General features: G+C 48.9%; 1 protein-coding gene and 2 long non-coding RNA genes across 3 annotated transcripts; all 3 read right to left on the bottom strand.

The window, feature by feature from the left end:
- Nucleotides 1-1606: 1606 nt before the first annotated feature.
- Nucleotides 1607-7199, bottom strand: LOC142929372 (uncharacterized). The gene is made up of 2 exons (XR_012945667.1): nucleotides 6322-7199; nucleotides 1607-1779 (listed from the first exon to the last, which is right to left on the bottom strand). It is a non-coding gene; the product is annotated as an uncharacterized LOC142929372 (long non-coding RNA).
- Nucleotides 7200-17092: 9893 nt separating this feature from the next.
- LOC142929371 (uncharacterized) lies at nucleotides 17093-30564 on the bottom strand. Its single transcript, XR_012945666.1, has 3 exons — nucleotides 26362-30564; nucleotides 18170-18206; nucleotides 17093-17767 (listed from the first exon to the last, which is right to left on the bottom strand). It is a non-coding gene; the product is annotated as an uncharacterized LOC142929371 (long non-coding RNA).
- Nucleotides 30565-33618: 3054 nt separating this feature from the next.
- On the bottom strand, nucleotides 33619-70074 carry BARX1 (BARX homeobox 1). Its single transcript, XM_076070588.1, has 4 exons — nucleotides 69853-70074; nucleotides 45099-45625; nucleotides 40168-40252; nucleotides 33619-35233 (listed from the first exon to the last, which is right to left on the bottom strand). Exons 1-4 carry the CDS (start codon nucleotides 70072-70074, stop codon nucleotides 34988-34990), a joined length of 1080 nt encoding a protein of 359 aa, XP_075926703.1. The 3' UTR covers nucleotides 33619-34987.
- Between the last annotated feature and the right edge of the window lie 2015 nt (nucleotides 70075-72089).

Genomic DNA, 72089 nt, shown 5'->3' with positions numbered 1-72089 from the left:
GGCACGGCACACGAGGGGGGTGTGGGTGGCCAGTACCACGCCCGACCGCCTTTGTCTCCCCAGTGGCGATGTTTACACACCGCACCAGGTGCTCATTTGAGGCCGAGTCGACCTCGGGGAGGCCCAGGACCGGTTCAGATAATCGTCACCGGTGGTAGCCGTGAGCGGGAATCGCGCTAATCACTACACCACCGCTCCACCCCAATCACCACCACCACCAGCAGCACCATCACCACCAGCAGTATTCTAACCACGATCACCACCATTACCATCACCACCATATCTGCCAGCAAGCGCTATAACCACAATCGCCACCACCATCACCTCTGCAACCACAACCACCACGGGCACCACCACCACCAATGGCGCGTGTGAGAAACCGCTCGCGAGAATTCGCACTGGGGGCATTTAGCGCTAATTCCCGTGTTTAAACAGTTGGCCAGGGGGCGGGGGCCGGGGTGATGGGGGGGGGGGGTGATGGGGGGGGGGGTTACGAAGCGGAGAGTGAATTGTGTCAGGGAGGTCGACGGGGGCCGCCAGGGTGGTGGGGGGGTGTTATGAAAGGGGAGGGGGGGTTAGAAAGCTGACGGGGGCTGGTGGGGGGGGGGGGGGTTATGGGGGGGGGGGGGGTGAAAACCCTCACAGCTGTTCCCAGGCCGCTCTGTGTCGAGGAGGAAATGGCAGTAATTTTCAGTGGCTGCGTTGCTTTTCGCGATGCGCTTGCTGCGTTGGAGGGATTTTTTGTTTTGTTTTTAGAAGGCGCAAGAAAAGCAATGAAGCTAAACGCGTAGTGGGGGCGGGGGGGGGGATGCTACGCGAATGGGTTAGGGTGGAGACCCTGTGCTGTGGAAGCAGCAGCAGCAATACTGGATGTATGTGTGGTGCACAAAGGGCCTCATAGCTCATCCGATCTCTATAGTGTGAATTACATATTCCTGAATCTGAGTTTCAGGAGCTAGATGCCAATGTCGAGGTCTGCTGCTGGCCACGACGAGAGGGCTTCCGCAGAGAGACAGAGAGGAGTGAGTTCGTGTCGTTTTTGATAATTCCGCCTCCTCCGTTGAAGTAGCACAGACCACAGCGGTTTGTTTAATCTATGGGACCTTTTTGCCATTATCAAAATCATGCAAATGAAATAGGAATGGGCTTTCACCCTATCCGGCAATAATACCGGAGGTGTTAGGATGTTCCAAACACCAAAGTAGACACCTATGACGAGACATCATTAAGTCTGCGTTAACCACACACGCTCGTGGCAGAACACGCAAGGAAACGTGCTCTGATACGGTAGTGTACTACTGGCGTGCCGCGCCGGCAAGATGTTAACTACCTCGCCTGGTATGCAGGAGGTCGTGGGTTCGGTCTCGGCCCTGACGCCCTGCTGCTGCTGTATATTTGGAGTTTGCGTGTCTCTCTCCCCGTGGTCGCGTAGATTTTTCTCAGAGTGCCCCCTGTTTATCCCTGCGCATTTAGGATAAACATCGCGCGTTTGGAGTATTTGGCTGCTATAAAATGTACACATGATAAGCCACTTTTGTTAAGCTATCATTTGTGACCAGGCCGCTTCTGAAAAAAAGAGCTATATAGCTCAGTGGGCCTTACCCGGTAAAATAAAAAAAAAGTTTTTATTTTTTTGTCCGTTTAGTTTTACTACATGGCCCATGAAATAACATTTGCCCAAAGACTATTTCTGTTCTGTTCATGCGCGGGATGGCGGCAGCGGTAAGTTCAGGGGCGAGATGTCCACGTCGTGACCCGCTGCCCGCCACGACGAGAGGGCTTCAGCAGAGAGGGAGAGAGAGAGAGAGAAAAAAGTTATTGTGGTTTTGCGTTTCCTCCTCCGTTGAAGGAGCACAGACTACAGTAATTTCCTACATGGTCCATATGGTGTTAAGAATGTGGCCGTATGGTGTTACTCCTACTACTACTACTATATGATGAGATTATGATGGTTACTGATGGTTGGCCACCCACTCCCGTCATGTGTCGTGCCGGCCTTCATGAGGTTCTCGCGAGCAGCACTTGCCCCAACCGTCTGTTGAGGCTATACGGGGGATCTTTGTCTTTGGTACTGATGGTTCGGGAGCTGTGGCGCAGTAATAGTTTGTGCACTGTGCACTACGAACCCGGCAAAACCTGAATTCGATTTCTGGCTACGGCTGAAGTGATATCTGAACGACAGTCCTGTGCCTCTTCTAAGTCGACTCAGCCTTTAAAATGGAGATACAAAGCCAGCCTGGCGCTCTGCTGGCTACACCACCTTCCGTTGTGTGCCGTTTCGTTCTTAATAGGTGTTCATTTAACAGCACGTTCACCAACAATGTATCTTGGCTACACGTGGTTGGTGTCAGTGTTGACAGGGACAGCTGCCATCAGAGGGGTCCCCTCGGCTAAAAAAAAAAAATACACGCTGCGCTTTCAGACCTTAATTTCTCGCCCGCTATGGGCGCAGTACAAATGCGTGCAGTTGATAATGGCCATGGCAGACTGAATTAGATTGAGACGTTCGCTTGGGTTTTCGTGGCTGTTTGCGACTAAATGGCTGAAGATGTCGTCGATAATTACGATAAATAAACAAAATGCACGGCATAAAGAGATAGCCATCGTATAGAGCGCGACGATGATCATGACGGTCACGGTGGTGGCTGTGTGTGAGCAGGTGGAAAGGCGACGTTCTGCGGGTAACAGGGAGCCCGGGTGAGGAACGAGAGAGAGAGCGGTCGAGAGGAGGTGGCGGAGGAGCGGGTGAGGGAGGCGGTGGAGGGGCTGGAAGTTGAGAGAGAGAGGGGGGGTAGTGGGGTGAGAGGGGTGGTGTTGGGGGGGGGTTACTCAGAGGGGGGGGGGGGAAGTAGCGGTGACCAATTAATGAATGAGGTCCGGATTTTGAAAAACACCATCGCTTCCTGAGCGAGATGTTTTTAGCATCCATCTTGCAGCTTCAAACACGTGTGGCCGAATGAGGAGATGTGTGTGCGTGTGTGCGTGCGGGCGTGTGTGTACGTGCGTGTGTTTGCGTGTGTGTGCGTGTGTACGTGCGTGTGTGGCGAAGGGAAGGGGGCTGTGGAGCGGTAGTGTAGCGGCTAACGCGCTCTGCTACGAACCCGGCGACCTGAGCTCGATTCCCGCTCACGGTAAATACCAGATGACAATTGATGTTGACCCGGACCTGGGCCTCCCCCTAGTTTGACTGAATACAAAATGCGGTGTGTAAATATCACGACTAAGGGAGGCAAAGGCGGCCGGGCGTGGTTATGGCCACGCACCCCCTCGTGTGCCGTTCCGGCCTTCATTGGGTTTTGCTTACTAACAGCACTTGCCACAAAAGTCTGTTCAGCCTACACGGGGGATCTTTGTCCGTGTCTGCCTGTGTGAGAATTTGCGAGTGTGGCACCGACCTCACCCACACCCTCCCTTCCTTGCGCGTCGTGCCGACCTTAATAGGCACTCGCCGACAACAATTTCCCCAATAGAGTCTCTAAGTGGGCTCCACAGGAGCCATTTGTCTTTGTGTTTATTTGTGCGGGGTGGGTGAGTGAGACTGTGGCACTTGCCCCAAAAGTCTTTGAAGGCTATACGTACGGCGGTGTTGGGGGGGGGGGGAGTTAGATCTTTGTGTGCGTGTGTGGAGCGCAGTGCGGGGAGCGGTGGCGCAGCGATTCGTCCACTGCGCCACGAAGCAGGTGACCCGAGGTTCGATTCCCGCCCACGGTAGTTCCATCAACAAACAGCCGGAGTGCATTGAGATTCTCTTTGTAGCGGTGGAAATGTAATATTAGTATGGCGCGACCGAGGTTTTATATATTGGCCCTTTGGTTCTTTCGGTAAAGTCACGTAGAAAGAAAAGAAAATAATGGAATACACGACGTTTCTATTGCAACACAAGCAAACCGTCATCAGGTGTGAAAGAATGCTAAATTTGAAGTTAAGTCTGAGAAATTGGAAGTTTGAATAAATAGTAAGCGGCAGGAGGAGAGAAATTGGGAGTTTGAGAGAGAGAGATACAAAACACTTCCAATTTCTCAGACTGAACTTCAAATTTTAGCATTCTTTCACACCTGATGACGGTTGCTTGTGTTGCAATCGAAACGTCGTGTATTCCATTATTTATTTTATTTATTTCTATGTGACTTTACCGAAAGAACCAAGCTTCAAATCAAGTTTATATATCGGCCCACCACCACCACCGTTTAACCCACCATAGTTGAATTAAAGAAACGCGGTCTGGAGTTTAACTCTCAACCTCAGCGTCACGCGGTCAGCCCCATCACGTGCTCGCGGATAAAATGGTGGCGCAGCTGTTAGCGCACTGCGCCGCGAACTCAACGACCAGAGTTCGATTCCGGGCCACGGCAATTTTCATTGGCGAGTGATAGTCGAAAATGTGCTGGCGTTCCCCTCTTCGCAAAAACCCGCGCTCACCAAATTGCTCAAGCATGGTCGAACAATCTCCACGACCCACACGACATAGAGATGCCCTCATCCGGCAGTGGATGGACAAAGAGCTAGGAATTATTCATTTGTATTTTTTTTACTTCACATGCGAGACGAGGGCTTCCTCCGCACCCTGCCGTACTTGGGATATATTTGAACCATACTTCACTTTGCTGGTCAGCGTGGGCTTGGCTGCACTGCCCCCTGATAACAACGCAGTCCAGCAGCAGCCTACAGCACCTTATTTTATGCACGGTAGTCGCACTTCCAAGCATTGACCAGGCTCAACACCTGCTTAGTTTCCGGCATCTGGCGAGAGAGATCGGACGCTTACTTTTTAAAATAAAATTTTCGGGCTGATTTGGTCAGAGGCTGATGTTTACATGATTTGGTAATAAAAAAAACAACATAATTCGTCATGATGAGCAATTCACTGCCGAACGAAGACCTCCAACCCGCAGTCACCTAGCAGGATCCCTAAGATGCTATGGATCCACCGAACCACCGGGCGCACAAACTCATGGTTCCATCTCCTCGACGGTGGTACCCAGTCGCTGTCGGACGCGTTCCACTCCTTGGCTGCCCGCTCCGTTATCCTTCTTGACCAGAGGTCATTAATCAAAATAACAACGATACTTTTTTATATATAATTCGGTAACCCCCCCCCCTCAATATTTTAAGAGGCGCAATGCCACTGTGTGGTGAACACCAGACGGTGGTGGTGACGACGTCACGAAGCGGTCCTTAAAGAGTCGCACGCGGCTCCGAAGCCGCAGGTTTGTCGACCCCTGCTCTAGACAATTTTCGATCATCATCATCATCATCACCCACCCACCACCCCTTTCCAAAAAGCCACATTTGTTTTTTTTCACGCTAATACGCTAGCAAAAAAAATTACTTGCTTCTAGAAAAAATATATATATTTAAATAATTTCTCACGAAAAGGTTACTTCTACGTTTTTTTTTCTTAAGGAAGCGCGCGTGCGTGCGCGCGCGTACGTGCGTGTGTGCGCGCGCGTACGTGCGTGTGTGCGCGCGTTTTAAATATGCGTGAAATTTGGCGGTGGCGCTTCAAACAACCTCGCGTGCACGCGCGCCCCGCGTGCACCTGCTGGGAAAAGCGCGCTCAGAAATCTTGTGATCGCTTGAGAGGTGTAATTGTTCGTGTCGAACGCACTTAAAATAAAAACGAGACGCACAGAGGGGAGGGAGGTGGGGAGAGAGGGAGGGAGGGAGGGAACCAGTGAGCGAGGGGAGAGAGGGGAGAGAGAGAGAGCGAAAGATGTGAAGAGAGTTGAAAGACGTGGAACAGAGTCGGTGTGCAGCGCGAATACTTAGAATTTATTTTAAAATATTTTTGTTCCACCAACTTGTCATTCCCCCCCGCCCCCCACAAAGTTGATCTCGATTGTGGAAGTGATAACGTGGCCATGAACGGGACATACTATGAAAACAATAACACGGAGAATGCGTGGAAATACGCGCGTGCTAAGAATCACGTTGAAAGGCAGAAAGAGGAACACGTGGATTATGGAGACTACGACTATAAACACCATCCACGCTGGGCAGAATGCGTCATGGCGAGACGGAATGATGTTAGCCGATGGTCAAGGGTAAAAACGGAGGGGCAGCCGAGGAATGGAATGCGTCCGAGAGTCCGTCCAACTATTGATGACGAATGTGTGATTTTTTTAATTTTTATTATTGGTGCAATTTATGCTCGTTTCATGACCTTATTCATCTCACTGTTAAACGAATTACTTGTGAGACGCGCCGTTCGCTTTAGTCGTTTGATGTGGTATGGGTGCGCTCGCTGTGTATCTGGCTAGATCCACAGCCATCACGAACAAGATTATATTTGAGTGCGAATCGTGTTTGAAGAGATGTTACCTCTCTCGCCTGGTACACAGGAGTGCGAGGGTTCGATTCCGACCCTGACGCCTGATGTATATTTGGAGTTTTCGTGTCTGTCTCCCCGTAGTCGTGGTCCTCCGGTCCCCCACACACACACACACACATTTAGAATCAACAATCACGCGTTCAGATTATTTTGGCTGCTATAAACTGTCCAAACGATGGGTAACTTCGTTGAGCTATCAATTGCGGCCAGCCCGCTTCTGAAAGAAAGAGCTGCATAGGTAAAATAAAATATATAGTCTTGTCTTTGGGTAAAGTCACGTAGATAGGTTCAAAGAAAATAACAAATATTTTGACTTTACCGAAAGACCCAAGAATATGAATTCCTGCAGTCACGAAAGTTTTAAGTCAAGATAAAATATATAATTTTGTAAATTAGTTTTAGTTATAGGCCCTGTACGTTTTCGTCATCCGGGCGTCTGATGCGCTTGTCGTGTGTGTATGTGCATACCCGACGTTCCTGGACAGACCCCACTCAACGAATTTGTCACGAATCGAATTTGTAATCGATTAATTGTTACGGGTCCTTTATAGCCATCCGGGCGTTCGTTGATGGCCGGCTCGACTCCTGGGCGTCTTGAATCCTTTCAACGCGCGGATGCCAAACACATATTCGATTATGCTTATATCACCGTTGTTGTTGTTGTTGTTTAGTCGGGTACGGGGCTTTTGTACGCGTGAGTAGTCATCCCTGATGATGCGTGTCTTCCCCTGTGTGTCCAGCCTACCCCGGGGGAGAGGGGGGGGCAAGAGTGGGGGGGGGGGCGCCTTGTTTGTGAATTCCAGCCGTTCCTCGCAGCGCGATTAGCGCGCATTAGAGGCCGTGTGATGAATGGGCTCTGCAGGGAAGTTCGGACCATTCTCGAGTCCCCCACCCCCTATCCACCCCCCAATGCCCCCCCCTGCACCCCCCACTTACCCCGCACTTTCTTAAATCTACTAATGTTTCGTGTGAGAGCTGTTTTGTTTTGGAGGCGGTTTTAATCTTTTTTTCCTCTCTCTCTTTCATAACGGGCTTTCTGCTACGAGTGCACGTGCGCGCGATGTGTGTGCGTGTGTAACTGCATATGTCTTTGTGTGTGTGTATGGGCAATTACGTGTGTGTGTGTGTGCGTGTGTAACTGCATATGTCTTTGTGTGTGTGTATGGACAATTACGTGTGTGTGTATGTATATGCGACGCAGGCACGAGCTTATTTTGGTGTTTCCACAGGGGTGCCTGGTGATTGCTGCTCACTCAGAGGAGTTGGAGGCACTGCTGCTGAGCCTGGAGTGTGCCACTAAGAGATGGGGTCTTACCATGAGCCCCACCAAAACTAGGCACCTGCCTGGGTATTTTGTACCACTAAAACACACTCCACCTCCTCAGCTCCCCCAATGTTGATGGAGTAGTTGTGGAGAGAGAGGAGAATTTCCCATACCTGGGCAGTGTGCTTATGACCAGCTCCGGTTTGATAGCAGAGGTCTCACTCCGAATCAGTCGTGCGGCATTGGCTCAGTCATGCTCTCCTTATAATGGAACATCTGCGCCGGTTAGAAACATTCAGGCTGGCATGCCTACGATCCATCATGGGATTAACCAGGCTGGATTGTGTGAGATCACAAATCCTTGAAAGATCTGGACACGTTCCCATCAGTGAGCTGCTCCGGCAGGCAAGGCTGCGTTGGCTGGGTCACGGAGCCCGCATGCCCAGCCACCGCATGCCCAAGCAGCTTCTGTTTGGCCGCATAGAGGGGGCTAAACGCGCACGACATCGGCGGGAGAAGAGATGTACCGATGGACTACGGAAGGATATGGAGCTGAATGGACTTGCCGATGACTCGTACCAGCGGTGTCAAGATCGGCCTCTGTGGAGGAGGAGGCTCGTGAAGGACGCCGCTGCTGCTGGGCAGTTGGAGGCAGTCGCTCTCCAGCAACAACGAAGGGCGGAGGAGCGACGCTCACAACAACGAGCGGAGTGCCGGGCGGCTGAAATGAAGCAAGTTGGCAGAGTAGAGGGCACGGTTGGTGTGCATTTACCGGTCATCGCAGTCAGCTAACCCATGGCACCTGCTGGGTCTGTCCCGAGACCTCCTGTCAGCGAGCCTTCGACACTTCACGTGGTAGCCTCAAGGTGCACCTAGCCTGGCACAGGCGCCGTGGTGACGCCACCGTCACTTCGTGGCGGCTATCGCCTTTGTTATGCGAGGCTCACAACAGCGAGCGGAGCGCCGGCGGTTAAACAGGCAGACATTTGGCACCGTGGGGAGCACGGGTGTTGCATCAGCCAATCATCTCAGTCAGTTCACCCAAGGCACCTTGGGCTGTACCCGTGACCTCCTGCCAGCAGCGAGTATTCGACACTTCTCGTGGCATGAAGGTGCACCTAGCCTGGCACAAGCGCCCTGGCGACGTCACTGCCACTCAGTGACGAACTGCGGTTTGTTGTTGTTGTTTGCGCACCGCTCTACGAATCCCGAAGGCTTGAGTACGATCCCGGCTACGGTTATTACATCAGTGGCGAGTGCTGTGGAGCCTCAACATGAGTAATTAGTGCCTGCATGGCACGGTGTGTAAACATCAGCAACTGACTGGGGAGACAAAGGCGGCAGCGGGTGGTCCCGACCACCGCACCCACCCCGTAGTGCCCCCTTTGACGGATTTCATAGCGAACTTGCAAACGGCACTTGCCCCACGGGAATCTTTGTCTTTGTGTGCGCGCGCGTGTGGGTCGTGTAGCGGTTAGCACGCCGCGCTACCAACCCCGGCCCTGTCGAGTTCGATTGCCGCTCAAGGCCGACACCGTTGACGATTATCTGAAACGGTCGTGGGCCTCGCCTAGGTCGACTCAGCCTCAAATTAGTATCTGTTTCGATGTGTAAAACATGGCCACTGGGGAGACAAAGGCGGCCGGGCGTGGTGTTGGCCACCCACCCCCTCGTGTGCCGTGTCGGGCTTCATTAGGTGCTCGCTAACAGCACTTGCCCCAACAGTCTGTTAAGGCTACACGGGGGAGCTTTGTCTTTGGGCTCGCGTGTGCCGTGTCTCCAGCTTGGGCAATGAGGAGTCTGCGGCCGTCTTACGACGTCTCCTGCGAGCCATCCTTCTCCCCGTAATTATGACGGCTTCCTCCTGCAGGGAGTACGTGGGCCAACGGCACATTTGTCCACAATATTAATGTGCGTGCGGCCAGGGGCAAAAGGTTCGTCCCATATTATTAGGCGTATAAGGCTGTAGGGACACGTGCTGGTAGCGAACACCTACGAAGTCCAGCGCAGTCACTTACAAAGACAAAGATCCCACCTATTTAGCCATACAGATTGTAGGGGCAAGTGCTGTTAGCGAGTACCTTGGAAGTGCAGCGCAACCACATACAAATACAGTACAAAGATCCTAGCATGTATGTATGTTGAACTTCTTTCGCACCGTACGTAGCCAACCGTGCTAATCGGAGTTGCGGGGATGGACAACAAACTAAACACAAAAGTAAATTAGTTTTCAATCGAGATGATTTAGAAGTGCATAGCTCCGGTGGGCTTCCTACCATCGGAAGGAAGAGCGTTCCAGACGGCCGCAGAAGCGCACCTGAAAGCGCCGCGCGGTGCGGTAACCGCCTTCGCTCGACGGCCGGCCAAAATCCGCACCTCCGATTAACGCGCTCGGCCGCGTACGGTGCGAAAGAAGTTCAACGTGCATGATATTCGCTTAATAGGCGCTCGCTAACGAACAGCTCTTGCCCCCCCCCCCTCCCCACTTACAAAAGCCCTCGAGGCGTGAAACCAAAGCGAACACATCTTCGGAGCCGACACGTTCCTCGCTGCTGGCACTGCGGGCGAATAACAAACATCGTGCAGCAGCAGCAGGGATTGAGTCTCATTGCACATCTGCACACAGTCATTAACCGATGCAGCTGTAATTGTCACGACGCCGTGCGCCCAACGCACGAGAGGCCAGCGTTGCACGTAAACATGAACTTCGCCTGGGCCAATTGTTCTGTTGTGTCAGAATTGTGCGTATTAGTTGTCAGTGACATTGTAGGTAAATGCCTCATTATTATCATTACAGTATTATTATGGGGAAATGGTTAGCAGACGGTGGAGACAAATGCACGTATTTTGCAACAACATGAAATAAAGAACGCACAGCAAATGCAAGACCAGCCAGGGATGTTGGACTTCCATTGCAGTGCGCGAATATACAGCAGGCGTCAGGGTCGGGATCGAACCCACAACCTCCTGTATACAAGGCGAGGTAGTTAACATCTCGCGACCATGGCAGAATTCGCTATTATTGGCACCTCTCATTAGCACGGGTTGACCACGTACGGTGCGAAATATGTTCAACGTACATACAAAAAAATTGGAACAGCTGATGAAGCGATGCCATCTCGGATGGTACCGACAAGTGCAATATCTGGTCCGGGTTCATTCACGGATTAAGAATCCCAGCTGAGACGAGCGGATCAGACGCATCATGCGCAGTGGCACAGGCAAATGGGACAAACGCTGAAACGCGCGCAAAGCAACGTGGAGAGATGCACGCTCGGAATGACTCCGAGAGACGGCGAGAAGAACACGTGGATCGAATCCAATTTATATTTATAGAGCGTCTTCACCCAAGGCGCTCGACATAGCTGGAAAAACGGTGACCGAATGGAATGACGTCGAGGGCGGAGGCGTGCTACGAGGTATTGAGGAGTGAGTGACAGCGATAAAGGGACACTTGAGGGGGCACGAAAGGGTAGGGGGAGGGACGCGAAGCAGTGGAGGGGTGAGGGGGGAAGAGGAAGAGAATGGACGAGAGGAGAGGTGAGTCTTTAAGAGACGAACGGAAGGAGGGTAAGGAGGGGAGCTGCGTAATGTACAGGGGCAGTGTGAGCCTATGGGCAGTGTTGGGTCTATGGGCAGTGCTGTTCAATGTACAGGGCGAGTTGATTCCAGTGGAGGGGTACAAGGAAGGAGAAGGATCGACAACGGGATTGGGCACAGAGAGAAGGAGGGACCGAGAGAGAAGATCGGGGACGCAGAGGACGAGAGGAGGGGGAGGAGGAGGACGTGGAAGGAGCGCAAACCGGGGACAAGTGATCGACCGCTGAGAAGGCGTCTGAGAGCACGGCCGTCGTGAGGATGACGGGATGAAAGATCCGCTGTCGTGGGGAGACCTTCATCCGGCAGTGGATAGAACACGGCTCGGGGTGATGTGTGTAGTATGTGCATGGGTATACACACGCGCGCGGTGGAGCGGTGTGTGATCGAGTTCATGCGCAGCAGTGAGATGGATTGCGCCAGACCGCCGGTCGTTGGTGGAGGGAGGCATCGATCTAGCAGTGGATAGATCACGGTTCACCACGACGATGACGATGGTGGTGATGTGATTGTAATACTGGGCTGGGCGCTGGGCACTTCCCGCGAGCAATGGGCAACGATTTTTGTGCGGGTGATGTGCACGGTAATTTCTGACATTATGGTCCACGTCGAAATAATATTCACGGCGCAATTTCCCTCTTCAGCTGCCTCGGCACGTGTCCACTGTAGACGCGACGGTGGAAATGGCGCACAGGCAGCGACACGTGTTCTACACCGCGTGCGCACAGGCAAAAAAAAAAGACACGGAGCGCGTAGCTTCATACGCAACGCTATATCGGGAAAGGAGAAAAAAGTTTTGCTGGCTGCTGCCCCTGCGGGCAGGCGGGCCGTGGTAACGTCACGCCGCACATGAGCGCGATTACGTTACCCACATCCCACAGTGTTATAAACTCAACTATAAGCTAGTTCGTGTTTTTACCAGGTAAGGCCCACTGAGCTATGGTGGGCTCTTATTTTTCAGAAGCGATCCGCCCACAAATGATATCTCAACGAAGCGGCTTATCACGTGCCACGTGACACGTGGCGAAATGTATCGCCGCCGACTCATCTACAAGGCGTGATGACGTCGATTCTAAACGTGGAGGGAAAAGTCCTCGGGGAGCCGACACCGAGGTTGTTAACATCTCGTCACACTGGCGCCCACACGTTCGTACCTGCCGACGACTCTCATCCCCCGACCCCCACCCTCCAGACCACCCCCCCCCGCCCCCCACCCCGCGCGGCCGTGCATCCCGCACAAATTTGCGCGTGGGGGGGGGGGGGCAGTGTCCCCCGTAGGAGGATTCCTAGGTAAAGGCGCTGCCCTCACAAATGTACTTGCTCGCTTCAGTGCCGACGGAAGTGCCCTCCGCTGAGCGGCAGCTCGAGAGCGAGAGGCCCCCGCGCTTGACCGTCTCGCAAGGGGTTCGAGTGGCCACCACGCGTAGCCTGGCGCAGGATCGACTCTCTGCGGTGTCGGTATAAATACTTTCTGAGTGGACAGAAGCAGAGGTGGGATTTTAAGAAACCTGCACCATTGTTTCAGCTGCCACGCCGGGAGGTCGGGCCGGCGGCGACTTCTGGATTGCAAGCTCGAGTCTGTTAACAATTCCACCAGCACCCCTAATTTATATAAGCCAGGAAAGTGAATATAATTGTCGATTGACCTGCGGTTGATGATTGTGTGAGACATGATGTGTGAGTGACTATTCCATGACGATGGGTGGTCATTGCGTGACACGTGGCGAATAAGTGAATGATCAGTGAATAAATGATCAATGAATGGCCAACGCATGATCAGTGAATATAATGAATGATGATTGACAATGGCCAGGACCGTTACTGCCGGGCACGGTTCCTCCGTGACAGCCCGGCCGTCTGTAACGCGGCCAAATTCATCATCGTCGTCGTCCCGCTACGAAAATCACCGCAGCAACGTTTAATCCACGCCTATTTTAAGAGACACTTAAAGGGCCCCCCACAATCCCCCCACTCTCTCTCCTGGCTTTGGAGGGCCACAGAGGTTGGCCTCGCGCCTCGGAGTCACTCTATTTTAATGTCCGCGCCCCCTCTACAAATTGCAGCAATATCGTTGTCGTTATTCTTACGATTATCATGATGACGACAATTACTATGTATTACTGATGACGGTGACGATGGGGAAAAGGCGGGCGGGGGTGGTGGGTGGGTGGGCGTGCACTTAATTCGCCGAACAAGAAGTTAATTTGAAACCCAGCACGATGGCAATTCAGAGCCATCATTGAAAGGAACTCACTGGGGGGGGGGGGGGGGGGAGGGGGACACAAACGACGCTCCCTGAACCCTGCCAATACCAACAGCCGCCAATCGTCACTAAGTGACGGTGACGTCACCACTGTACCAGGCCAGGTGCACTTTGAGGCTGCCGCGTGAAGTGTCGAAGGCTCGCTGACCGAAGTTTCGCGGGAGAGGCTCAAGCTGGTGCCATGGGTTGACCGACTGACCGAGACGACTGGCCGATGAACCAGCCGTGCCCCCCTAACTGTGCCAACTTGCTGGGTTTTTTATCCGCCGGGCACTCCGCTCGTTGCTGTGAGCGTCGCTCTCCTCTGCCGTCCATTGTTGTTGGAGGGCGACAGCCTCCCAACTGACAAGGAGCGAGCGCTCTTCATGAGGCTCGTCAATAGAGGCCGATTTTGACACCGCTGGTACCGATCTTCAGGCAAGTCCACTTCGCACCGCGTCACCCTCCATAGTCCCCCCCCCCCCCACACTTCCAGAGCCCCCACCACCCCCCTGGGTCAGGCCGCGTCACGGAGAAACAGTCCGGCCGCGAGCTATCATCTCTCAGCCCGCGGCCACACCGCCACGGTGGATCGGAAACAATTATTATTATGATGATGATGCGAGAAATTTGGCGCCCTAAGTTTTTATTTTAATGATGACGGATTATTTGGTGGTGCTGCCGATGCTGCCGTGTTGGCAGTGGTGCACAACAAACCAACGATTCGTATTTGTTTATTTTACCAGGTAAGGCCCACTCAGCTAGTATTGCTCTTTTTTCAGAAGCGACCTGGCCACAAATGGCAGCTCAACGAAGTGGCTTATGACGTGCCAATTTATAGCAGCCAAATATAAGCCCAGATAAACAACAGAACAGAAACAAAACTCACATTCGTCAATAGCAGTGTGGCCTTAATAGTAACATATATACAATGTGTAAACAGGCGACGTCTCAGGCAATTCTATGAAGGGCCATTTCCCGAAACGTCGCCTGCTTTGCTGGGTGCAATGTCGTTGTTGGTGATGGCGCATTGATATTTTTTAAAAATGTAGAGATTTAAATGAAGTGTTTCTTGGGAAACGGTGTGTTTTACCATTGGCCCATTTTATGACTAACCTTGTACCTTTTTTGATTCTTTACTTAACTCAAAAATTTTTAAAAGACACCTTTTATTTTTCAAATTAATATAATATCTTACCTTTTTTGTTAATTGTTCATTTGTATTATTCGCGTCTTTTTTTCCCCCTCTGTTATGCATGTCACGAAAACGGCGTGCGGTTTTGTATCGACGAAACCCGCCTTAAGCGCTTCTTAGCTCACGGGGTACTGCAGAACAAACTCAAGTGGAAACCCAACAACGTTGGCAGCCGTTCATGTGCGGTCCAGCAGGTGGGCGTTGGGCCACCGCCAGGGGGCGATGGCGGCGCTGTGTAATCGCAAGTGAGTGCTTTGCGGTTTTCTGGAGAGGTGTTTCACATTTTTTTTTACTGTGGCAAATTTGGATGCGCGATGCGAGCACAGAGCTCGGATTGCTGCTGTCCTTAACCCCCCCCCCCCCCCCCCCGGTTTGCTATGTACGATGCGAAAGAAGTTCAACATGCTGTACATACATACGACTGGGCAGAAACGCAGAGGGTTCTCACAGAGGATGAATAGGAGGGACTTAATTATTAATTAACCAAAGACGACGGACCGACCCACCCCAGGCTCCTACCCCGAGTCGCGTCACCGCGTATTCGAGATCGGCTTCACAGAGCCTAATCTCTCATCGACTGCGCGGTTATTCGCACGCGTTGTGTACCCAACCTCTTAACCTGCGTACAGTAAAACTTATGAGAACATTACTTTAGTAAAATCTACGTGATATATATACGGGGTCCCAAATTCCAAACCAGTGGTTCTTAACCTGGGGTGCACGCACCCCGTTGGGGGGTGAGAGATGCCCTTTCTGGGGGTAGCGAGACATGGGCAGATTTTTTTAGAAGATAAATCATCCAAAAGACAACGTTAGCACGCGCACGTAAGCCCAACCACTTTATTTAATCAAACCTTATGTATGTATCGACATTGTACTGTTTATTTTTTTACGATTGAGAGCCCAATGGGTGCAAGGCTGCAGGAAAAGGTTAAGAAGCGCTGCTCCATTAGAATAGAGCTTTACCCTTTCTGGCAATTAAACAAAAAACTATTTTTTATATGTTGATACTGGCAAGGGAGGCCCCATGATGAAGCACCGCTCTGTACGAAGTGCTCTTGCCGATAACGTCTGGTAACCCCAGCGGTCCACGCTTGGCTCTGCTGATGAGACCACGGAAGTTTGAAAAACGTCGGACTTTGTTCAACTAAAGCTGCTCGATGACATTGGTCTGGGAAGTCAATCGACTGATGGACTCGATTTTTGTTGATGTTCATTTACACCGGAGGAATCCGATGAGCTATGAGGCTCTTTTTCACAGATGTCCAGTTGGGGCCAGTCAGAAGGTTACAACAAATAGTACACAAACGTGATAGGAGTGCAAAGGATAGGAAATGTAAACAAATAACTTTTAAAAAATGTTACAAATAAAACTAAACTACCTTTCCAGATCAATCCCACTGAGATATTAACTTTCTTTTTTTTATTATCAGAAGCGACGACCTGGCCACCAATGACAGCTCAACGAAGTGGCTCAGCATCGTGTGGACATTTATAGCAGCAAGAATACTTTTGATTTAAAGCTTTCATGACTGCAGTAATTCATATTCTTAGCTCTTTCGGTAAAGTCACGTTAAAAATAATAATAAAATATATATAAAACAATAAAAATTCTCACGACGTTTCGACCATAACGGAAACGGTCATCATCAGGTGTGAAAAGCCAACACCTGATGATGACCGTTTGTGTTATGGTCGAAACGTCGTGAGAATTTTTATTGTTTTATATATATTATTATTTTATTGTTTCCCTTCAACGTGACTTTACCGAAAGAGCTAAGAATAGCAAGAATACTCTTAAATAATCCACGCAGACACCGGGTTCTGCTTGCGTTTAAGTTTAACCTCAATGTTCTCTCCGCAGCAAATCATAAATCAGTTCGTGTCCCAGAGGTAAGACGCATCCAAAACGCGTGCCCAGCGTCAATGAAGTGACACAAATCTCTTTCTTTCGCACACAAAAACAAATATAGATATTCCGTATAGCCTGTGACAGACTGTAGGGGCAAATGTTGTTAGCGAGAAGCACCGATGAAGGCCGAAACAGCGCATGAGGGGGGTAAGGTGGCAAACGCCACGCCCGGCCACCTTTGTCTTCCCAGTGGCGATGTTTAGACATCGCACCGGGTACTCAATTGAGGCTTAGTCGACCTAGGGGACGCCCAGGACCCGGTTCAGATAATCGTCACTGATGGTGTTTGCCGTGAGCGGGAATCGAACCCGGTCCGCCGGGTTCGTAGCGCAGCGTAGCGCTCACCACTACACTGCCGCTCCCCCCCCACACACACAAACTAACGGATTATAAGACGGACCCGCCCTCAACGCTTCGTTTTTCCCCATGTCATAATCCACACAATACGGTAACAACATGTAACGTAATAATACTAATACAAACAATTATTAATTGCCACACGAAAGAAAGAGAAACAAACTGCGCACGTTAAGAAGAGACGCGTAGATGGATTTCGGCAGCGGCCCACGTGCATGCGTTTATTGTGTACGAGCGCGGTTGAGGTTACATTGGAAGGCAAATGCCCGTGCAGCTGTCGATCTTGGCCTTGAAGGGGGAAGAGAGACGAGGAGGGGGAGGAGGGGCAGCACAGGCTGCCCGTGGGGGCAGGGAGGGACGCATGGAGGGAGGGAGGGAGGGAAGCGGGGTGCTTTGGTGGTGAGAGTTGAAAGGAGGGTGGTGATCGCTGGCGCTGGGCATGGACGGTGTGATCACGCCGATGGGTTGCTGCGTGTGGTGTGCGTGGGATGGATGGGGGAGTATGTGATGGTGTGTGATGTGTGATTGAGGGCGTGAGAGTGTTGTGGTTATGGTATGATGGTGTTGTGTGTGTTGGCTGTGTGGTTGGTGCGCTGGTGTGCGCTGGTGTGTGTGGCGATGGGGTGAAGGGTGAGCGGTGGGTGTGAAGGCTGGGTGACGGGCTGGGTGGTGAGTGAGTGACGGGCTCGGTGGTGAGTGTGTGACGGGCTGGGTGGTGAGTGTGTGACGGACTGGGTGGTGAGTGTGTGACGGGCTGAGTGGTGAGTGTGTGACGGGCTGGGTGGTGAGTGTGTGACGGGCTGGGTGGTGAGTATGTGACGGGCTGGGTGGTGAGTGTGTGACGGGCTGGGTGGTGAGTGTGTGACGGGCTGGGTGGTGAGTGTGTGGAATCGTTTTTTCGTTGGGGGAGAGGTTGAGGACATGATGGGGGTGGGGGGAGGATTAAACTCCGTATTCATTTCATTTCCGGTTGGCATCACGCGCTAAGTCCCCGCCAATTACATCAAATGGTTCATCGGGAGGGAATGGTCCCGTTCGGGTATTTGAATGAGACGGCAGAGTTCCCACTTCATATCAACACGCGCGTGTACATATTACGTGTACCGTTGGGTATACACGTAGCATTTCAATTATATATTGTTTTGCTTCATTGATCTTAGAGTGCACGAGCTTTGAAACAAACAAGGTTTGGTAAAAAAAATGTTAATAACAATTATAATAACTGGTGGTGTATTTTTTTCTCTCTCTCTCTTTCATCCCAGTGCGCTTACCCGCGATTTAGTTGAGCATGCAGAGACCACGGAAGGCCTGGAGAGAGAGAGAGAGAGGAATAGACACTCAGAGTCAGGGCTGTCGAGGGCAGGTCAAGTACGGGGGGGGGGGGGTGATAGATGCTGGGCACGTGGCCAGAATGAATTGCGACCGGCTCAAGTAGATAGTTGTGATGGTAGCGCAACGAACCCGGCCACCCAAGTTCGATTCCCGCTCACGCCAACAGCGGTGAAACTTATTTGAACCGGGTCCTGGGTTCGACCAAGCCTCACACGAGTCCCTGGTGTGGTGTGTAAACATCGCCACTAGGGAGACAAAGGCGGTCGGGCGTGATGTACCGTTCTGGCCTTCATTAGGTGTTCGCTAACAGCACTTGCCCCAACAGTCTGTTAAGGCTATACGGTGGATATTTGAATGTGGTGGTGGTAGCGGTGGTGGTGGTGGAGGGAACGGTGGAGGGTGCCAATTTGCAGATGAAGACCGTGGACCGTGGTCCGAGTGGACGTCAAAATGTCAAAACACCGCACGGAATAGAATCCGTCTCGAGTGACGAGAGATCCAACGATGGACGGAGAGTGATGGAGAGAGACACTAGCGAGGAGATGCATCGGTGACGGAAACGATCGTTGGACCCAATGGACCAGTAGACCCTGGGATTAAATTGAAAATAAATGTTTACGTTGAATTTATAAAGTAGCAAGCTCCTGATTATGCGAACGTGACGTCATTATAAAATTATACATTCCAATTCAACAATTGATTTCCTTCTGCATCACTATTAAACATGATCAACATCTAAAACAACTATTCGACACCATCACCCACGTCGTCATCGTCATCATTCTCTAATTTAAAAAAATAATTACCACCGAACGTGCGCGTAGCCGCCTTTGTCTCACTGTGTGTGTGTGCCATGTCCTCTCTCACAGACACCGGCGATCGTGGCCTGCCTGCCTGCCTTGCTTCCTTTTCAGCTCTGTCAGCGATGTTTAACACAACAAAACCCTGCATCCGATTCTCCTCCCCGTTGCATCGGGTGGGGGGGGGGGGGGTGGGGGGCTATGCCACCAGGAGCCTTGCCTGGTCGCGCTCGTTTCGCACAAAGTGCTCGGCACAAATGGACCACAATACCTCGCGGATCTCGTCAAGGAGCACAAACCATCATCACGCGACACTCCGCTCATCCTCCCGGCAGCAGCGGCTTTTAGAACAAAGACGGCGGTCACAGCATCGCGCGCTTTCGGATGCGCTTCTGCGGCCGTCTGGAAAGCTCTTCCTTCCCATATTAAGAAGCCGCTGGAGCGGTGCACTTTTACATCGTCATCTAGATTGAAAACTCATTAATTTAGCACTTCTTTGTGTGATTAGTTTGTCTTCCTCCTCCCGCACCTCCGATGATCGCGGTTGGTGGCTACGTACGGTGCCAAAGAAGGTCAACACACATGCAGTTGTTCAAATCGCTTACGGTGCAACTTCCCCTTCTTCTCGTTGTACCTCTGTAATATTCCCAGTCAAATCATTATATTGAGTCTACATATCCAAGCACGCTGGCCTTAATGACACGAGACCTTAGGCATTCGCCGAAAGATTGGCCTAGATAATTATTACATCCCACGTGATTATTACAATATTATTATTAAATTTCCAAGCGATATTATTCTTATTAATTCCCACCACTTATATTATCGGCCACGTCCAAATACATTTTTTTTTGTTTAAATATACTCGCCTGTCTTACGAAATGTATTCCTATAGATTAGACGTCCCCCGTGGGGTTATTCCTGCAATTGCGCGCTCCTAATTAATGAAACAGCGTCCGCCGGGAGGGGGAAGGGGAGCGGTGGGGGAATTCCTTCAGCGGCACAAATCAAGAACGGCCGACGACTGCCTTCGTGCGTACGCGCGGCTCTCACGCCGGCCTGTGGAGGAGGTCGAGAGGACGCGAGGCACCGAGAGGCTCTCGTGGGATCTGGGCCCCCTCGGCGGATTGAGCCTCTTTGGCGGCGGTGAATTGAAGATTGTCGTCATCATCATGGACAGCACCCGGAGCGTCGCGTGGACACCCCAACAGACGGACACTCGAGGACACACACTCTACGCAGTTTGAAAATTGGCATCACCTGGGGGGATGCATTTTCTGGCTGCGTCCACCGTGGGAATAGTGCACAATGGGCAGTGTCTACTATGGGCAGTATTTACCATGGGCAGTGTCCACTATGGGAATTGTAGACGGCCTGTTGCTCATTCCCCTCGACAATTATTATTCTTTCGCGCACTGTATGCTTGGTTCTTTCGGTAAAGTCACGTAGAAGGAAAAGATAAAATCATAAAAAATATAAAACAATGCAATTTTCACGACGTTTCGACTGCAACACAAGCAATCATCATCAGATGTGAAAACCCACAGCAAGAAATTTTGGAAAACGTTAAAAAATAAAACCGCCACTTTTTTCAAAAATGTCTTGCTGTGGGTTTTCACGCCTGATGATGATTGCTTGTGTTGCAGTCGAAACGTCGTGAGAATTGTATTGTTTTATATTTTTATTATTTTATTGTTATCCCTTCTACGTGACTTTACCGAAAGAACCAAGAATATGAATCCCTGCAGTCACGAAAGCTTTAAATCAAAACTTTCGCGCACTTTTTAACCGTTGCTATTAATCTCATTAGCCACCGTCACGTGTGAGTCTGCGGGTCTCCATGCATTGTCTACAGCAGTGGTTCTTAACCTGGGGTGTAAGCACCCCTTGAGGTTGCGAGCTGCCCTTTCTGAGAACCCAAATGTGTGCAGGCTGCAATAAAGGTGAAGCACCATTGGTCTATAGCCTGGACATCCACCCCGCATCTCTCGGACTGGACATCAAACATTAGCCTAATTCTATTGTGTCCTGTTAAATGGTTGCTATTCCTCGAACCGACATCATCATCTTCGAAATCAGCGCGAGACCGTGAGAAACAGCGACGCATTGGCGAGGAGCGGGTAGGGTTGGATGGGGGGGGGGGGTGCAGGCTTCATCCAGCAGCGGATAGCTCACCGCATACGGCAACATCGTAATAATTAGGCAAAACCCAGGGGGGCCCACGTGTGCAGATTAGGCCCCGGCACAGACACACGGAGCCACGGGGCTCCTCAAGATTGACTCCCTGGAGCCCGGAGCGGATCGCGTCTGAGATGATCTTGAGTGGTGCTGACGGTGGCGAGGCTTGGCTTGAGCGGTAGTGTAGCGGTCAGCGCTACGCTGCGCTACGAACCCGGCGTCCCGAGTTCGATTCCCGCTCGCGGCAACCAACACCCAGTGTCGATTATTGGAATCGATTCTGGCCCTCGACCCTAGGTCGACTCGGCCTCAAATGAGTACCTGGGTGCGGTGTGTAAACTTCGCCACTGGGGAGACAAAGGCGGCCGGGGGCGGTGTTGACCACCCACCTCCTCGTGTGCCGTTACCGGCCTCCGTAGGTGCTCGCTAACAGCACTTGCCCTACCAGTCTGTGAAGGATTGAGGGGGGGGGGGGTCTTTGGCTAGGGTGGGGAGCGGTGGTGTAAGGGGTTAGCGCGCTGTGTTACGAACCCCGAAACCAGAGTTCGATCCCCGCTCACGGTCACCACCGACACACCAGTGACGGGTATCACCTTGAACGAGTAGCTGGTGCGGGTGTGCGCAATCATCCTCACCACCACCGCTGTCTCTGCACACGTAAAAAATAATGCCGCTCGTGGTACAAACGGAACCTGGTGTGTGTGTGTGGTGGTGGTGGGGGGTGAGGACTTAAACCGTGACGTTTCCCGAGAACTTCGCAGGCACGTTATCTAAGTGGTGTTCATGACGCCCCTCGGCTCGGTCCACATGGCGAGCGCGCGCGTGGGTTCACGTCCGAAAGGTATTTAGCCAGAATTGATTTTCATCTCGCACACTCGTGACGAACTGCGGTATATTTAGTTGTTTTTTTTTATCCCCCCCTCTCCCCTCCCAGTCGTTTAGAGAGGGTGGCTGGGAGGTTAGGCTGCGTGATATACAACAGCACATTCATTAATAACTACAGTGACCCCATTTTTTTTTTACAAATACCACCGAGTCGTCCAAAGTCAAAGATATTTTTTCTTCCCCAAATCACACGAGCACTTCAATCGGTTCTCACTCCCCGTCTGTGCACATCCCCGAGTTATCTGGTGGATACTCCACGTTCCTATGGCGATGGCGAGTCCATCCACTGGACAACCACTGTTAATTTCCTCCAACAGGTGATGCTTATTTTATCGACCACCGGGAAGGAGGGTGGGCTAGAGTCAAACCCCCAACCAGGACTTTAACTCGCAACCTTCCACACTACGCAGCGTGCTTCTCTGCCATGAAGAAGGTCCATTGCCAGAAAGGGCATCCATTATGTATTTATATACACTATATCCTATTAAGGCCACAGTGTTATTGACGAATAAATAACTATATTCTTGGTTCTTTCGGTAAAGTCACGTAGAAGGGAAACAATAAAATCATTTGAAAAAATTATTGCTGTGGTTTTCACACCTGATGATGATTGCTTGTGTTGCAGTCGAAACGTCGTGAGAATTGTATTGTTTTATATTTTTATTATTTTATTGTTTCCCTTCTACGTGACTTTACCGAAAGAACCAAGAATATGAATCCCTGCAGTCACGAAAGCTTTAAATCAGAATAAATAACTGTTCTATAAAGTGTGTGCATATATAGTCAGCGGCGAGCGGTGCAACTTCTAATGTTATGCAAGGGCTAGAAAGATGGAATCTACGTCAAGGTATAGAGGTGCAGCCTTGAAACATCTCACTCACGACACTGCAAGCAGAAAGGGCTGTCACCTCAAGGGAGGAGGGCTAAGTTGGCCCCACTCAAATTATTTAAAACGAGCACCTATTTTTATTTTATTTCACCAAGTAAGGCCCACTGAGCTTCGTAGCTCTTTTTCAGAATGTACCTGGCCACCAATGATAGCTCAACGCAGTAGGCTTATCACGTGGACATTTATAGCGGCAAAATACTCTAAACGCGCGGTGATGTCGATTCTAAATGTGGAGGGGAAAAAAAGCGGAGGACCCGGAGAAAAATCCACGCGACCAGGGGGAGCGAGAGAGACACCGCGATCTCCAAATGTGCAGCAGCAGGCGTCAGGGTCAGGATCGAACCCACGAAACTCCTGCATACCAGGCGAGGTAGTTAACATCTCCTAGCCACCTTGGCGCCCCACTCTTCCACGTCGGTCAGAGACGGACGTCTCGGACCAAAGTGAGTCTCCTCCCCCCCCCACACACACTTTGCACCCACCTGCCGATCGCCTAACATTGCTTGCGCGCGTTACACACACACGCACCCACGGACTCGACCTCGGCCACATGGCAAAAACCAATAAAAACTCACGCACCGGAAAGGCGGCACGAATATTTTCGTGCAATTAAGGGGGCAATTAACGGGTTGCGTTTCAGCCGCGCGCGAGTGCGTGTGTGGTTGCACCCGATTCAAGAGCCGAATAGCTCACAGGGCTATACCAAAATAAATAACCTGAAACTGAATACTGAGAGTCCACGCTCTCTCGCCCACGGCACATCGCCAACGCGCTCTACAAAGGTGGCGTTGTGTATGCGCGCGCGTGCGTGTGTACTTGTTTATGGAGAGCGGTAGTGTAGCGGTTAGCGCGCTGCGCTATGAACCCGGCGACCTGGGTTCGATTCCCGCTCACGGCCAACACCAAGTGTCGATAATTATCGGAAGCGGTCTCGGGCCTCGCCTAGCTCGACTCAGCCTCAAATTAGTATCCGGTGTAGGTGTGTAAACACTTGCCACCCGAGAGACAAAGGCGGCCGAACATAATACTAACCATGCCGTGCCGGCCTTCATAGGTGCTCGCTAACAACACTTGCCCCAACAGTCTGTTAAGCCTATACGGGGGATGTTTGTCTTCGTATCGATATGCGTGTATCTGTACGTATGAATACAAATATACACGCGTGTGTAAACGCGTGCACGTACGTATTTTTACGCGTGTGTATGTGGGTATTTATCTGGGAAAGTATGTATACGTGCGTGTCTGTGCGTGGTGTACGTATACAGATTTGTGCGTTCGTGTATACGCCTGTACGTGTGGATGTGCTCGCGTGTGGCGAAGTATACGCATGCGTGATGACGTGTGTTCGTGTCCACGTGTGTGCACGATGTGTACGTGTCATTGTGTACACGCGTGTGTCTGTGTGGCAAGTGCCGCACCACGAATCCGGCTGCCCGAGGTTCGATTCCAGCTCACGGCCACGATTAGCCTCACAATAAGTATCCTTTTAACGTTAAGACTGGGGAGACAAAGGCGGCCCTAGCGTTTGTGCAGACCACATTATCCCTGAGTATATGGTGTGTTACTAGCTTGCACCAGCAAACAGTATATGCGATATTCTTGGTTCTTTCGGTAAAGTCACGTAGAAGGGAAACAATAAAATAATAATAAAATATATAAAACAATAAAATTCTCACGACGTTTCGACTGCAACACAAGCAATCATCATCAGGTGTGAAAACCACAGCAAGAAATCTTGAAAAAAAGTGGCGGTTTTTTATTTTTTAACGTTCAACAGTTCCACTGCTGTGGACGACCGCTTGTGTTGCGATCGAAACGTCGTGAATGATTATTTTTAGTCTTATTTTTCTATCTACGTGACTTTACCGAAAGAACCAAAGAGTATAGTATGTGCGGACTATACAAGGGATTTTTGTCCCCGTGACATGCTTGTGTGTGTATATATATACACACACACAGTAGTGTAGCGGTTAGCGCGCTGCGCTATGAACCTGGCGACCCGGGTTCGATTCTCGCTCACAACCAACACCAGTGACGATTATCTGAACTGGTCCTGGGCCTCCCCTAGGTCGACTCAGCCTCAAATGAGTACCTGGTGCGGTGGACAAAAACATTGCCACTGGGGAGACTAAGGCGGTCGGGCGTGGTGCTGGCCACCCTCCCCCTCGTGTACCGTTCCGGCCTTCATAGGTGCTCGCTAACAGCACTTGCCCCTACAGTCTGTTAAGGCTATACGGGGGATCTTTGTCCTTGTATATATCTGCATGTATATGCGTATGGGGAGCGGTTAGTGTAGTAGTTAGTGCGCTGCGCTACGAACCAGGCGACCCGAGTCCAATTCTCGCTCACGGCCACCAACACCAGTGACGATGATCCGAATTGATTCTCGTCCCTAGGTCGACCCGGTCTCAAAATGAGTACCTGGTGCGATTGTGTAAACTTCGCCACTGGGGAGACAAAGGCGGCCGGGCCCGATGTTGGCCACCCACCTCCTCGTGCGCCGGCCTTCATTAGGTGCTACTCGCTAACAGCACTTGCCCCAACAGTCTGAAGGCTATACCGGGGATCTTTGCCTTATAATGTGAACACACAATTATTGTATAGTTCGTGTACATAACAAATGGCACGGCTTGTGTATCTGTCGTGTACAAACACACACCTGCACGTGTACAGAATAGGAAAAAGTGTACTTTAATTTCAAACGACGGTAAACCAAAAATCTATATAACATGTATATGCAATATATACACGTGTTGCTAGCAAGTCGCCGTTGGTAGTTACCACGCTATCAAAAAAACAAATACGCAGTCCAAGAATCCCGAACGCTATATGCAAAACATAGGTTACATGTTTCGTAGATGGTGTGCGTGGTTAAACCTCAATAGGAGCTCGCTAACCAACACTGCCTGTGCAGTCGGCTACACAGTGGTACGGTGGGTGGGGGTCTTTGTACAAATAGCAAAAGCGAGTTCAAGAAAACCGCATGGGGAACCATCGCCAAAGTGAATCCCCCAGTGCCTGACGGGAGCGTCGGGGGTGGAAAATAGAGGCCCTCAATCCAGCAGTGGATTGACGACAGAGGCTGCAAAAGTACCGAAGGCGCACGGAGTAGGGATCTCACACACGTGGTCATTTTTTTTGTTACATCGGGAAAAAAGGCACCGACAATGGCTGTTATATTTTACACCATTCGATAGCGAGCGATCGCATTCACTTTGATTATAAATCGCGTGTAGCCGTGCTTTGTGGTATGCAGCCGACATTTGTTGTCGCTATTGTTTCTGCCCGGCACCGCCAGAACCATCACCACCGCCAGCAACCACCAGTACCACCACCGGCACGCTGCATGTTCTACCGCGTTGGCGAGAACGTTAACTACCTTCGCTTGGTATGCAGGAGGTGGTGGGTTTGAGCCAGATGCTGAAGTCGATTGTATATTTGGAGCTTGCATGGTCTCTCTCGCCGTGGTCGCGTGGATTTTTCTCCGGGTCCACCGGGTTTTCCCCTCCACATTTAGAATCAACGTGCGTTTAGAGTATTTGGCCGAGATAAATGTCCACATGGTAAGCCACTTCGTTGGGCTCTCAATTGTGGCCAAGTCGCTTCTAAAAGAAAAAGAGCTATGTAGCTCAATGGGCCCTACCTGGTTAAATAAATACCAAAAAATTCCGCGCTCACCAATGCAATGTACATTTACTCCCATTCAAAAAGAAATTTGAATTCGTTCCACGTTGCACGCGCCAGATGATTGCTAATCGCGCGCCACGTGACGGCTGTCTGCGTGACTTGGAACACGTGTAGACACGCACGAACACACCACGTGATCTCGCTCTGAATTATGTTTGTGTTACACGTGTCCTGCGCAGACAGCGTTACTCGCTCAGCGCGCACGTTGGCCGTGTTTAACAATCATCGGGTGCGTGCAGCGCGCGTGTGCCAAATTTAACATGAATGGGAGTAGGTCGGTGAACGGGGCAGGACCGAGCGTGTTGGTGGTAGTGCGTTGCGAGGATAGGAGGGTTTTTTTTACTCGAGAAATACAACTTTTAAACATCTGACATTCGCTTCTGAAACGTATTTCTTGATAAAAACTGGTTTTGTTTGTTCTGTCAAGATGTCAGTCGAACCCTCCATCCGGACGTGACGACCAGCCAGCCAGTCAGCCAGTCAAACTTTTTTTCCTGTATACAGGTACAATTCGGACAACCACATTACTGCGGCGTTGGACGAAATCATGAAGGTGAAGGCTATGGTTATAGTTGTGGACAATGTGGTTGTTATTCCGCTGTGATTCAGTAGCGAACAACAATTAAAACAAATCTACTTTTTAAAAAAAATGTTAACCGTGGTTGAGTTTAAAACTCGACCGTGTGGAAGTAATTACGCGTGTCGCAGCTCACAGCAGCAACACCACCAACCCCCTCTCATCTCGTCTCTCAGCTCACCTCTCCTACCCCCACATATTCCCCTCTCCATTCACCCACCCATTCACTAGCTCAGGTGAGCCCAGGTGAGGTTAATGAGCGGTGATTGATTGGCAGCACCGGCTATGAGAGCGTGGCTAGCAGGTGGCGGCGGACCAATTGAGCCGTGCGTGCCACACGATTCTATCAAATTACATCAATCAATCAATCAGCTAAGCAGGGCTTAAGCCTGGATGTGTCTGGATGGGCGACCGCCGTGAATTAAAAAAAAAATTGGCGTTACAGACTGCTTTGGGGCCTTACGTTGTCAGTTGTTGCCCTACTGCTGCTACGCTCCCCACATATTCCCTAACCCGCACCGACCAGCGTGGTGAAGTATGGTCAAATAACCCTTCCCCCAAACCACCCCGGGCTCGCACGGTGTGGGGAGGACATTCATCCAGCAGTGTATTCACGAAAGGGGCGTTACGTGCAAATGTACACCAACTACTTAGATCGATTAATGTATTACCGAATTTTCCAATTCGCCGGTTAATCAAATCGCATTAACAAACAAATGCTCGGATTAAAATGAAACCGAACTTCCGATGAAAGCAACTAAATGAATACAAAATAACAACAATGCATCCCTGGCTGTACTCGCTAACAGCACTTGCAATTGAGATGTGTTGCTTTTTTAACGCGAGCCATTTTTGTTTGAAAGCGGTGAATGAGCTACTTATATCCACGCGATGAATCCCATCCAGCCACACAGAGATAGAGAGAGGGAGAGAAAGGGTGTTCCATTCGGGGACGCTGCTGGGCAAACAACGCCCGGCCACCTACCGAGAACGAGATTTGTGGCCATAGAGAATCGGCATCTTTATCAGAATTTGTACTTAGACTGGAGGAATTCGACGAGCTGTGAAGCTCGTTCAACGCAGATGTTCAGTACCGTACGGGCCTGTGGGCTGAAATTTAGAAACTGGTTTGGAAAACGGGCAGACACTCAAACTCAAAAGAGTTATAACATAGAAGTATTGTGGGGGGCGGTTTTTTGTGAATTTCATTTCGACCCCACAAACAAACAAACAAAAAAGATCACACGATTAATTGTACGGAGCGTCGTTCGCACAAGTTGCCTCTCTCTCTCACAATCGTTGCTAAGGAGCCAAGGAGCGTCAGCTGGAAGGCTGTGCCTGGTGGTGAACGGGGCGCCGACAACCGCTCTGCAGGATCTCTAACACAGGGGTCCCCAACCCCCGGGCCGCGGACCGGTACCGGTCCGTGGCCTGTTAAGAACCGGGCCGCACAGCTGCAGGAGGAGGTGAGAGCGGTGAGTCCGCGCGTGGCCCGTCCCCAATATTTTATTATTCACCACTTCCGTCCGCGCCTCTTTCCCGCACTGCGCATTCGTCTCAGTCACAGTGTTGGTAAAGCCCACAAGCTCTAGCCCCTAGTAGCCACAATGAGTAAGCCCACAAGCTCTAACCCCTAGTAGCCACAATGAGTAAAAAACAAACGTCGCTGGAGAGCTTCTTTGAAAAGGGGGAATGACCCAATGATGACCCCCCCCACTCCCCGGTCCGTGAAAAAAATCGTCTTCCACGAAACCGGTCCCTGGTGCCAAAAAGGTTTGGGGACCGCTGCTCTAACATACGAAGACGTCTCCAGGCAATCGGCGAGTGTTTAAACACGAAACAAGCCGAGCGATTCGTTGGGAGCTGTTAACGGGAAAGCCCAGCGATGGTTTAAGCTTCTGAACGAGTTGAGAACTCGTTTGCAATTAAACTCGCGACAAAGTGACGACCGAGAGGTTGCTGTCAACTTTGTCTATCTCGTGATGGGTTTTTTTTTACAATTATATTGCAACATTTTAGATGTTGCATTGTTATTATTTTTAGTTATGACAACAACAGCGATGAGGGTGGAATGGTGGCGCAGTGGTCGGCGCACTGCCACTGCTGCCGTGGCTCCGACCAACGGAGAAACATTCCAGGCCACGGCTCACATCAGTGGCGAGGGGAGATCTGAACCCCGCTCCTGGGCAGGGCTGGGCTGGTAGCAGTGCCAGATTATCATAGTAGCACAAGAAGCTACATATGTAGCTACGGGCCCCGCACTTTCAAGGGCCCCGCGCTAAATGCTTTCAAGCTATCAATTCCGGTTCAGTGATTATGCACTTGCTCTATTACTATAGTACTATACCGCCTTCAACTTTCATGAACGACTGGGTGTTTAAGGTTAGCAAATTGTCATTATCTGGCGGTATAGCAAATGAAAACATACAATTACTTTACTATGCAAGTAAAAAACATTGCGTTTTAATATTAATGTTTTTATTTTGTTTAGGGCCCCTTTATTTACATATGCTACAGGCCCCGCACTAGCGCTTGCTGGGAGGGATGAGATGGGATGAGCCCCCTCCGGCTTGTCTCCAGTGGTGAAGTTACGGCACAGCATAAACATCCCCGCACTCTAGGCTGACAAGATGTGGAGAGGATTTCATTCCATCAGTGGATCAGGATCAGCATTTGTATTTATACTGGAGGAATCCGATGAGCTACAAAGCTCTTTTTCTTCACAGACGTCCAGTAAAGAGGCTGTACTTTCATATTTACGTTTCTAATTGAGCATCGCTACATTATCTGGGCTTGACCACCTGAATGTGAAATTGGCCCATACGAAAGAAGAAGAAGACTAATGCTACACTTTGATGTTTTTATATGTATATACACAACGATGTTTTACTAAAATTAAGTGGCATTTTTTTGTAAATGTTAAATATATGTATATAGCCACACGCAAGTGCTCCAATGGCCATTGGCAATGAGCGCTACTGAATAAGTTAAGCAAAACACGGGACGATTATAGCATCAATATCGTCATCAACATCGCTATCATCGCCTACTATATTTACATTATAAAGCGGCGAGAGCCCATCGAGACGAACATATTTCGTGAGAAACTGGGGTCGCAGAACGTAATTACTAGAAATACAACGTGTGTGTGACATAACGGTTGTGGAACCCACGACCCGCGTGCCATTCATGACTTTATTTCACTCATGGCCCGTGACTTTATTTCACCCACGCCCGTGACTTTATTTCACCCACGCCCGTTACTTTATTTCACCCACGCCCGTGACTTTATTTCACCCACGGCCCGTGACTTTATTTCACCCACGCCCGTGACTTTATTTCACCCACGGCCCGTGACTTTATTTCACCCACGCCCGTGACTTTATTTCACCCACGCCCCGTGACTTTATTTCACCCACAGCCCGTGACTTTATTTCACCCACGGTCCGTGACTTTATTTCACCCACGGCCCGTGACTTTATTTCACCCACGGCCCGTGACTTTATTTCACCCACAGTCCGTGACTTTATTTCATCCACGGCCCGTGACTTTATTTCACCCACAGCCCGTGACTTTATTTCACCCACGGCCCGTGACTTTATTTCACCCACGGCCCGTGACTTTATTTCACCCACGACCCGTGACTTTATTTCACCCACGGCCCGTAACTTTATTTCACCCACGGCCCGTGACTTTATTTCACCCACGGCCCGTAACTTTATTTCACCCACGGCCCGTGACTTTATTTCACCCACGGCCCGTGACTTTATTTCACCCACGCCCGTGACTTTATTTCACCCACGCCTCACGCTCCCCCGCCCCACCACTAGGCACCAAGCGTAGACAGATGGGTCCCCACCAGCACAGATCGACAGGTCGCGTGGGGGTGGTGTAAAGTGTAGGTAAATCGGTTCTCCGGGCCACCCCGAGGTCGACTCGGCCTCGAAATGTGTGCGGTGTGTAAATATGGTCACGAGGGAGACAAAGGCGGCCGGGCGTGGTGTTGGCCACCCCCCCCCCCCTCGTGTGCCGTTTCGGCCTTCATAGGTTGCTACTCGCTAGCAGCACTTGCCCCAACCATCTGTTAAGGCTACACGGGGGATCTTTGTCGACGTGTACCTTCCTTGACAAAGCCATGCGGTAATGTCACCAACACAAATTGTTGCTCTAAGTTTATCGTCCTAGCCCAAACAGCTGCCCAACAACAATACTGATTCCTTTAATTATGCATTAAATGTTTTATGGACAACCATGCATCACAACATTATATATTAACGTAAAAATATACATACAAGCAGAGTTGGCTAACGTTTCGGGCAACGAGCCATCGTAATAGCCTAATAGATATATTCGCTTCCGTTATAGGGCAATGTTAATAATGGTGATAACGACGGTGGCGAAGGTCTGGTTATTTTGTTGGTATTCACTTACGTGCGCGTAGCATCACTGCCAAGGGCCGTTGCCGCAAATTATGAATGGAAAGGTCGACGAGGCGAGAGATTCGCGCGGACGTCCCACGCGTCGGGATGATCTGCATCGTCCGCTCCTCCTCGCTTCGGCAGCCAAGTTCATGCCGACACGGAGCTCGCAAGACCCCCACCCCCGACTCACCGCATGCCACGATCTCACAAATGTTAAGCCGTTACGCGCCGCGCGCACCCGATGATCGTTGAACACGCTCACAAAGACCGCCCCCCCCCCCCCTGCTCACTCCCCCTCCTGTGTAGCCTTAACAAACTTTTGGGGCAAGTGCTGTTGTTAGTGAGCGCCTGTGAAGACCGGCACGGCACACAAACGGGGGGAGTGGGGGGGGGTGGTTAGCACCACCACCGCCCGCCTTTGTATTCCTAAGTGGCGATGTTTTACCCGCCACGCCAGGTGCCCATTTGAGGCCGAGCCGACCTCGAACAGAGACCCAGGACCGCTTCAGATAATCGTCGCTGATGTAGGTAGTAGCGCACTGAGATAACCGCCGCGCCACCGCTCCTCAGCGCGCGGGCAACACGGGCGCGCGCGCACGCGAGCGCACAGATGCCGCGCTCTCTAACCTGCGTTGCGATCGTCACTGGTCTGCACGTCTGGATGTGTTTGCCAATCATCGGGCAAGGGCGGCGTGTAACGACTTCAATTGCCATTTGAACGGATGGGAAGCGTGGTGGGTCGCGAGGACTTGAGTGCTGGGGGGCGGGGGGGGGCGAGGGGGGGGGCGTGGGGGGGGGGCGAGGGGCGGGGGGAAGCCCCTTCAATTCATTTCGCGCACGCGCGGACTTCCCTGCCATGCGTTTCCGCGTTGTACCGCGTGATGCTTTGTGACACGACGTCCGACGTTTCGCTACGCGTTCTGGAACGGGGTTTTGTTGCTGTTGTTGCAACGTTTCTGATGGCCCGCGATCGAATTCCTAAAGAAGAAGAAGTAGAAGCTGCCAGCGTGCGGAGCGAAACGTCGAACATCACGCCGAATACCACAGTGGAGATCTGCTGAACACAACATCGGGGACCGTATGCACGCAGTGCCCACAGCTGCACCACGGCGCTACGATAGTTGCTCTGCACACAGCTGGAGATTATTTTTTAAATATATTTAGACGTAGAAAATAACCCGTTACTCTTCGATAGAGGACGGCTGTCAATTGTATACTCTTCTCACGACCCTCCTGTACTCGGGATCACCAAAGGCCACCTGAAATAGTTTTTTCACGTCATAGTAAAATGCAAAAAATATGTATATAACATTATTGGAAGGCGAAATAATTCCATTGTTAAATCGGAGCGCGAATTTAAAAGTTGGAGTAATTTTAAATGAGCAGTGGTCAGTCTTCTGCATTCGTGACTCCCACCTCTTACGATGTCACTATCTAACAAACGTCGTCCGAACGTCTCCTTCCCCCATTTCCACTCAACTCGAAGCTTTATTTGTTGCACGGAGAATTCTCGTGTAGCCAGTTGCCATGGCCAGCAGCCACGAACAACAGAGTTACTGTTGGGGTGGGTGGGGGGGGGGGGAGCCCAGCCAGCAGCCAGCCAGGAAATTCGAGGCATGGATAATACAACATTTTAAACAGTCCAGCAATACCCCGCTTTACGTCGGGCATGCGTTCCCGACACGTGCGACGACGAGTGTCGAAACGACGTCAATCGATGCGGATTTACAGCGATGGGTAGCGAAGGCTGAGAGGCGACGGATAACGAGAAAGGACGAACGCCGACGCTGTCGGCGACGCGAGTGTGGGGTTTGGGGCGACGCAAATCGGGTTAGTGGCGTGAATCATAAAGTGACGACGTATTTGCGAAACGACGTAAAAAGGGGAAGACATAAATCGGAGAATTCGCTAGAGTGATATTTTTCCGAATCCCCACCTCCTCTCCCCCCCCCACGCCCCTCAATTATATTACGATTGTTGCTCTCGGAGTGAAGTGACGAGACGAAGGCTCCATCGCCGATCTCCCGTGTTGTTAGAGAACGTCCCGCGGAATGGGATATCACAGAGCCACCTCCGAGACCTCGTCTTCTTCGAGTGGTGCACAGAGATCAGGGGGGAGTAGACGGCCGAAATGTTCTTCGGAGGTCGCGTGGTGGGATAACCGTGAATCTTCGCTGCCAGAAGTAAAAGGATCGCACCAATAAAGATTCGTAATAAGAGGAAAGACGACCGAGAGAATATAACGAAACCCGGGTCGCCGCTTGCGAGTCGAACGTCAGAGGCCAAGGTCCAGCACCCATATACCCGTAGTCATATGAATCCCACTGTGTTGATTCGGTCGCGCTGCTGTAACAGAAGGGGGCCATTGCCCGAAACGTCGCCGATGACGTGTCTTCTTTGGTCTTTCTTTCTGGCAGCAGTGTTTTTGCCGAATGCGTTGAGCGTTTTTCGTTGTTTGTACACCGCTGCCAATGAAGCGGTTAACACACACACACACACAAAACGACAACATGTGTGTTATTCTAGCTCGCGTCTCTATTCGCGGCGTTCAATATATTTCTCTTTTTTTCTCTCTCTCTCTCTTGCTTCGCAAAAAAATAATAATTCCGCGACAAAGGCCTGGGGAGTCATCACAACCTTTACCAGGTCACCGAACAAATGGCAGGGCACAGCAGAGGCCGCTGTCATTACAGTCCGCTAACCTCCAACCCTCACCAGCCCTCCCCCCGCCCCCACCGCCTTTGTATCTTCTACAGTCGGTATTTATACAACGCACACGCATTGTGTGCGTGTATGTGTTGTCCCGTTACATATACCTACCTGTATACTGTATTTCCGTTGGAGGGGGATGTCGCGTGTGTGTGTGGGGGGGGGGGGTAGAAAGGTTCCAGCTTTCTCTAGCTGTGGCAAAGTCTCTGCTTGTCTAGAGATACAAGCGCTATTTGCCTCTCACAAAGTGGTACTCGATTTATCGACCCCCCCCCCCCCCCCACCCCCGCGCCTGATAGAGAGATGATGGGCTGAATTGTCCACCAGTCACTCAGGTCGGTCGTAGCTCCGATCACAACAGCAACCAGCACCCCGCCATTCGACCGCGAAGTGACGGTGCTTGTGCCAGGCTAGGTGCACCTCGAGGGCATGTGATGAAGTGTCGAAGGCTCGCCGCTGGCAGAAGGAGGACACACGGTGGCGGCTTTGCTGCCACCACAAACACGCGCCCACACACACACGCGCATATACACAGTATACACAATCACATTGCTTCAAGCATCCTCTCGGACTTTAGACCACGGCTGAGTTCCACTGCGTGGACTTCGCATTCACGGAGCTGCTCCTCCTCGGCTCGGAGACGCCGCCTCGGAGCCGCAAACTGTCGGAGGCTCAGGTTCGACTCTGGGTTCGGGTCGTCTGGCAGGTGGCGGCTGCTGTTGCGGCTGCTGCTGCTGCTGCTGTTGCTGCTGCTGCTGCCGCTCCTCCGCCTCCAGTTGCTCGCTGGTCGGAATCGAATTCTTGCGAGGACGACCCTTGGGCTTGGTGGGCGACTCCAGCCCTCCGCCCTGCAACACCTGCGACCACGGGCACACGGATACTGTTAGCGAGCACCTATTAAGGTGTGGGGGGGGGGGCAAAACGGAGCACGAGAGGTGGGGTGTGACCCGCGAGCTACGCCCGCCCGCCCGGCTGCATTTGTATCCCCCGAGTGAGCGTTATGATCGCTTACTCGTGTTCTTTGTGGTCAGCAGAGAGGTTGAGATGTAAGGCCGTGGTCGGGATAGATACAAACTCGGAGAAGCCGGGGCTTTAAGAAAGGTAAAGGATCCCCCATATAGCCTCAACAGACTACTGGGGCAAGTGCCTTTATGGAGGCCGGAACGGCACACGAGGGGGTGGGTGGCCAGCAACACGCCCCGCCGCCTTTGTTTCCCTCGTGGCGATGTTTGCACACCGCATCAGGATCTCACTTGAGGCTGAGTCGACCTAGGGGAGGCCCAGGAGTTGCAAACCCGCTGCGCTACCGCTCATCGCTGTCTTAATTAACAAAACACTTTGGGTTCATCCGCGTTCGTTTAAAAAAAAATCTTAGAGTTTTCAACATTAATGCACACGTTTAAAATTTCATCTCTCTCTTACATCTTTAAAGTCTGCCCGTGTCGAGCAAATACACAATGTTTAAATATTGTAATGTAAGTTGACGTGGGTTTTATATATAATATATGTATGTCTATTACACAGTATGTGGGTGGGCTTATTAATATATGTGTGTGTGTCTCTGTTCGCGTGTCTATAACTTACATAGCATTTAATATACGATACTTACATTTTCCAAAATAGCCCAACATTATTTAATAGATACGACACATGAAATGGAACACGCGGGGAACACAGACAGAACTGACGGGTGTCTTTGAAGATTTTTTTTCTTTAAAATACGTATTCATAGCGTAAAAAGTCACCTCCTTCCAAGACGTCTGGCCGGCGTGGAAGAGTAGGCCAAGCACCCTCTCTCGGGCTATGTGTAGTGTAGGCCCTCCCACCAGCAGTTGCGCGAGTAAAGCAATTGCAGGGCTGCGCCTTGAACTTTTATTTCATTTTCGGACGAACGGGGACCCCCTCTTCCTCCACCACAACCAGAAGTTTAACCGCAACGCTGTGCGAATGAGCGCTGTCAGCGAGCGCCTATTAAGGCCAGCAAGTGCGAAACCGTCAACGGTGGCTAACATTCACCAAGGGCATCTATCTGCCTCGTGGAGCCCACACTTCTACGGTTCGCCTGCTAGAACATTGACCGCCACGATTTCCCAAGGTCGTGGACTCGAGTAACGGGTCTGAGTTGACTCGACACCATCATCGCTACCACCACTATCGTTGCGACTATCATCATCGCCACCAAAAAAAGACAAAGATGGCCCGTGTAGCCTTAAGAGACTGTTGGGGCAAGTGCTGTTAGCGAGTAGCAACCTATGAAGGCCGGAACGACACACGTGGAGGTGGGTGGCCAACACCACGCCCGGCCACCTTTGTCTCCCGAGTGACGATGTGTACACACCGCACCAGGTACTCATTTAAGGCTGAGTCGAGCTAGAGGGAGGACCAGGAGCGGTTCAGATATTTGTCACTGATGATGGTCGTGAGCGGGAATCGAACTCGGGTCGCCGGCTTCGTTGCACAGTGCGCTAACCGCTCAAACACGCACACACGCGCGCGAGCACTCCACACGAGCTCCTTTGTCTCACTGGAGCAAACCTATCGACAAGCAAACTTGTTTTGTGCCGAGTCAACCTAGGGGAGGCTCGCTCCGTGTTCAGATACTAATGTGAGCACGTTCACAATCAGAACAGCTCCGATTTCAGTTCCTGTTTTTTTTGGTGGGTGGGGGAGGTGAGTCAGCCCATCATCCTACTCCACGGCCGATAAAAACGAGTACCACTTTGTGAGCAAGTCAACAGTTGGTTGTCCTCTAAGTGGCTCTGAACCTGGGGTGCGAGAGATGGCCAGATTTTTTTTTTAGAATGTAAACGATCGAAAACACAAACTAAGCACGGGCACGTAAGTGCAACTTACTTTGTTTCATCAAACCCCTATGCATTTATAAACATTGTACTTTTTTTTTACGATTGAGAGCCAAAGGCGGTGCAAGGCTGCGGTAAAAGTTTAAGAACCACTGTCCTATGCATACGAAGGCACTCTGCCGATCCGCCATAGGAACGTGGAATTTTCAACCCGCCGACATCAGGTGGCGTCGAAAAATTCCACACTCTCCCGTTGACTCTCTGTGTAACCCAGGCTTCCTCGCTAACTTTCAGCGGGGGGGGGGGAGGGGGGACGACGACGGGGGGCTACTTGTAATGAAGACCGCTGCTGTGTAGGGTAACACGCGCGAGAGTTTGCGTTACTCTCGCTGGGCGCGCGCGTGCCTTCAGCGCAGGGGAGGCATGAACGTAACTTGTCGAGATATTTAATGCACCCCCCCCTCCCTCCCACGCGCCGCCTTCATTCATCCTTAAATAAACAAAGGTGAGGGATGAATCATGGTAAGGTGGGGGGGCGAGCGAGCGAGCGAGCGTGGGGGTGGGTTGGCATTGCTTCAGTCGGCTTGGCCCAAGTAATTATCTCACTCTCTTCCCCGGCACACAAAGGCGCTCACTGTGTTGTGTTTAGAGAGCTCCTTCGTGTTGCGTTGTTGCGTGAGATGCCTCCCGAGACTCAGATGACGCTCCTGCGAAGAGGATGCGATGGAGCAGCGCCGCAACTGCGCTGATTGTGGATTGGAAACTCGTTCCTTTGGAACTGTTTTTTTTTGCGTCTCGTTCTTTGTCCTTCCCCAGCACCTCCGATGAAACACGGTTGGCCCCGTACGGTGCGAAAGAAATTCAGCATACACACGTGCGTATAACCAAATACGTAACGCCTGGAACCGATATGATGTATCTGTCCACGTAACTGAATAAAAGTCATATTTATATTTTTGGTACGCAACTCATTCGCCGAACGGCCTTCTGGGAGTGAATCGTATCAGCGGCATTGGTTCAGTACGAGCAAAACTCTGGACCGGTTTCGACTTTCATTGTGTCTCATCAGCGGAGTCAGCCTCGCTTGAAGCAATGCCGCGGCGAAGTGTCCAACGTTCAGAGGCAACGCCCCAGGTTGGTTCCAAATTAGTCCTCGTACTATGACAAAGATCCCCCCGTATAGCCTCAACAGACTGTTGGGGCAAGTGCTCTTAGCGACTATATCGCGCAGAGCACAGACGCGATCAGCAAGGTTCGCGACGGTGAATATTAAACACCAAATCAGTGTGAATGGTTACGCGTTCAATAACACAGTGAACAAATAAATATGACGTAAATAACGTGAATAGATGGTGTGTATAGTACTGCGCGCATTAACATTGAAAGTAAATTGACGTGCGGGTGGCTATGAGTAGGGTTTCCGTGTCGTTATACTTGCTCAAAATATTCTGAGAAAATTGTTTTTGTTCTCTCTGAAACGTGATATATTTGATGTAACGCTTCATCTCACGGCATGTGCACCACGTTTCCTATCGCCTGGCTGTGCTCGAGCCGAGTTGCGTGGGGCGAGTGGATCCCAGAGGGCATCTTGTGAGGTTAAAATCCAGGTTGCGGGGGATTTACTTAGCGCATCATCCCATCTGGGGTCGATACAATGAGTACCACTTTGTGGGGAAAATCAATAGTGGTTGTCGTTTGGATAGACTCGCCAACCCCCCCTCCCCTCACCGCCATAGGAATGTGGAATTTTCACCACTGCTCTGCACCGCTGTGAGCAGTAAATGAACACCAATGTTGCAATGCCCATTTAAGCACCAAATCGCGCATACTGTTTGATAATTGAGAGAATGCACAAATTATTGCACTCAAGAATAGGACCAAATATTTCCACATTCGTAATTTAATACGGTATTTTTTGTTCGGATAAATGTATATAGGATAGAGTCGAAGAGATTAAACCACACATATATAATAATTGTAGAAAATTATCCTACTTCCAAAATGCAAACACAAAGGTAATTTGTACTTTTTCTGCTGAACGAGCATAGAACATTCTAATTTGATGCAATTATCTAAGAATAAACTACCATTTGAAAACCATGAAGCTACACTTCAACTGCTACCAATCGCAGTCACACAATGCCATGCATTGCCATTCGTGTTTAGTTTCATTCATCACAGAAGCTTGCATTAATACATAACATATGTTTACCTACGACCAAATTACGAATACGTGCGACCAATTTAAATCGCATCTCGGAAGCTAAACAGAATTGGGCCTGGTTGGCACTTGAATGGGAGAAATCGGGGCTTGTCAGGAGTTTGTTGAGGGTGAGTGTGGCAAGAGAAGAGATTGGTTGATGTGGTAAAGAAGGCTGTGGATCTGAGTGGACGTGCCGATGACTGCTACCAGCGGTGTCAAGATCGTCCTCTTTGAAAGAAGCTCGTGAAGGATGCTGCTGGGCAGTTGGAGGCAGTCGCCCTCCAAGCAACAACGGAAGACAGCAATGCTCACAACAACGAGCAGATCACCGGGTGGATAAAATGCAAAAAGTTCGCACACGAGGGAGCACAGGTGGTCCATCTGCCAGTCATCTCAGTCAATCAACCTACTGCATCTCCCGCCTGCGGCGAGCCTTCGACACTTTCACGTGGCCTCAGAGTGCACCTAGCCCTGGGCACAAGCGTTGCGGTGACGTCAACCGCCACTTAGTGGCGAACGGCGATTGCTGTTGTGGTGTGGCCAGGCGATGGGAAGTTCTGAGCGTCAGCGCCCTCTCACCTCGCTCTATCTACCACATGCTCCACCATATTCCATCTCCCTCCCTCACCTCCCTCTATCTCCCACATGCTCCTCCATACTCTATCTCACCCCTTAATCCCCCTCCCTCCCTCCCCAATACCCGTACTGACCAGTGCGGAGAGGCTTTCATCCAGCAGTGGATCGAACAAAACAATTGAAAAGAACCAAGCTAGGAGAGGAAACTTACCATCTTCTTCCATTTCATGCGTCGATTCTGGTACCAAGTCTTCACCTGGAGCTGACTCAGCCCGAGGGACTCGGCAAGATCGATCCTACGGGGCGAGACGGGCGAAGTCGTTAACTCCCAGCAGAAACGAGACATCGGCTGGATTACGAATCGACCACCGATGTGTTGACGGCCGTTAAAATTCGCGCACAAAGGTTGGCTGGGCCCGAGTCGGACCTCGCGACCGCGACGTGAATTCGCAGCCTTTTCCGATTGTTCGTCACGCGCTCGCATGATCATCTTCGTCGTCATCGTCGCAGTCGCAAGCCATGGTCAATCCACTGCTGGATGATAGGGGATTGCCAAGCCGCCGCCAATGTAACAATGCCCCCTCGGGCGCAGCGGCGCCTCGACTCCTACTGCGCAGAGGACGCGGTATAAACAATAAATGATGACGATGCTGATGGCGTTGATAGTTAAACTGCATATATACTGTGTAAGAAAAATTCGTCCAGAAAATGTCACGATGGTAGTCACGTTACTGTTATTTTTTTGTATATTTCCAGGTAAGGCCCACTGAGCTCTGTAGCTCTTTCTCAGAAGCGGCCTCTCGCCACAAATGATAGCTCAACCACGTGGCTTATCATGTGGACATTTATAGCAGCCAAATACTCTTAACGCGTGACGTTGATTCTTAATGTGGAGGGGGAAAACCCGGACAAAAATCCACGCAAATGTACAGGCGTCGGGGTCGAATCCACGACCTCCTTCATACCAGACGAGGGAGCTAACACCTCGTCACCGCGTCTGTAAGTTAAATAAGTCAGGATTAGGATGTTTCACACGTTACAAGAGATGCATCGTTATCCGCGTGAGACCATTTGGTGCGCGTGCCGTTTAGCGAGTGGCGATATTATCAAGGGGATGGTCTGGCCATGAACCGCGCACGATCAACTGCCTTTGTCTCTCCTTTCCTGACGCTGACCCTCCACTTGTGGACTCCTGGGCGAGGCGGTCGGCGGGCTACCGAGGAGGAGGATGATGGACATCAAAGCACTGCTATGGTCTCTATGGAACATTGTTTTTTTTTTGCCAGTATCAAAATGATGAGAAATAAATATAGACTTTAGCCTTTCTGGCAATAAAAGAGGAGGTGTTTAAGATGTTCAAACACCAAATAGACAGCACCTATTGCAAGGCATCAAAAGTCTGCATCAACCACACAATGTGTTTTACTCCCAGAAAGGGTGAAGCCTATTATTATGATTATTTTCTCGTTATTTTGATACATGGCAAAAAAAGGTCACGAATATATAAATGCTCAATCCGAGCTATTCGTGATTTGATACTTACATTGCCTTTGTACTGTTCACCTTTTCGCATTCTCTGATCTAACACTGGTGCAGAAACTAGGCCAGGGAGAAGGCTGTCTCGTGTGTAGGCCAATCGGGTTCAAATGCATTGCATATTGTAAGAGCGTGTTTGTTTTGCACGTTTTGCCACAGCTGTGTGTCGGTGACTGCAGACTTGATGGCTTGCAAAAGGTTTCTATTTGGTGTCTGAACACCTTATTGCCACAAAGGGTAAAACCTATTTCTTTTTTTTTCATCACTGCAAAATCGAAGTTTGTCTTAACAGATTCTCGCAATCTTACGCAGGTCAGAGTCACGGTGGTCGTGGTGGTGATGAACTGAATTAGATTACGAGACACTCACTCGGATGGCGGTGGTAGCTATGCTAACTAGATGATGACAATGATTATAACGAATTGCATGATAAGACACGCATTTAGATTATGATGGTGGTGATATTCATGATGGTGATGTTCATGATGGTGATGTTCATGATGATGATGGTGGTGGTGATGTTCATGATGATGATGGTGGGAGTGGTAATGTTCATGATGATGATGATGGTAGTGGTGATGTTCATGATGATTATGGTGGTAGTGATGATGTTCATGATGATGATGATGGTGGTGGTAGTGGTGATGTTCATGATTATGATGATGGTAGTGGTGGTGTTCATGATGATTATGGTGGTAGTGGTGATGCTCATGATGATGATGATGGTAGTGATGTTCATGATGATGGTGGTGGTAGTGGTGATGCTCATGATGATGATGGTAGTGGTGATGTTTGTGAAGATGATGGTGGTCGTGGTGATGGTTCACGATAGTGATGATGATGATGATGGTGATTTCGCGCTCATTAACTTTGTAAAAGCATTGAAGCCATTAACATTTCCCCATCTGCAGTGGGGCAGAGACAGAAGGCAGACGAACCATCTGCCCGACATCAGGCCCCATGGACTACTGTATAGTTGTTTTCAATCACCACACTTTAAATAACAAACGCCACTCACGGTTTTCCAGACTCAGCTTTTGTGTGCAGGTGGATCCACTAAATAGCTAACATCTCCCGACGGCGACACCACGGTGGCGAGATGTTAACTACCTCGCCTGATATACAGGAGCATGTGGGTTCGATCCCGATACTGGACGCCTGCTGTATATTTGGAGTTTGCGTGTTCTCTCCGTGGTCGCGTGGATTTTTCTCCGGGTTCTCCGTTTTGTCTCTCTCCACATTTAAACACGCACCTTTAGAGCATTTGGCTGCGATAAATTTCCACGTGACAGACCACTTCGTTGAGCTATCATTTGTGGCCGTGTCGCTTCTGAAAAAAGAGCTATACAGCTCAGTGGGCCTGACCTGGTAAAATTAAAAAGATATAGTTTAGCTTTAGTTCAGTTGAAACACGCAGGCAACGTGGTCGTGGTTGTGATGATGATGATGATGATGATTTTTGCAATGTCTATTTGACGATGATGACGATGATGGGACCCAAGCACCTGTGCTGGGCTCTCACCTGTCCAGTTATCATAGAACGCTGCATTAACCTTAACTGTTGTAACATTGTCCGACGGCTGGGGACAGACATCCCAATAGGTGGCCATCTGCATCACGAGCGGTTGTTTACTGACTAGGCTCTGATGTGGGCATCAGGACAATGGATTATTTAAACTATATCTGTGCGGAGATGTGTATACTGTAGTCCTATCTTGCCATTCATGGCGGAGATTTCTCCAGATTGTCTCCTATACGACGGACTCACATCTCCTTATATATTAGTACAATGTTTTCATATCATATATAAAATATATTTTATGATTAGGATGATGTTGGCAATGATGATGATATTGCCGATGATTAGGAGCAGAATGTTGACGATGATGATGTTTGCAATGTCTATTATATATAACATATGATATATTTTAGAAAATATTTTATATATGAACCTTATGGCGGTACCCCGGGGTACCATAGTACCCCAGCTCTCGCATCATGTCCGTGATGCAGTCACTTTTAGTCTGTTGATGGTCGGCGATGCGACAATCGACTCATCTCGACGAGCTGTACTCACGATGCACCACCACGGTGCGTACCGCGAGCGTTCAGGGTTTCGGCGCAATCATCGTCCTCACTGCGTTTCGACATCGCGGAGTGTGGCACCAATTTCGGATTGATTGGTTACCATAGTCGCGGAGTGAAGTAACACCCCTGGAGAAAATAGTGTCCCAGAAATAAAATATTTAATTGCCTCGGCCCATTTTGTATGATTTGGTACCCCGGGGTACCGACATAAGGAGCATCTAATATTTAGTTTTAATGGCTAAGCATCGCAATACAGGACCCTCCTGAAAAATACGAGTCCTGAAACTCATTGAGGCTTTCCGTACTGAATATTTTTTTTTACAGCCTGCTTATCAATCAACACCCTAACACACAGCATGAGATAAAGATGTACTCATGTGGGGGGGGAGGCGCACGGAGACTAGCCCTCTTGTCTATTCAAAACCAAAGTGATTTCTTGTGGAGGCGTTCGTATCTTTACATACATGGGCCAGTGGCAGAAATTCCACGTTCCTATGACGGGGGCGAGCACATCCCATAAGAGCAACCACTGTTGACATCCCCCACGAAATGATGTCCATTTCATCGACCCCCCGGACACGAGGAAGGCGACGGGGTCAAGCACCAAAACCAGAATCTGATTAATCGCGACGTTGGAATCGCGAGCCGCTCGCTTATTCACTCGCTCCTCACCGCCAGCTGGCCGGTGAGCAGCGAGCAGTGGAGGTTGAGAACGTGTGACCCAACCACACCCACCTCTCACCTCCCACCACCCATCACCCACCGCTCACCACTCACCACCCACCACCCACCACCAATGATCCCACCACCAATGATCCCACCACCAATGATCCCACTACCAATGATCCCACCACCAATGATCCCACCACAAATGATCCCACCGCCCATCATCCCACCGCCCATCATCCCACCACCAATCATCCCACCACCAATCATCCCACCACCAATCATCCCACAACCAATCATCCCACCACCAATCATCCCACAACCCATCATCCCACCACCAATCATCCCACCACCAAACATCCCACCACCCATCATCCCACCACCAATCATCCCACCACCAATCATCCCACCACCAAACATCCCACCACCCATTATCCCACCACCAATCATCCCACCACCAATCATCCCACCACCAATCATCCCACCACCAATCATCCCACCACCCATCATCCCACCACCCATCATCCCACCACCAATCATCCCACCACCAATCATCCCACCACCAATCATCCCACCACCAATCATCCCACCACCAATCATCCCACCATCAATCATCCCACCACCAATCATCCCACCACCAATCATCCCACCACCCATCATCCCACCACCAACCATCCCACCACCAATCATCCCAAAACCCATCATCCCACCACCCATCATCCCACCACCCATCATCCCACCACCCATCATCCCACCACCAATCATCCCACCACCCATCATCCCACCACCCATCATCCCACCACCAATCATCCCACCACCAATCATCCCACCACCCATCATCCCACCACCTACCTGTCGGGTGTGGACAGGTACTTCTGCTTCTCGAACTTCTTCTCGAGGCCGAGCAGCTGCAGCTCGGTGAAGACGGTGCGACTCCGCCTGCACTTCTTCCCTTTCCTGCCGCACTCTTCGGCCTCCGCCGCGGCCGCCGCCGCCGCTGCCGCCGCCGCGGCCCCGAGCTTTCCGCGGAGGTGCAGGGCGATGGACAGCGAGTGCACCGAGCCCCCCACGCCAGGACGGCCGGGCCCCCCACCCCCTGTGTGGTCCCCTCCGCACATCATTCCCCCCGAGGCACCGCTGCCGCCACCGTTGCCGCCACCCATCGGGCCACCGCCGCTGCCACCGCCTCCTCCTCCCAAAAACGTGGCCCCCGCTTGCACGGCGTGGTGGTGGAGGGCGGCTCCTCCGCCCGTGAACTTCAGGAGAGCCGCGTGGTCTGAGCCGGCATGGAGAGAAAGAGCAGGAGGAGGATGATGATGATGAGGAGGATGGAGGGCTTTAGGAGGATGGTTACCCGCAGTGGGGTTTTTTTCCCACCGCTTTTAGGGGGCGGGGGCAAAGCCGGGGCAGGCTGCGGCATGGAAACCGTGCAGGTACAATTTTGGATGTGCTCATGTAGACGTCATCATCACGTTGCTGCGGCAGAACGCGCGAGCGCACAACATGAAACGAACGAATGCCGTCGTAACATCGCGATGACGAGAAGCGTGGACGCGTGATCGATCTGTCGATGAATTGTGGCATGGTTGAGGGCGCTGATTGGGGGTGGAGGGGGGCATACCAGGAAGGTTGAGAGTCTAACGTGTATTGCAAAACGGCGATTCGATGAATCGATTAAAACAATCGATGATTGCGCTCAAACCGCGCGGGTCGGATGCGTGCCTGCTTCGAGAATGATTGCGTGTGATGTATGCTAATTTTACGCAAATCGTATGCAAATGAGCTCGAGTGTCGGTGCTAAGTGGATTGTTAGTTGCATCGCAGGACCTTGAGAGATGGTGTCGGTTTGGGGGAAGGGCCTTCATCCAGCAGTGGATTGATCATGGCTGACGATGACGCTGGTTTTCGAGTAATGTATATTGGCGACACACATATATATAACGTTATGCATTGGAAAATATTCCTTAACAATCAAAAGTATTTCGTACACATCAACATCGGTCGCGTGGCCTTGTGGAAGTGCATCATTTTCGGCAAGCAATTGATTCAAGACAAACAAACAGTCTGGACCCGTTTCGACAAAAGTGTCTCTCATCAGCAACAATCAGCCAGCTGGCAACACACACACACACACCCACACAGCTGTTTTTTTCAAGATTCGATTGAATCAATATTTTATACGAAACAATGAATTGATTTGTAAAATGGACGATTTGAACGAAAACCAAACCGAGTTCCCTATTACCGCGCACCGAGCGCTACGCTCGATTGAGATAAGCCACGTGTGATGGAACACGTGCGTCATGACGTATGTGTAAACCTACGTCATCATCATCATCATCATCGTCGTCGTCACAATCATCAGCTGTCTATTGCGCGGTTGTACGGTTTTTGCCAAGCCGCCGCCGTCTCTCGGGTTGTAGCGATGCAACAATCCGCCTCGCTCCTCCTGCACACGGTTGATTGAGTCCCTTCCCTTTCGTAATAAGTCTCGAACAAGTAGCCTCACGTGCTTTGCTGAAAGAGACTGTTTATTAACATATGTATATCGTGAATCAAGCGCAGTGGTTTATTTGACCAGGTAAGGCCCACTGAGCTATATAGCTTTTTGTAAGAAGCGACCTGGACACAAATGACAGCTCAACGAAGTGGCTTATCACGTGGTAATTTTTTAGCAGCAAAAAAAATAATCTAAACGGATGTTGATTCTAAATGTGGAGGGTAAAACCGGAGGACCCGGAGAAAAATCCACACGACCACGGGGAGAGAGACACGCACACTCCAAATATACAGCAGGCGTCAGGATCGGGATGGAACCCACGACCTTCTGTATACCATGCGAGGTAGTTAACATCTCACCACCGTGGTGACCACTGTGCTATGAACCCACCTGCCCCAGTTCCGATCCCTGGGCACGGCCAACGTCAGTGGCGAGTGATATTTGTGAAGCCATTGACCAGAGTTGTGGAGTATGGCCCAACAGGATGACATCACTGAAGCCGATGCAAGATGAACGTTCGTATGGTAATGTGTTTTGCACAATTGACAAACGTCAGGAATGATTATTTTTCTATCCGTCACATGTGCCAACCTACAGTGCATGCCTACATACGTACATACGCTTACATATATATGTGAATAGCACTACACATATACAAAGACAACGATCCCCTGTATAGCCTGTAACAGACTGTTGGGGCAAGTGCTGTTAGCGAGCACCTATGAAGGCCGGCACGGCACACGAGGAGGTGGGTGGCCAACACCTCGCCCGGCCACCTTTGTCTCCCTAGTGGCGATGTTCACACAATGCTCCAGGTACTCATTTGAGGGTAAGTCGACCCAGATATTCGTCACCGGTGTTGACCATGATCGGGAATCGAACTTGGTATGCGGGGTTTGTATCGCAGCGTGCTAACCGCTGCTCCACGACTCCCCACACACACACATATATACATACAAACGTATATCCACATATACATATCAACCTGCACTTATTAAGACATACACTTGCGCATAGAAACATATACAATAATACATAACCAAATTAGCATACCCACACTCATGACGTATCTAGGTACACACAACCACTAAACAGATGCATACACACATCGCTGTGATCCTGCGTTGACAGTAATAATAGCATGACGCATTCGCCAACACGACTGCCACAATGAAGACTAAATATAGACTAACCGACGTTTCGGGCAATGGCCCTTTTTCATAGCATCTCTCTGATATGAGGCAGTACCGTTGCACGAAACGTCGCCTATATATGTTTATTACTGATATTATTAAATTACACAGGTATACATACACCCACAATCACACAGGTATACATACACAATCACACAGGTATACATATACACAATCTCACAGGTATACATACACACACAATCACACAGGTATACATACACACAATCACACAGATATACATACACACAATCACACAGGTATACATACATACACAATCACACAGGTGTACATACACACACAATCACACAGGTATACATACACACAATCACACAGGTATACATACACACAATCACACAGGTATACGTACATACACAATCACACAGGTATACATACATACACAATCACACAGGTATACATACATACACAATCACACAGGTATACATACACACAATCACACAGGTATACATACATACACAATCACACAGGTATACATACACACACAATCACACAGGTATACATACACAATCACACAGGTATACATACACACACAATCACACAGGTATACACACACAATCACACAGGTATACATACACAATCAGACAGGTATACATACACCCACAATCACACAGGTATACATACACACACAATCACACAGGTATACATACATACACAATCACACAGGTATACATACATACACAATCACACAGGTATACATACACACAATCACACAGGTATACATACACAATCACACAGGTATACATACACACAATCACACAGGTATACACACACAATCACACAGGTATACATACACAATCACACAGGTATACATACACACACAATCACACAGGTATACATACACAATCACACAGGTATACACACATACACAATCACACAGGTATACACACATGCACAATCACACAGGTATACATACACCCACAATCACACAGGTATACATATACACAATCTCACAGGTATACATACACACACAATCACACAGGTATACATACACAATCACACAGGTATACACACATACACAATCACACAGGTATACACACATGCACAATCACACAGGTATACATACACCCACAATCACACAGGTATACATATACACAATCTCACAGGTATACACACATACACAATCACACAGGTATACATACACACAATCACACAGGTATACATACACAATCACATAGGTATACATACACACACAATCACACAGGTATACACACACAATCACACAGGTATACATACATACACAATCACACAGGCATACATACACACACAATCACATTGGTATACATACATGCACAATTACAGAGGTATAAATGGCGATGTTTACACATCGTACCAGGTACTTATTTAAGGCTGAGTCGACCGAGGAGAGGCCCAGGACCGGTTCAGATCGTGGCCACCAGTTCAGTTGGCCGTGATCAACAATCACATTCCTTCCCCCCACCTCCGATTGGCACGCTCGGTTGCGTACGGCGCGAAAGAATTTCAACATACACACACATTCACACACACACACAACTGCGTACACAATAGTACACAATTACACTAATAAGGTGCGATTCGCTTGTTTTCCCAGCCAAAAGCCGCAAACACAAACACGTATACACCACAATGCCCATTGGCACATACACGTCCACGAATAAAGAATTCTGCATCTGATTAGCCGACGAACTATATTGAGCGGTGGCGCAGTGGTTGGCGCACTGCATGCGCTCATTACACCATATACAAGCTTGCCTCGCTTTACGCGGTGGTAGTAGTAGATGCGTTCGCAAAAAAAGGGCGCACAAAGCGAAACCGCACGGTGAGACAGCTGCCAGCCGAGTAGCGCAAACAGTACACACACAGTACACACACAGTACACAAGCAATGTTGTCTCACGTTTGACCGCATGTCCCGCGTATGAGTGAATTCAAACCGCACACAGCGAATTTAGTGTCAAAATAGGTGACCCGCATATCTAGAGCCAAATCGCACAAACCGAACCCAGGAACAGAAACTCTGAAACCTGAGTATGCTGGGTCCCTCCTAAATACGACACTTTAACAAAAATCACACTGGTCCTTATAAACAGATACATATGTTAAACATTTAAAACATACCTGTGCAATGACAGGAGCGGATTACGCGTGGTATTGCAGCTGTATACGTGTAGACATACGTATATAATATTCTATACATGTTTGATCATATGTGACACATACATACATAGATATAATATAATACATAACACGCATTTTATTGAATGTAATAAGCCTAGCCATGTCTCGTATCATCGTCGTTGTATGTCTATGCATTGCATGCATATGTAATACATGCATACACACAACAGCAATTACACTAGCAATACCTGAGTGTTACCACAGTTGTACGTACGTCAGTGCCGGATTAAGCTAGTGCGGGGCCTGTAGCATGATGTTATAAAGGGGCCCTAAATAAAAAAAAATAAGAATAAAACTCACATTTTTCAATTGCATAGTAAAGTAATTGTATTTTTTCATTTGCTATATACAGCCAGATAATACGACAAATCGCAAACCTTAAACACCCAATTGTTCATAAAAGTTGAAGGCGGTATAGTACTATAGTAATAGAGCAAGTGCAGAATCACTGAACCAGAATTTATAGCTTGAAAGCATTTAGCGCGGGACCCTTTAAAGTGCGGGGCCCGTAGCTACATATGTTACTTGTGCTACTAGGTCAATCCCGCTCTGACGTACGTGTCGGTATGTGTGCATTACGTAAGTAGCACACAGTACATGCGTCTGTAATAACACAAATTCACTATTGCGATTACAATACAACACACAGCAGTATGTATCACGTGTTATTTTATCAGTATGTAATGCAAACCTGTCAACCCCCATACGGTTTACCCCGTATTCTTGTACAGGGAAATTTAGTTTTCAGGTCCATACGGCCAACAGCCGTTTCAATGCGGGAAACACCAATTTTGTGTTGTCTGTGTGTTTGTGTTTCTCCCTTGTGATGGGACTCTGTAGGATGAACGTTGAGATTTATAAGGGCACGGGATGACCAATAAGGTCTGAATTGGTCTGTAAAAAGGTAGGCACTCATAAGGCGTTGACAGGTATGGCAGTACATACATACACCTGGATTACCTGTAATACGCCAGTGTTATTTCGATGGGCTTGTGCGTATGTGTGACTCCCCTAGGTCCACTCAGCCGCAAATTAGTACCTGTTGCGATGCGTAAACAATGCCCACTGTGCAGACACACGCGGCCGGGCGTGGTGCTGTCCGCATCATCGCCTCGCGTGGCGCGTCGACCTTTACAAGGTGCTGCTCGCTAACAGCACCTGCCCCAAACGGTCTGTCGAGGCTACCCGGGGGGCCTTTGTATTTTGTTACGCTACGCGAGCGGGGGCAGGGGAATGCATCGCAACGCGCGGGCAATTCCCCGAGCGAGTTCCCCATTTGAGTGAATCTTGAAATCCAATTAACCAACGAACGCGTCGCTTCCTCCAGGTGCTCGTTAAGGGGAATTGAGGAGGGGGTTGGAGGGGGGGGGGGAGGAGGGAGAGGTGGGGGGGGCTCCCCCTTCACCTATCCCCCCCCCTTCACCTATCCACCACACCCCCCCCCACCGGGGCTCACGCGCGCGCACGCATCGGGGGCCCGGTCGCGCCCGGTGATCGATCGTCGCTCATCCATTACCGTTAGCCACCTTCGCCCGATTTGTACAAGAAAATGATCACCGTTGCTTTCGTGCCTTCAGGAGAGTCACAATGGACTATCCATCGTCATCGGGAATAAGCAACATTTAATCATCATCAGTGAATTCGTCGTCTTCATCATCATCATCATAGTAATACTAAGGACATCAACATCGTCGTCATTAGCCGTGTTCAATCCGCTGCTGGATGAAGGCCTTCCAAAACAGCGTGAGAATCGTCATCGCTATCGTGGTCTCATCATCACTTGAGTCAATTCGCCAATATCGATACTTAAGCAGAATCGACAACAAGCATCGTACGCAACAATTTGCTTACTCCGACAATTGACTACTACAATGAGCCAACAATGTCTGTGCGTCCCGCGCGTGACGTCACTCCACGTCGGCCAGCCCCCCTCATTAATAGTCATGAACAGGTGACGTCCTCCACATGGACCCCCCCCCCCCCACTAATAATCATGAGCGGGTGACGTCACTCTACATGTAACAACCCCCCTAATTAATAATCATGAGCAGGTGACGTCACTCCACATCGAACAGCCCCCCACATTAATAATCATGAGCAGGTGACGTCACCACATCGAACAGCCCCCCACATTAATAATCATTAAGAGGTGACGTCTTCCAAAAGGACACTCTCCCCACCATTAATAATAATTAGCGGCTGACGTCACTCCACATGGGGGGCGAGGCGCCTCCTCCCCCCTCCTCGGCGTCAACTCACAACCCTCACTACACAGGCAGAACTCTCACGTCACGTGATCCCCGTAACGCTGTTGAGACATCGAAGTAAAAAAGGACGTCGTGATGAGCAAGGGATTATAACCTTAAAATGAAATGGGTCTGTGTCACCGCGGCCTTTACAAATTGCACACGAATAAATACAATGAATATCACGTCGCGGTCTGCTTTTCCCTTGCAAGTTTCAGATCTATTGAAATACACCCGTCGGATTGCTTAGGACCGGTTCTTCTACCGTCAATCGCCACCGATGTTTGGCCGTGGCCAGGGAGCGAAGCGAGTTGGCCGGGGTGAATATCTCAGTGCGCCAACGGCCGTGCCACGGCTCCACGACATACATGTTGTACTCTCTATATAGTTTACACGAAGTTTTAAAACAGTGATCAACTATGTTCATTTTTATATGATTCACGGTTGAGATCGCGTGAACAAAATGCAAACTCAGGACGTCTGTCCGGTAGGTGACAACTTTATTTATTTGGCCGTGCTGGGTGGAACCGGGGTACACGACACACATTGACATTTTTTTTATTGACGCGGCGATCTAACCCCCCAAAAGTAAAATCAATTATTAATCATAACATTGGCCGCGAAAGCTGACAACGTGTTAAATCTACGTTCGTTTTAGACCATAAAAGTTTTATGAACAGCCAAAAAATGTATTTTTTTTAACTGCAAGACGTTTTACCTCCAGCGACCAACTACAATGATATTATTGCATGACGCAAATATTAGTAGCAATAAATACACACACACTGTCATATATATATAGACGTCCAGTGACGGATGATCCTAGTAGCACACGTGCTATGGGCCCCGCGCTAAATGTTTTCAAGCTATAAATGCCGATTTAAATCTTTCGTGACTGCAGTAATTCATATTCTTAGCTCTTTCGGTAAAGTCACGTTGAAGGGAAACAATAAAATTATAAAATATATATTGTTTTATATATATATTTTTTATGTTATTGTTTCCCTTCAACGTGACTTTACCGAAAGGGCTAAGAATACTATAAATTCCGGTTCAGTGATTCTGCACTTGCTTTATCACTATAGCACTATACCGCCTTCAACTTTTATGAACGACTGGGTGTTTAAGGTTAGCGATGTGTCGTGTTATCTGGCCGTATAGCAAATGAAAAAATACATTTACTTTACTATGTAAGTTAAAATGTGTGTTAATATTTACGTGTTTTTTTTTACATTTAGGGCCCCTTTATTACATATGCTACAGGCTCCGCACTAGCTTCACCCGGCACTGCAGACGTCATGTATGTTCTGATTAAATTTAAAACTGATTCACATTGCGATGGATGATCTCCCGTGCGTAATTGCACCCAATGTTTTGGCCGCAGCCACGTGGCTCCCACCTGAAACGATCGGTACAAAGTTTACATCTCGAACATATTTAGGGGGGACGAATGTGCAACGCGACTGCACACAACGTGCACACCGACGCGAACATGCACTAACATTCATCGGGGTATTTCATTCGACGAATTGCCACTAAATTCTGGGTGTCGCGAAACCAAATCGAGCCCGCGGTGGCTCGATCGTCGGATCGTCTCTCCGAGCGTCTCGCCGGTGTCGGCAGTTTTGGTCGCTGAGCGAGCCTGAACATGTATTTTGCACAACATACACTGTAATCATCATCAGCAGCAGCAGCAGCCATGATCAATCCACAGCTGGATGAAGGCCTCCCCTCATCGTCGCCATCTCAACACGGCCCTGCCGTGCAACGTTCCACACAGAGTGAACTTCTTCCGCACGCCAAGCCGATCTTAGCGCTCCAGCGCGTGCACTACTTTGACTGCCGTTCCGTCGTCAGCCTCTCCACCACCGACCTGGTGACCAGGTTGAAAAAAAAAGAGAGAGAGCTTTGTAGCCCATCGGATTCCTCCAGTCTACACGCATCTTCGGATTCTCATTGCGATCATCCCTTCTTCGCCACGCACGACGTCTTTCTGTCCAAAGCCCACTTGTCCTTGGGCTTTTCCTGAACAGTCGGGTCACGCAGATTGTCTGCCCGTACTCCGACACGCTTTGCCAGTGCGGCTTCGTTGCTGAAGAGGGACAGCTCCTTGGACCTTTTAAGATATCGCTCGCCACCGACGCAAACGGCGAATGGGAATGGGACTCAAAGATCGACCGTTTCATTCGGAAGCCTCACAGGAGCTTTGCACTTTATAAATCGCCTAGATTGAAACACTTATTTCTTGACAACGGATGTTTTGTGTTTTAGTTTGTTGCCCTTCCCCCGCGCCCCCGATTAGCACGGTCGGCTACGTACGGTGCGAAAGAAGTTCAACGTGCATACATGGCGCGGCGCGCTAACCATTGGCGCCACCACTCCCAGCATCTGACCTTAATAATTGACGTTAATTCGACTCTTTGACGCGTCGATCGCACGGCTACCTTCCATTATCGACAATAATAAGACGTATTTATCGATGTAAAAAAATTCATCGTCTGGAATTACCCCGCCAGCTTAGCTGACCGAGTTGATGACGTCACAGTCGCTCACACGATGCTTGAAAGCACGTGCCGTCTGAATTATTTTCCGAAACCGTGGCGCTCTAAAAGTCAACGCTAAGTTTGGCGAACGCCCTCTCCGATGTGTTTTTCCTTGACACGCGTGGGGACGGCGATGCCGCGTCCGTAACATTTAGGGGGGGAATTGGGTGGAGCGGTAACGCAGCTGTTAGCCACTCGCAACCGTGGCCTATGAACACCAGGGACCTGAGCTCGGATTCCCAGCCACGGGTTACATCGGTGGTGATTCAAATGCTCGGCCTCCCTCCCCCCTGTCACCAACCAGCCTCACTGACCGGCGTGGTGAAGTATGGTCAAATAACCAACCCCCCCCCCCCTTCCACCCCACCGCCATGATCGACACGGCATGGAGGAGGCCTTCATTCATCCAGCAGTGGATTGATTGGAAAGACAGCCGTGCAATATGTATTTTTTTTTTACTCTTGCGATATTTCCGGAGAACAGTCGCCCCGAAACGTCGAGAGTTAGTAGTTGTTACATGAGCAAACATGTAGAATATTAAATACACATTACACATGAAATATGCATATATATCCATACGTCACTAAGAAATACGCATCACGTAGATAATGCATATGTAATGCAAATATGCATTTACTTTATTCCCTTCGCTTTATGCGGTAGATGCGTTCCAAAAAAACAGGGGCGCACAAAGCGAATATGAGTTAATTTCAAACCGCATACAGCGAATTTAGAAATCGCACAAAGCGAACCCGCATAGAGCGACAGCAACCTGTAGACATCACGTACATAATAATGCCCATCAGCCTGTGCACCTTGCCGGACAGTGTTTTTTTTTCCAGCAAGCTTCGTGTTTTTAATTCGGGAAAAACAAACTCTGCATTGGCGTGGCTGAAGCGTCGACTTTTGCGAGTCTCATCAGCACCGTCGGGCGATCCCCGACCTAAACAAGCGATTGCTACGTTGGTCAAAAAAAAAGTTCTATCCCATCTTCAGCGCAGCAAAACAAAAAAGAAACATGCGGCAAAATCTAATAAGAATAATAATAATTTAACATTTGGTAAGGTGGATTTCATCCGTAAATCCCAATGCGCCAATCTATGCGGCGGGTTTATTTTTAAATGTATTCCACGGGCCCCTGGGCGGATGGTGCCAGCATCTCTGGCTGTCATCGCGCCGCTGCCTATTGTGTGCCCCCTTAATGACTTCGTGGATAGATTCGCGCACTGTGAACGGCACAAAAAAAACGCCACCCGCTAATTTAATTGGCCGCCAAAGTCGCGCCGCGCGTTTCATCGCGTGCGTGATAGGAGACGGAACACCCCACCGCGTGTCATTCTAATGAGGCTCAGCAGCCTTTAGAGATCCACTGCTGGATGAAGGTCCGCCCCCCCCCCCACCCATGCCCTGTCGTTGATGCAGAGGGGGGCGGGCAGGGGGGGGGGGATTGTGGCCGTGCCAGCCTTCTACATTAGGTGCTCGCGAACAGCTACTTGCCCCAACCGTCTGATGAAGGCCACAAGGTGGGGGGAGGTGGGCCTTCGTCTTTATTTGCCCGTCCTTAACCTTGCACGTTGATGAGATGTGCGGGAGCCAATTTGCCGGCGGGTCAAATATCGCTCGCGACTGATGTTAGCCGTGGCGTGGAATCGAGCTCGGGTTCAGAGTGCAGTGCGCTAACCACCGTGACACCGCTCCACCACCTCCAAAACAGAGACGAAGATTCCCCCGTATAGCCTTTAACAGACTGTAGGGGCAAGTGCTGTCAGTGAACACCTATGAAAGCCGGCACGGCACACGAAGGGGTGGGTGGCCAGTACCACGCCCGGCAGCCTTTGTCTCCCCAGTGGCTGGGTTTACACATTTACACCGGGTACTCATTTGAGGCTGAGACGACCTAGGGGAGGCCCAGTACCACCCACTCCCATACACACACACACGTTATTAATCTAGGTATTATAGGACTACTGGATTATACTAGTAGTATACATACCATTGAAATACAGTATATTGGCACAATGTGTGTTATTTGCTATAACTGCCAATCTTGTTAATAAAGGCCATATTTTACCAAACTTGGAATTCAGTAATAAGTTATATTATACTACGTTGGTAGCATACGCATTATTTTGTATACGATAGCACGTTGAGCACTATTTCAATCATATGGTAATGGTGTTATTATATTGGACCGGTATATGCACGACTGCAATGTGCTGGTAATGTTGAGTAGTTCGTACCGCGTGTTTCATACGGGCACCGCGTTAGCCATATCGTGAACCTTACGCACAGCACGATTTGAAATTAAACAAAAAAACTATGTTTTGTTATACCAGCTAAGGCCCTCTGTGCTACGTCGCTCTTTTTTTAGAAACGACGTGGCCACAAATGATAGCCCAACGAAGTGGCTTACCACGTGGGAATGTATAGCGGACAAATACTCTAAACGCACGCTGATTTTAAATGTGGAATGAAACCCCGGAGCGGAACCTGGAGAAAAAATTCACGAGACCACGGTGAGAGAGACACGCAAACTCCAAATATACAGTAGGCGTCAGGGTCGGGATCGAACCCACGACCTCCTGTATACCAAGCGAGGTAGTTAACATCTCCTAGCCACCGTGATCATGATGAGAGAGAGACACGCAAACTCCAGACATAGAGCAGCAGGCGTCAGAGCCGGCATCGAACCCACGCTGTTTTGTATACCGAGCGAAGTCGTTAACATCTCGCCACCGCGGCTCCCCTATCAATTGTGGACGTTCACATGGGAACACGAGCACATATTGTACGCGTGTGTGTACACATTGGTAGTGTGTACGCATTGGTTGTGTATACGCATTGGTGGCGTGTACGCATAGGCGGTGTGTACGCATTGGCGGTGAACGCTTAGGTGGTGTCTACGCATAGGTGGTGTGTACGCATAGGTGGTGTGTACGCATAGGTGGTGTGTATGTATAGGCGGTGTGTACGCATAGGTGGTGTGTACGCATAGGTGGTGTGTACGCATAGGTGGTGTGTACGCATAGGTGGTGTGTACGCATAGGTGGCGTGTACGCATTGGTGGCGTGTACGCATAGGTGGTGTGTATGTATAGGTGGTGTGTATGTATAGGTGGTGTGTATGTATAGGTGGTGTGTATTTATAGGTGGTGTGTATGTATAGGTGGTGTGTATGTATAGGCGGTGTGTACGCATTGGTGGTGTGTATGTATAGGTGGTGTGTATGTATAGGTGGTGTGTATGCATAGGTGGTGTGTATGTATAAGTGGTGTGTATGTATAGGTGGTGTGTATGCATAGGTGATGTGTATGTATAGGTGGTGTGTATGTATAGGTAGTGTGTATGTATAGGCGGTGTGTACGCATTGGTGGTGTGTATGTATAGGTGGTGTGTATGTATAGGTGGTGTGTATGTATAGGTGGTGTGTATGTATAGGTGGTGTGTATGTATAGGTGGTGTGTATGTATAGGTGGTGTGTATGTATAAGTGGTGTGTATGTATAGGCGGTGTGTACGCATAGGTGGTGTGTATGTATAGGTGGTGTGTATGTATAGGTGGTGTGTATGTATAGGTGGTGTGTATGTATAGGCGGTGTGTATGTATAGGTGGTGTGTATGTATAGGTGGTGTATATGTATAGGCGGTGTGTATGTATAGGCGGTGTGTATGTATAGGCGGTGTGTATGTATAGGTGGTGTGTATGTATAGGTGATGTGTATGTATAGGTGGTGTGTATGTATAGGTGGTGTGTATGTATAGGTGGTGTGTATGTATAGGTGGTGTGTATGTATAGGTGGTGTGTATGTATAGGTGGTGTGTATATATAGGTGGTGTGTATGTATAAGCGGTGTGTATGTATAGGTGGTGTGTATGTATAGGTGGTGTGTATGTATAGGTGGTGTGTATGTATAGGTGGTGTGTATGTATAGGTGGTGTGTATGTATAGGTAGTGTGTATGTATAGGTGGTGTGTATGTATAGATGGTGTGTATGTATAGGTGGTGTGTATGTATAGGTGGTGTGTATGTATAGGTGGTGTGTATGTATAGGCGGTGTGTATGTATAGGTGGTGTGTATGTATAGGTGGTGTGTATGTATAGGCGGTGTGTATGTATAGGTGGTGTGTATGTATAGGTGGTGTGTATGTATAGGTGGTGTGTATGTATAGGTGGTGTGTATGTATAGGTGGTGTGTATGTATAGGTGGTGTGTATGTATAGGTGGTGTGTATGTATAGGTGGTGTGTATGTATAGGTGGTGTGTATGTATAGGTGGTGTGTACGCATTGGTGGTGTGTATGTATAGGTGGTGTGTATGTATAGGTGGTGTGTATGTATAGGTGGTGTGTATATATAGGTGGTGTGTATGTATAAGCGGTGTGTATGTATAGGTGGTGTGTATGTATAGGTGGTGTGTATGTATAGGTGGTGTGTATGTATAGGTGGTGTGTATGTATAGGTAGTGTGTATGTATAGGTGGTGTGTATGTATAGATGGTGTGTATGTATAGGTGGTGTGTATGTATAGGTGGTGTGTATGTATAGGTGGTGTGTATGTATAGGCGGTGTGTATGTATAGGTGGTGTGTATGTATAGGTGGTGTGTATGTATAGGCGGTGTGTATGTATAGGTGGTGTGTATGTATAGGCGGTGTGTATGTATAGGTGGTGTGTATGTATAGGTGGTGTGTATGTATAGGTGGTGTGTATGTATAGGTGGTGTGTATGTATAGGTGGTGTGTATGTATAGGTGGTGTGTATGTATAGGCGGTGTGTACGCGTGTGTAGCCGCAGCGTAGCGGTTAGCGCGCTGCGCTCCGAACCCCGGCCACTCGAGTTCGACTCCCAACCTCACTCGTCACCACCGGTGACGATTATCATCTCACTCCGTGCCGGACCTCTCCCCCAGGTCGACTCGGCCTCAAATGAGTACAGCATTACCCCTAGAGAGACAAAGGCGGCCGGGCGCAATGTTGGGCCATCCACCTCGTGTACCGTTCCGGCCTTCATAGGTGCTGCTCGCTAACAGCACTTGTCCCAATAGTCTGTTAAGGCTACACGGGGGATCTTTGTATTCACGTGCGTGTATTTCACCGTAATGATGCTTTTGTAATGACTTTAAGTCGCAAATTAAATCAATGTCCGCCGATTCGTCAATATCACGCAATAATTAAATGTGTCATTAAAAGTACACCATGATTGCGTGGCTAAGAACAAATATATATAGTATGACTCTTGGGGTAGAATTACTTTAGCCCTATAGTGGGAACTCTGGACTAGCTGTGCGTAGAAGTAATGGGATATTATTATTATTACAAAACTTAGCTCAGTCAATCCACTGCTGGACGAAGACCTCCCCACGTCGTGAGAGTCACAGGTGTTGACTGACCATACTTCACCACGATGGTGAGTGCGGGCTTGGTGAACATTGGGGAGAGGATGGTGGGGGGTAGACCCAGGACCCGCTTCAGATGTCATTTGCCACTGATGTGAGCCGTGGTGGGGAATAGATCTCAGGTTAACACATATATGTTAACATGTTACCACGTTACATGGTTAACGTACACGTGCATGTTACTTGATACTGCAAGCATTGAAAGTGTCGGTTATAGTGAAAGGTATTTCCGAAGTCAATTATATAATAATAAAAAAACACTCTCACACATTCCGGTATATTTACGTATCAAATAATACACCGTACACATATATCACAAAATAAGTAACGCATACTTCCAACAAGGGTCTCGGCACATGTAAATCTAAATCATGTTTGTGCTTTACAGAAGTCATAGTAGACCACACGGTATCGCAGGAGTACATCTCAGCAGTAGCATTGCTTCAATGCAAGCAACACTGAACCTGGGTTCGGCACTCAGGGTCTCATCAGCAGTTTACGCTCGCTTGAACCAATACTCGTGAACTTCCCGACGTTAATTAACATCGGCAAAGGGAGCTTAATTTCTCTAATGAATGTTCTGCAACATCCACTTACCTGCATAGGGCCAATTCATTCAATTTTATACTCACCCGGTTGGCTACGTACGGTGCGAAAGAAGTTCAACATACTCTACACACATACGAGCAGTCCTTAATAGAGCCACTGCTGGCTGAAGACCTTCCCACCGAGACATCCATACTTCACCACGCTGGTCAACAAGTGGTTGGCTAAAGTGGGCGCTCGCGAAAATGCGCTCAGCACATCGCCCCCGCTCCACCCGCTGTTACACCTAATGTCGTATGATTATAGAGTATAATTATTTAATTAAAGCGTATAATTATACTGACGTACGTTCTAACGGCGTTCTATACGGGACAGAAAGCAGACGCGTTATCTAGATATAGGTCAGGTTTAATCCTACAACTTAAAAAAAAATCGATCTGAATTTCATTCAAATGCGTGTGAATCAAAGTTTACAAAGGATTTCATCCGGAGGTTTTGAAGAGTGCTGATGCCAAAATTATGACATCATTTTTTAAATAACTGTTCTTTTTTTATGGATACGTTTTTGTAAGACTGACGCTGAAGCCGATAGAAAGCAGGTTGACACCCGCGACCAGCTGACGACGAGAAGACAAAGATCCCCCGTATAGCCTTCAACAGACTGTTAGGGGCAAGTGCTGTTAGCGAGCACCTATGAAGGCCGGAACAGCACACGAAGGGGTGGGAGGCCAGCACCACCACGCACGGCTGCATTTGCCTCCCCGCACCGGGCAATCAATTAAGACTGAGTCTACCTAGGGGACGCCCGTGGACTGGTTCGGAAAATCGTCACTGGTGTTGGTCCTGAGCGGGAATCAAACTCGGGTAGTCCGGTCCATGGCGCAGTGTGCCAACCACTGCACCACCGCTCCCCAGTTCATCTTACAACTACAGTATTGTAATATAACCACACGCACACACACTCACGTTCACGTTGAAATAAAATTCTAAAGAAATTACTGGAGAAATATTTCATGATTTCGGAATAATTACGTGATGCATATTATACCGTCTGTGAAATGATTATTAAAATGTGTGTGCTTCGCCTTGTTTACATTTTAACGGGATATGTGCTCGTGATAATCTCTTAAGTGGCAGCAAATTAGTTAAGAAAACTTTACCAACATATCTAGAAATTGTTTTTAATTGCAAGAATATTAATTGAATCATTTATATTAACACAGTCATATAGAGGCTATAGATACCTCTATACAACACCGTGGTGACAAGTGCTGTTTGCGAGCACCTATTAAAACTGTTGTATGAACGACCCACGACCGATTGTTGTGGGTAGACACCACCCCACAAGTCGGCTTTGTTTTGCCCAGTGGCTGGAGGTCACGCGGCGCACTGTTAACGGCTCAATTAAAGGCTGAGTCGATCTAGGTGTAGGCCAATGTAATGTGGTGCTACCGATGTAAGCAAAGACAAAGATCCCCCGTACAGCCTAAACAGACTGTTGGGGCAAGTGCCGTTTGCGATCACCGATGAAGGGCGGAACGGCACATCGAGGGGGTTGGGTGTCCAGCACCACGCCCGGTCGCCTTTGTCTCCCTAGCGGCGATGTTTACGCACCGCAACGAGGTACTCGTTTTGAGTCGACCCAGGGGAGGACCAGGACCGGATCATATAATCGGTGCTGTTCCGAGAGCGGGAACCGAACTCGAGTGGCCGGGTTCGCAGCGCAGCGCGCTAACCACTGCGCAACTGCTCACCCCACCACTTTTGCCACAGACACGAGCCCCTTATCGTCAGTGAACAAAGTCAGTTGCCTTTCCCCCGAGTGTGACGCTAAAGCCAATACAGAGCCGGCCGAATGGCGCTACAGGTTACTCGGACATCGAGTAAATATATATACGCACGCAGCAAATAGGTGAATGTAACATGCACTGCACATATCTTTTTTTACAAAGTACATGTTACAATATATAGGACTACGTAGCTGTATGCGGCCGTCTGGAACGCTCCTCCTTCCTCGATTGAAAACTCGCTACTTTAGAAATGTATTTTTCAGTCTCTTGTCCTTCCGCACGCAGCTCCGATGAGCGCGGTTGGTTACGTACGGTGCGATGGAAGTTCAGCGTACATACAAACATGTTACATACATGTCAAAATAACGCAATCGCGTTGGCCTTTAACACTGTCTTTTATGAATGATAATCAACAACAGGAACTGAACGTTTCATGCAATGGCCCGTCTTCAGAGCAGAGAGACAACCGACGTGTTACACCGTGGCGGACCCTGAGAAATCTTGGGGAATGTTTAAGTTGACAAATGAATAGATTAGAAGTTCCATTAGAACAGGTTGGTTGTGTCTTCTTCCAGGAGTTTTGTGTCATTCTGATAGTACAATGATGATTCACACCCGTCTGTCAACTCTACTGCTGGATGAAGGCCTCCTCGCGCCGTGACGGTTGATTGACCATACTTCACCACGCTGCTCAGCAGCGCGGGTTGGCTCAGAGCTCACTGCGCTAATCGATGCGCCACCGCTCCACCCTCATTGAAACGAATGATCGCTCGTGGCCACGGCCGCATAAGCTCGTACCCACATTGACGTGAACGCGATGCATGCCGCGGCCCGTTTCGCATAGACCTAAGTAAACACGACACGTATAAAGTGTCGGTCGTGGTGGTGGCGGTGGCACAGAGGTTAGGTCACTGCGCCTATGGAACCGACGGCCTGAGCTCGAGTTGAAGTCACGGCTAACATCAGTGGCGAGCGATTTCTAAACCAACCTCTGGCAGCCCCTTTAGACCAGCAGCAGCGGATTGACAACGAACCTTATTTTATTATATTTATATACCGTATATATAGCATGTAAGTTAGAGGGCTATGGATCTAAGCAAACACATTTGTCTATAGAGATGTATAGACTTACATTTCATCACACGTACATAAACGTTGCAATCTGCTAGTTCTAAGCGCGGCGCTGAACGCCAGTATTATACTTGCATGTGCACGAAATGTACACATTTTTACATAATGTAGTCTGTCGGCTAGATTAGAAATCACATATTATATGTATGTAGGATATATTCGTTAATTGTAGAATACAATGCACATGCAAGGCACATGTATGTACACGTTCACCTAGCCGTGTTAACCAAGGCGGTGAAGTATGGTCAAATCCCCCCCCCCCCCCCCCCCCCCGCAAACCGCACAGCCTTAACAGGCTTGAGGGGCACGTGATGTTAGCGAGTACCGATGACGGCCGACACGGCACACGAAGGGGGTGGCGTGACCAGCACCACGCCCAGCCGCCTTTGTCTCCCCAGTGGCGATGTTTACACACCGCACCAGGTACTCATTTGAGGCTGAGTCGTACTAGGGGAGTTCCAGGACCAGCTCAGATAATCTTGATTGGCGTTGACCGCGAGCGGGAGTCGAACTCGGCTCACCGAGGTTTTGCAGCACGGCGCGGCGAAGCGCTGACCGCTGCACCACCGCTCCCCACGTGTTCACTACGCGGAGTGATTCTACCGTCAAACAACTCCGAAACGCCGTGCCGGGAATCATTTTGGCCACGCCACATCCAAACCGGGCTCCTTTATTATTGCCCATCCGAATTTAGTTTTTAGACCCGTTCGTGTAGGACTGTAGGAAATCAAATCGCGTACAATAATAAAGGGTTCTCATGAATATATACATCTTGTAACTCGTGTAGTGGTAGTGCCTTACGCCGTTAACGCCTTCGTCTCTTGCTGCAAGCCAACGCGGCAGCGTTCCGGAAAATATCGAGTGAGAAATCAATCCCTAACTATACTTGTAACTTCTTTACGTTGTCTACATGCACATTACATGTACGGTATAGTATATAGAACTATGGATCTATAGTATATAGGACTATGTCTATATAGTATATAGGAGTGTGTCTATGTAGTATATAGGACTATGTATCTATAGTATATAGGACTGTGTCTATATAGCATATAGGACTGTGTATCTGGAGTATATAGGACTGTGTCTATATAGTATATAGGACTATGGATCTATAGTATGTAGGACTATGGATCTATAGTATATAGGACTGTGTCTCTATAGTATATAGGACTGTGTATCTATAGTATATAGGACTGTGTCTCTATAGTATATAGGACTATGGATCTATAGTATATAGCACTATGGATCTATAGTATATAGGACTGTATCTATAGTCTCTATCTATAGTATATAGGACTGTGTCTATACAGTATATAGGACTATGTATCTTTAGTATATAGGACTATGGATCTATAGTATATAGGACTGTGTCTCTATAGTATATAGGAATATGTCTCTATAGTATATAGGACTGTGTATCTAGAGTATATAGGACTGTGTCTATATAGTATATAGGACTATGTATCTATAGTATATAGGACTATGGATCTATAGTATATAGGACTGTGTCTCTATAGTATATAGGACTGTGTCTATATAGTATAGAGGACTATGGATCTATAGTATATAGGACTATGGATCTATAGTATATAGGACTGTCTATGTAGTATATCGGATTGTGTCTATATAGTATATAGGACTGTGTATCTATAGTATATAGGACTGTCTCTATAGCATATAGCACTATGTCTCTATAGTATATAGGACTGTGTATATATAGTATATAGGACTATGTCTCTATAGTATATAGGACCTTGTCTATATAGTATATAGGACTATGTATCTATAGTACATAGGACTGTGTCTATATAGTATATAGGACTAAGGATCTATAGTATATAGGACTATGGATCTATAGTATATAGGACTATGTATCTATAGTATATAGGACTATGTCTATATCGAATATAGGACTGTGTATTTATAGTGTATAGGACTATGGATCTATAGTATATAGGACTGTGTCTCTATAGAATATAGGACTATGGATCTTTAGTATATAAGACTGTCTATATAGTACATAGGACTATGGATCTATAGTATATAGGACTATGGATCTATAGTATATAGGACTATGGATCTGTAGTATATAGGACTATGGATCTATAGTATATAGGACTGTGGATCTATAGTATATAGGACTGTGTATCTATAGTATATAGGACTGTCTCTATAGTATATAGGACTATGTCTATATAGTATATAGGACTGTGTATCTATAGTATATAGGACTGTGTCTCTATAGTATATAGGACTATGGATCTATAGTACATAGGACTGTGTCTATATAGTATATAGGACTTTGGATCTATAGTATATACGACTGTGTCTCTATAGTATATAGGACTATGGATTTTTTGTATATAGGACTGTGTCTCTATAGTTAATAGGACTGTGGATCTATAGTATATAGGACTGTGTCTATATAGTATTCAGGACTATAGATCTATAGTATATCGGACTATGGATCTATAGTATATAGGACTGTGTCTATATAGTATATATGACTATAGGTCTATAGTATATAGGACTGTGGATCTATACTATATAGGACTATGAATCTAAAGTATATAGGACTATGGATCTATAGTATATAGGACTTTCTATCTATAGTATATAGGACTATGGATCTATAGTATATAGGACTGTGTCTCTATAGTATATAGGACTGTGTCTATATAGTATATAGGACTATAGATCTATAGTATATCGGACGATGGATCTATAGTATATAGGACTATGGATCTATAGTATATAGGACTGTGTCTATATAGTATATAGGACTATAGATCTATAGTATATAGGACTGTGTATCTATAGTATATAGGACTGTGTCTCTATAGTATATAGGACTGTGTCTATATAATATATAGGACTGTGTCTCTATAGTATATAGGACTGTGTCTATATAGTATGTAGAACTCTGTCTCTATAGTATTTTGGACTATGAATCTATAGTATATAGGACTGTGTCTCTATAGCATATAGGACTGTGTATCTATAGTATATAGGACTGTGTCTCTATAGTTTATAGGACTGTGTATCTAGAGTATATAGGACTGTCTCTCTATAGTATATAGGACTATGGATCTATATTATATAGGACTGTGTCTATATAGTTTATAGGACTATGGATTTATAGTATATAGGACTACGTCTCTATAGTATATAGGACTGTGTCTATATAGTATATAGGACTGTGTCTCTATAGTATATAGGACCGTGTCTATATAGTATATAGGACTATGTCTCTATTATATATATGACTGTGTCTATATAGTATATAGAACTCTGTCTCTGTAGTATATAGGACTGTGTATCTATAGTATATAGGACTGTGTCTCTGTAGTATATAGGACTGTGTATCTAGAGTATATAGGACTGTGTCTCTAGAGTATATAGGACTATGGATCTATAGTATATAGGACTGTGTCTCTATAGTATATAGGACTGTGTCTATATAGTATATAGGACTATGGATCTATAGTATATAGGACTGTCTCTATAGTATATAGGACTGTCTCTATAGTATATAGGTCTGTGTCTCTATAGTATATAGGACTGTGTCCATATAGTATATAGGACTGTGTCTCTATAGTATATAGCACTATGGATCTATAGTATATAGGACTATGGATCTATAGTATATAGGACTGTGTATCTATAGTATGTAGGACTATGTCTCTAGAGTATATAGGATTATGGATCTATAGTATATAGGACTGTGTCTCTAGAGTATATAGGACTATGGATCTAAAGTATATAGGACTATGGATCTATAGTATATAGGATTATGGATCTATAGTGTATAGGACTGTGTCTCTAGAGTATATAGGACTATGGAGCTATAGTATATAGGACTATGGATCTATATTATATAAGACTGTGTCTCTATAGTTATAGGACTATGGATCTATAGTATATAGGACTATGGATCTATAGTATATAGGACTATGTCCCTATTGTATATAGGACTGTGTCTATATAGTATATAGGACTATGGATCTATAGTATATAGGACTGTGTCTCTATAGTATATAGGACTATGGATCTATAGTATATAGGAATGTGTCTCTATAGTATATAGGACTATGGATGCTAACGCATGCTCAATTCCGCGGTCACGGAATTACAGACTGAACAGCATCGCCACGTAATTTAACATAAACAAATGGGGCGTTTACCGTTTACCATTTCTAAATGCTCTCATCCAGCAGGTGGATGCGATACATACGAGATCAAAGTCGGTTGCCGCGTCTTACTAACACGCGTGTACATTGGCGCCTATTAAAACAGCGTGCGATGGACTAACTCCATGCGTCGCCTGTGCGTACTCCCGACACGTAAACACGGCACACGCACTTTCATAACGGGACTAAGGGCCGTAGAGTCGCTTAGGTACAAAATAAAATAAATCACGACGGTTCGGGCGCAACTACACAAGCGTCCGTCATCAGGTGAGAAGGCTTGCTTTGACTTGACCGAATGAACCAAAGAGTATGGAATTCCTGCAGTCACGAAAGCTTCAGATCAAGATCTACGAGCATGTGTATATGTGCGTTTGTTTGCTGTGATATGAAGACGGCTCATTGCCCGAAACGCCGCATACTATGCAGTTTTTCATCCAGCAGTGGACTGACATGGGACTATGTGTGGGCACAAATACGAATCGGCCACACCGCACGCGCTAAATGGATGATTGCTATGAAACCAAGCGAGCGCGCATATTGTTATCGAGGTAACAAGCAACATACACTTGCACTACACGAGGATAGGTGACGGGCTATCGCTATATAATGTACAGCCTTACACCAGCACTACACCGGGCCGCCTTTGTCTCCGCCATTGCCGATGCTCACACACAGGCTGAGTCTATGAATATAACCATATGAATGCACACATCATGATATGTGGGGGGATACGGAATCAGACGTTCGGCGGCTTGGGGCGGCCTTCATCTAGTGGTGAATTGACCATGGCTAAATGATCATTATAATGATGATGGTGATGATCGTGCTGTGGGTGTCAATATTCGTGTTCTCTTCCCGACTGAGATCACGCCTGTTGGGCGAGGGCCCCTTCCACGAGATGCAGCGACATTCACGCTCCGAGATTTAATATTAAAAACAACAACAGCCAGATCCTGTGAACGTGTGGATATGTGTGTGTGTGTGAGGTGCTCGCAGACAGCACTTGCCCCAAAAATCTGTGAAGGCTATACGAGTGTGGGGGGGAGCTCTTTGTGTGCACGTGTCATTACGTGTCACTCGATTAGCACCGTTGGCTACGTACGGTGTGAACGAAGTTCAACAAACATGCATACGTACTCCACACCGCGGACACGGTTGCATACGGCACGTCCCATTTCAAGGAAGTTTTCCACGTGACACTCGATGTGTCTGCAGCGGTTAGCGCGCTGCGCTACGAACCTGGCGACCCGAGTTCCATTCGCGCTCCAAGGACGATTCCAGTGACTATTATCTGAAGCGGCCATTGGGCCTCCCCTAGGTCGACTCAGCCTCAAATGAGTACCTGGTGCGGTGCGTAAAATATTACCGCTGGGGAGACAAAGGCGGCCCGGTGTTGTGGATGGACCCCACACCCCCCCCCCCGCCCTCCGTGATTTCCCGTGGCGGCCTTCATAGGTGTTGCTTGCTGCTCGCTAACAGCACTTGCCCCAACAGTCTGTGAAGGCTACACTACGGTGGTGGGGGAGCAAGGGGGGATCTTTGTCTGTCTCTAAACAAAAATAAGCAATCGATGCTTAAAAAAAATAATTCCTAATTGTTGCACAAACACACCGGGATGGGGGGGGGGGGCGCTGTCCACGCGTCCCCTGCACGCGACTCACCGTGGGCCTCGTGGTAGCGAGCATGATGAGGATGATGATGAGGATGATGATGAGGAGGAGGAGGAGGCGGCGGCGAGAGGAACGCGGCTTGGATCCCGAGCCCCAACAACTCCGCCGCGGGTCTCGACAGCGGCTTGAGAAGCCGCGGCGGCGGCGGCGACGACGACGATGATGAAGACGACGACGAGGAGGAGGACGATGAGGACGATAACAACAACGACGTCGACGAAGAGGTGACCGAAGCCGCGGCTGCGGCCGCAGCCGCCGCAGCCGCAGCGGCCGCAGCCGCAGCTGGTGCCGAGAGAATTTCCTCGATCATGAACGAGCGGTAGCGCCGCCGCTGGGATTGAACCAGCACCTTGGGCCTGAAGGGCACGGCCAGCATCTCGCCGTGCAGGTGAGGCGCGTGCATGGCGGGGTGAGGCTGCAGCCGACTCCGCTGGCCCTCATAGATGTACATGAGGGCGCATAGAGAGAGTCGGGGCAGGGCCGGGAGGCTCGCCCCGGGGATTGCTCCGTGGAGGGAGTCGGCCTCGCCGCAGCCTCGACGCGTGGTCTGCGTGTGTCGGATGTGCGAGTCTGAGTGTTGTGTGGGTTGTCTGAGTGAGAGTGGTGAGAGTCTGAGTGAGTGTGTATGTGTGTGTCTAAGTAAGAGAGTGTGTGCGTCTGAGTGAGGGAGTGTGTGTGTCTGAGTGAGGGAGTGTGAGTGAGTGTGTCTAAGTGACTGTGCGTGTGTCTGAGTGAGAGTGTGTGTGTGTGTCTGAGTGAGGGAGTGTGTGTGTGTCTGAGTGAGTGTGTCTAAGTGACTGTGCGTGTGTCTGAGTGAGAGTGTGTGTGTGTCTGAGTGAGTGTATGTGTGTGTCTGAGTGAGAGTGTGTGTGTGTCTGAGTGAGTGTATGTGTGTGTCTGAGTGAGGGAATGTGTGTGTCTGAGTGAGGGAGTGTGAGTGAGTGTGTCTAAGTGAGTGTGTGTGTGTCTGAGTGAGGGAGTGTGTGTGTGTCTGAGTGAGAGTGTGTGTGTGTGTCTGAGTGAGGGAGTGTGAGTGAGTGTGTCTAAGTGAGTGTGTGTGTCAGATAGAGTGAAGCCTCAATAGGTGCTCGCTAACTTCCACACTTTGCCCTGGCGGACTATGTAAGCTACACAATAGTCTCCCGTGTGTAAGTGTGAATAGTCTCCCGTGTGTAAGTGTGTCAGTGTGAATAGTCTCCCGTGTGTGAGTGTGTCAGTGTGAATAGTCTCCTGTGTGTGTGTCAGTGTGAATAGTCTCCTGTGTGTGAGTGTGTCAGTGTGAATAGTCTCCCGTGTGTGAGTGTGTCAGTGTGAATAGTCTCCCGTGTGTGAGAGTGTAAGTGTGAATAGTCTCCCGTGTGTAAGTGTGTCAGTGTGAATAGTCTCCCGTGTGTGAGTGTGTCAGTGTGAATAGTCTCCTGTGTGTGAGTGTGTCAGTGTGAATAGTCTCCCGTGTGTGAGTGTGTCAGTGTGAATAGTCTCCTGTGTGTGAGTGTGTCAGTGTGAATAGTCTCCCGTGTGTGAGTGTGTCAGTGTGAATAGTCTCCCGTGTGTGAGTGTGTCAGTGTGAATAGTCTCCTGTGAGTGTGTCAGTGTGAATAGTCTCCTGTGTGTGAGTGTGTTAGTGTGAATATTCTCCCGTGTGTGTGTCAGTGTGAATAGTCTCCTGTGTGTGTGAGTGTGTCAGTGTGAATAGTCTCCCGTGTGTAAGTGTGTCAGTGTGAATAGTCTCCCGTGTGTGAGTGTGTCAGTGTGAATAGTCTCCTGTGTGTGTGTCAGTGTGAATAGTCTCCTGTGTGTGAGTGTGTCAGTGTGAATAGTCTCCCGTGTGTGAGTGTGTCAGTGTGAATAGTCTCCCGTGTGTGAGAGTGTAAGTGTGAATAGTCTCCCGTGTGTAAGTGTGTCAGTGTGAATAGTCTCCCGTGTGTGAGTGTGTCAGTGTGAATAGTCTCCTGTGTGTGAGTGTGTCAGTGTGAATAGTCTCCCGTGTGTGAGTGTGTCAGTGTGAATAGTCTCCTGTGTGTGAGTGTGTCAGTGTGAATAGTCTCCCGTGTGTGAGTGTCAGTGTGAATAGTCTCCCGTGTGTGAGTGTGTCAGTGTGAATAGTCCCCTGTGTGTCAGTATGAATAGTCTCCCGTGTGTGAGTGTGTCAGTGTGAATAGTCTCCTGTGTGTGAGTGTGTCAGTGTGAATAGTCTCCCGTGTGTGTGAGTGTGTCAGTGTGAATAGTCTCCTGTGTGTGAGTGTGTCAGTGTGAATAGTCTCCTGTGTGTGAGTGTGTCAGTGTGAATCGTCTCATGTGTGTGAGTGTGTCAGTGTGAATAGTCTCCCGTGTGTGAGAGTGTAAGTGTGAATAGTCTCCTGTGTGTGAGTGTGTCAGTGTGAATAGTCTCCCGTGTGTGTGTGTAAGTGTGAATAGTCTCCTGTGTGTCAGTGTGAATAGTCTCCTGTGTGTGAGTGTGTCAGT

This window comes from Petromyzon marinus, chromosome 30 (assembly GCF_048934315.1).
Source record: "Petromyzon marinus isolate PM22_M1 ecotype Great Lakes invasive population chromosome 30, UKy_Petmar_22M1.pri1.0, whole genome shotgun sequence".
Taxonomy (NCBI): domain Eukaryota; kingdom Metazoa; phylum Chordata; class Hyperoartia; order Petromyzontiformes; family Petromyzontidae; genus Petromyzon; species Petromyzon marinus.
Note: the sequence above shows the minus strand (reverse complement) of the source record. Positions and strands in the feature narration are given on the sequence as shown.

What these genes read in the sequence shown, in the direction of transcription:
- BARX1 (XM_076070588.1), bottom strand. Translation starts at nt 70,074, where the DNA reads ATGTACATCTATGAGGGCCAGCGGAGTCGGCTGCAGCCTCACCCCGCC. An exon ending in CGGCCGCAGCCGCGGCTTCG is followed by an intron (nt 45,626 to 69,852) that starts GTCACCTCTTCG and finishes GCCCCCTAAAAG; the next exon opens with CGGTGGGAAAAAAACCCCAC. An exon ending in TACCTGTCCACACCCGACAG is followed by an intron (nt 40,253 to 45,098) that starts GTAGGTGGTGGG and finishes CTCGCCCCGTAG; the next exon opens with GATCGATCTTGCCGAGTCCC.